Source organism: Polyodon spathula, chromosome 21 (assembly GCF_017654505.1).
Source record: "Polyodon spathula isolate WHYD16114869_AA chromosome 21, ASM1765450v1, whole genome shotgun sequence".
NCBI classification, from domain to species: Eukaryota; Metazoa; Chordata; class Actinopteri; order Acipenseriformes; family Polyodontidae; genus Polyodon; species Polyodon spathula.
Window position 1 is genome coordinate 27,809,499 of NC_054554.1, and position 70,767 is coordinate 27,880,265.

The 70,767-nt window shown below is 39.9% G+C and overlaps 5 protein-coding genes across 25 annotated transcripts in view; 3 read left to right on the forward strand and 2 right to left on the reverse strand.

The window, feature by feature from the left end:
- Positions 1–16,044: 16,044 nt before the first annotated feature.
- On the reverse strand, positions 16,045–29,720 carry LOC121296507 (exocyst complex component 7-like). 19 transcript variants are annotated; one of them, XM_041222135.1, is made up of 22 exons: positions 29,540–29,720; positions 28,635–28,700; positions 27,941–28,125; positions 27,726–27,831; positions 27,099–27,321; positions 26,432–26,599; positions 25,943–25,954; positions 24,340–24,432; positions 23,546–23,614; positions 22,632–22,777; positions 22,243–22,395; positions 21,528–21,626; positions 20,931–20,993; positions 20,692–20,758; positions 19,735–19,773; positions 18,938–19,003; positions 18,460–18,580; positions 18,215–18,310; positions 17,396–17,459; positions 16,950–16,991; positions 16,530–16,678; positions 16,045–16,273 (listed from the first exon to the last, which is right to left on the reverse strand). In XM_041222135.1, exons 1-22 carry the CDS (start codon positions 29,597–29,599, stop codon positions 16,171–16,173), a joined length of 2,190 nt encoding a protein of 729 aa, XP_041078069.1. In that variant the 5' UTR covers positions 29,600–29,720; the 3' UTR covers positions 16,045–16,170. The 19 variants fall into 19 exon arrangements, with proteins under 19 accessions (XP_041078069.1, XP_041078071.1, XP_041078070.1 ...); XM_041222137.1 differs by having other exon boundaries at positions 16,530–16,663; positions 29,540–29,718; XM_041222136.1 differs by lacking the exon at positions 25,943–25,954.
- Positions 29,721–30,255: 535 nt separating this feature from the next.
- LOC121296118 (protein HID1-like) lies at positions 30,256–48,717 on the forward strand. Its single transcript, XM_041221337.1, has 19 exons — positions 30,256–30,643; positions 32,133–32,282; positions 32,977–33,147; positions 35,855–35,971; positions 38,723–38,829; positions 40,267–40,383; positions 40,902–41,127; positions 41,922–41,978; positions 42,124–42,264; positions 42,567–42,657; positions 42,828–42,979; positions 43,106–43,184; positions 43,466–43,630; positions 44,254–44,481; positions 44,690–44,841; positions 45,165–45,242; positions 45,442–45,533; positions 46,019–46,177; positions 46,768–48,717. Exons 1-19 carry the CDS (start codon positions 30,578–30,580, stop codon positions 46,829–46,831), a joined length of 2,412 nt encoding a protein of 803 aa, XP_041077271.1. The 5' UTR covers positions 30,256–30,577; the 3' UTR covers positions 46,832–48,717.
- A 1,749-nt stretch (positions 48,718–50,466) lies between these two features.
- LOC121296260 (proton channel OTOP2-like) lies at positions 50,467–53,929 on the reverse strand. The gene is made up of 6 exons (XM_041221600.1): positions 53,539–53,929; positions 52,922–53,058; positions 52,656–52,714; positions 52,084–52,229; positions 50,857–51,707; positions 50,467–50,637 (listed from the first exon to the last, which is right to left on the reverse strand). The coding sequence occupies exons 1-6, from the start codon at positions 53,927–53,929 to the stop codon at positions 50,467–50,469; spliced, it is 1,755 nt and encodes a 584-aa protein (XP_041077534.1).
- Positions 53,930–60,254: 6,325 nt separating this feature from the next.
- LOC121296150 (Usher syndrome type-1G protein-like) lies at positions 60,255–69,287 on the forward strand. 2 transcript variants are annotated; one of them, XM_041221400.1, is made up of 3 exons: positions 60,255–60,589; positions 66,436–67,686; positions 67,897–69,287. In XM_041221400.1, exons 1-3 carry the CDS (start codon positions 60,426–60,428, stop codon positions 67,898–67,900), a joined length of 1,419 nt encoding a protein of 472 aa, XP_041077334.1. In that variant the 5' UTR covers positions 60,255–60,425; the 3' UTR covers positions 67,901–69,287. The 2 variants fall into 2 exon arrangements, with proteins under 2 accessions (XP_041077334.1, XP_041077335.1); XM_041221401.1 differs by lacking the exon at positions 67,897–69,287 and having other exon boundaries at positions 66,436–67,690.
- Positions 69,288–69,325: 38 nt separating this feature from the next.
- Positions 69,326–70,767, forward strand: part of LOC121296105 (fatty acid desaturase 6-like) — a 6,873-nt gene continuing 5,431 nt past the window's right edge. Inside the window, exon 1 of one of the 2 annotated variants that reach the window (XM_041221309.1) lies at positions 69,326–69,943. The gene's annotated coding sequence lies outside the window, so the exon portion shown is untranslated. Of the gene's footprint in view, positions 69,944–70,705 lie in introns of those variants that run through there. The other variant, XM_041221310.1, reaches the window with a different exon arrangement.

The window sequence follows — 70,767 nt, forward strand, 5'->3', positions numbered from 1 at the left end:
GATAATAATAAAACAACTGACAAATATTTCGACAAGAAGTCTTAGTCTTGTTATATCTCTATAAAAAAACGTTTGTGTGAAGGAAGGCAGGAGTTCTTGACCTTCAACAATCCTTTTTTTAAGCAGCCTGAAAGATGGGCTTTTAATGATTTATTGTATTTGTTATTGCAGATCCTGTCTCCCAATACCTAAATATATAAATATAGTTCCACTTCAGCCCTGGTTCTCGATGCACAGTTAAGCAAAGCAATCTGAAACAGGTCCCATAAACCTGGTGATTGCATTTGCTTTTACCAAGACTGCAATGCCTGTTTAGTAAGATGGAAAGTTGGCTTCATGATGTGCATTGTTGCATTAAATCCAAAAGTAGAAGAATCTGTGGCATTCTGACAGGAAAAAAAAGTCATTTACTTGCAGTAGGAGATGGATCGATTTAGGAAAGGAAGCCAACATTATTTCCAGAATTCCATTAATGTTTTAAGCTTTTCAGTTAACCCCATATTGTATGAATTAGAACATAGCCTGGACTAAACAATGGTTTGCATGCACTACTGTTAATATGCAAAAAAGGTCATCTTCCATTAAAGACTATGGGATCTTTGTGCTGAAGCAAAAATGTTTCTTGAGGTTAATGTTTGTGTAAATATCACAGCTATAGCTACTGTATGGCCAAAGGTTTTGCATCGCCTAGAATTTCAGGATTGAGACATAAAAAAAAAAAAAAATTATTATATGGACATGATTTATATCTTTTATTTAACATCATATAATCAAATAAACTACAAAATGATGCAAAAGTCTACTGGAATCCATAATACTAGTATTTCATGTTAGAAACGTCTTTTTTTTCAATTTGTCAGTTTTTCGTTAAGTACATGGAAAACTACAGTGTGGTGTGTAATTCGATATGTTAACATTACATTATTCAGCAGTTTTTTTTTTTTTTTTTTAACTTTATGAAGCAAAATTAGTTAATTCTATAGGGTGATGCAAAACTTTTCGCCACAGCTGTAGGTTGATTCTGTTGCAGTATCTTATTTTTCACTTACCATTTGATCTGATTGGCTGTTTAGCATGTTCAATCCCCCTTACAATGATTTTAACTGAATTTTTTTATATTATTTTGGGAACAAAAGTGTCTGATTGTGTTGTCCATATGTATTCTGGCTGGCCTTAGCTCATGCCCCCACACTGTGTTTAATTGGTTCTGTAAGAGGTGGAATAATGATGTCCAGGATCCCATTACCATTTCCTTTCTTGGACAAACTAATGTTCTCTCTGCCTGGTGGGGACGCAGTCCTGCAGCAGAGCACTACAAGAGGTTAATGAGAGGCCTGAGCCTGTGGCTATATACAGAATGGTTTACTCATACAGTACCAAGTCTGTTCCACATTAAAGAGAACAATGTAGGTGCAGTGGTACCAGTGTAAACTGCAGGGCACTGACAATACCCTGCCGAACATCTGCTATTCTTCCATTACTCATCTGTTCTTTGGATCACCTCATTATTGGGTAAAAGCACAGTAACCATTACATAACTCAAATGATAGATAATTCAATTTCACATATAGAAATGCAAAGAAATAGTCTGTTACAGGTCGGCACTGTCTAGGACCATCTGTTTGTCCAAATGGGAGGATGTGAAGGATTCATACAAGGAGAGCTGGTATTAGATAATCACAGACCAACTAAAGCTGAATAGCTCATCACATGACTAATGGATTTTAGGACAATGGCTTGACAGAGTGTAATTCTTGGCTGGAACCATTATTGGAAATGTTGGTTTCGGCGTATAAAAGTCTAAAACGCTCTTTACAATTTTTTTTATAAACTTAAAAGTCAAATATGAAGAGACTGTGGAGTGAAACAAGATGGGTCTTGCTTGTGCCACTGTTTATCCTGCAGACCCCTTACCTTTTTTTTCAAAGACCCCATTCTTTGTGCCGTCTACTCCAGTGTGTTTAGAACAGCTATTTGATCACCACATGGAGCCCCCTGCCTGTGCCTGCATGTTAGTGCCAGCGACCCCCTCCTTTCCTCTTTATCATTCCATTGTGTGGATCCTCACAGGGTGAGTTGCTGTGCTGTGGTCCTGAATGCCCCAGGGCTGCTTAAAATATTCATATTGGAGCTGGAGCCGCTGTTTACCTGCCTCTCTGTGCCCAATGTCACGGAGCATCGTTTACCCATTCAGTCCCCCCAGGAGAGCCAGGCGCAGGGTGGTAATAAACAGGTTTGAGGTGTCAACAGGATTTTCTAGGGAAGATTAAGGGAATACATTTCCTTAATAGAAAGTTTTTGTGCACAAACAGATCTGCTGAAAGAAATTTAAACTGTTCTGTACTGAATAAATGCTGTTTTGAAGTGCTAAGCCTTTTAAAAATATTTGATCAAATAAAGTTTATCACATGTAAGGATATCCCTCGCTCTTCAAAGAGATATGCTCTTTATAAACACGTTGGGTTTCAGTGGCACTGGAACAATTTTTAAAGTGGGGGTGCTGAAAGCCGTTGAACGAAACTGCAACCCCTGTATACGATAGAAGCCATGCAAAACCAGGGGTTGCCCGCACCCCCAGCACCCCTAGTTCCAGTGCCCATGGTTGTCGTGTATCTGCACTCCTTCCTGCTGATGAAGGGTTAAGCACAGTTCATGTGCAGTAGGTCTTTTGCTTTTTTCTGTTTTCTTTCTTTCATTATTTCTTAACAAAATCAGTTTTTATGCCTACTCCTGCATTTCAGCAACGGCAGAGGCTTTTAAATGCTTTTGCCGGTTCTAGTGTGTCTTGAAGTGCTGTGTGGGTATGAAATGTTTTTATAACTATTGCACACAGACATTAACAACAGAAGTCTGGGTGAAGTGAGTACATGTTTCATACATGACACAAATGGTTTGGAATATGGCAGATAAAACTCATGCTCTGATTGTACAGGTAAATAAAACATAAAAAATATTAAATGATTAGAGCCACCGCCCTACTGTGATCCGCTTGTGATGACTTTCACATTGTATTTCACACTGTGTGCAATTTCTGACAAAACAAACTCCCCGCCCCCCCCCTTCATTAGTTTTCTCATTTTAACCTCCCTCTCCTCTTCCAAATGTTAACAAACTCTTTTTTATTCATCAAAAGAAACTTTCGCAACCAGTTTCTAAAAATACCTTTTGAATAGAGCCACTGGTTTTAGTGCTATGTACGTATCAAACGTTTATACTACCAGTTCACATCTGGTTGCGTTCAACTCAGAGCAGCCCACACTGGTTTACAAAAGAAGCATTATTCAATTTGAAAATGAATGAATAAGCAGGATGTGCGTGATAAATTGATTTTCAAATTAGAAAAGAGGAGAGTACCTTGTCAAACCATGTCATTGTTAATTCAACAGTCAAGAAAAAAGCAGGGCCAATAATGTACAGTAAAGAGAATTACATGTAACAGGACTGCATTGTCGCATCTGTGGCTTAGTCACACGCTCCTTTGTTTGGGAAAAAATATAATTAAAAAGCATGTATTCAAGCAGAACTCAGCAGAGGGAGAGGAATTCATGTTAGTTTAAGTTTAGGCCGTAGCAAATCATTTATTTTCCCTTTCTTCAAAAATGGGTTTAAGCAGCGGTACTTGACATGTTTGTCAATTGCTTTTCGGAATTGGACAGTGCAGTTTCTCAACCAGAGCTTTCTTCCTTGGCTTGGGGTAGCCACAGTTTATCTTTCTAGTCTTAAGTTCTGTTGTAACCTGAATCTTTAAAAATCCACTATCAAAGCTCTAAATAAAGACCAACCCACTATAAAGACTGCACTGTAAGTCAGTTTCAAATCTTTCTGTATAGTATGGTTAGGGTTATGATCAGGGTCAGGGTTAGGATATGATTGCTCCAAAGAAAGATCCACAAATGTTTGCGATTCTAAGGTATAGGTGTGGATATATTGAATAAATCAGTTGTAAGAATTTGATTCATTCAGGCATTTAATTTATTGACACATAAAAAACAACTTTGAAAAATGTGCAAAAAGAAAACCGTGGTAGCTCAAATGCATTACTTGACTTAATTTCTAATTAGTTGTATCTTAAAAGATAACCTGCTCAACAAATTTCAGATTAATTCTGTTTCAAATAATTTGCATATCTTTAGCACACTTGATTAACGGTATAAAATATTTCTTCTTTTAGAGCAGCATGCCTCTGATTAACTGCATAGCTAACAGGGTAAAAAGAGAAACAATAAATAAATGCATTGTTATCTGAGCAACTTAATTATATAAGAAAAGCAACCATGTTTTCAGAAAATGATTCACATGAGATCCAAAGCATTTAAAAAGGTTTCATTGCAAGCACTTCTCTCCTTCCCAGGAAGCACATGCTGCTTATTTCTTCCCTGCAATCAAGCACAATGAACAGATACAGTAGCAGCCTTGTCAACCCTCCCTTTGCCCAACGGTGATTGCTGAATGCGTAGCTTATCAAAATCCTCATGTATTTGTTCTTTCTTCACTGGAACTGTGTCTAATGTAGAACAATATACATCTGGTCACGAAGCAAATGCATTTTCAATATTAATGTGCATTGCGGGCAAGCACTCAAACAATTCCAGCCATTATCTTCCACACTGCAATCCGGCACTCGAACGCACAAGTCCCCCTTGTGAAGGTACAGCGGGTTTGAAATGCTTTGAAGGACTACATTGATTTTTTTTTGTGCATACAATTTGGTAGGAGACTGGTAGAAGTCGGGAAGATGAGGATTTCAGTTTAATATATACTGTAACAATCTTTCTAAGGGCTTTTTTTCCTTCATGCTGCACAATCAGCATGTAGCTTGCAGTGAAATTAATCCATTAATCTATAGCGTTGTATTTAAACTAGCTGCATTGGTAAAGTGATAGTCAGCTCTATTTACAAAACTTTAAGGATTGTTTAAAGGAATTTTTGGTTAAGGATTGTTTTTTGCCATGTTCACTATTTAAATTCAGCCCAAGGGAATGTCTATGAAAAACAGAAAACAGTCCTTATAAACTTTTCCTAAAACAGCCATTACAGTTCTGTGAATAAGGACTAACATTGCTTAAAAAACAGAACATTGAATAAAAAAATGTTAATATCCAACAGAAACAGTAGAATAGACTACCACAGATCAGCTGGAAACAGGAAAGGAACAACCTGTTGTGGAGTAAAGTGACCAAATGATACATATATCCCACTATAATCATCAGGCAGTAAAGACTGAACGAACGCTGGCATGGAGTGTGCATATTTAAACAGAGAGACAAACATCACAATGTGCAGGAAGACAACAAACAAGAGGTCTCCTAAACAATGCTGTTCTAGAAATGCCATCAGGACATGAGAGGTGTTCACAGTGAGTGTCCTACTCTGCAATATAAGAGCTTTGTGATGGTGGTCCACTATGAAAGGCACTATATAAAATAAAAATCTAAATTTGCCTCCACTGCCAGAAGAGTATAGTAACTAATAAAATGACCTCAAGTGTCTGTCTCTGGTTAAATTAAAAATGTGAAGGGCCTGATAAACAAAAGCTTTTGCATCTATTTTACATAACCCTCCTTCAACAATAAATAACATATGATAAATATTATATATATATATATATATAATATATATATATATATATATATATATATATATATATATATATATATATTAAATACGTTCCCAACACTCAATTTCTGCCCTGTCATATTAAGCCAATCTTCAAATGCAGTGTTTATAGACATTATCAAAGTTTCAGCATTGGAAGAGCTGAGATACTGGTAGAAAGGACCCATTAAGAGTCTCTGAGATGGTACTCTGAGTCAATCAGTAATATTGACAAGAGCAGAAAGAGAAGGACTGGGGCAGTTCAGTTCCAGTCCGTCCCCTTCAAATTTCCCCCGGTGATCTCAGGATGAAATTACAGAGAATAGCTAGTAAACAGCTGTGGTTTGACACTAGGTGAGTTGTGAACCATCACTCTAGGGTTATATGCCTCTTATATATTATGTATTCCTCTTATATAGCCATATTACAGTATGTAGGTTTGGAACATTAGGAACAGGAAATTTACACAACAGGTTTTTTTTTTTTTTTTTTATATAGCTCATGTCTGATAATGTTGATTGTGCATAAAAGCCCTCTTACAAATTGCGTTTGTGTTTTTAAAGAGCACACCCACGTCTAGCACTTGCAATAACAGTATTTGTTTTGCAAAATCCATGAAAGTCATTAGTGCTCTTTAAACACGGGGCTCCAGGTGTGTTTCACCACAGTAGCAGTTTTCCGGTGCTGCTATGAATCTTTCTAATAGGGAATCTGGCACAGGAACAAAACCTTGTGCAAAAATATACTGCACAGAAAGGGTTCAGCAAATGGACTACAGGCTTTGGTTTTCATAATCTCCTAGGCAACCTGAACCTAGCCTTCCAATCCCATGTTCTGCCTGTCCCCATGCATGACAGAAATGTGTTTTAATGACAATAGTGTTTAGCAGGCTTGCAATCCTCATTTTCTCATTTCTCTAATAGTGGCTTCATTCACTCGATTGATTTGAGGGCTCTGTGCTATAAAATCTGCATTTATTTAGATTTAAAGGAGCTGAAGAATTCAATATGCTGTATTTAATTGAATCACCTGAATCAGGCTTGATTTTCACTGCTTTATGGTTAATAGATCAGATGAGTTGACAGATCTCATTAATGCTGTGACTGGTTTAAAAGGTAAATTATTTAATCATCCTGTTTTTAAACACACCACTAAAGGGAAATGCAATGATGAAGCAAGTGTTTCCATAAATATTACATTTAATGTGTAGGGTGACTCATAAACAATGTACTAGAGCTACATATATATTCCTAGACAGGAATAAGAATGTGGGGGGTGTCATATGTATCATACACATGGGAGGAGTCATACGCTAAAACGCTCATTATCATATAATAGATGTATTCCCCCCCCCCCCCATTCAACATGACACGACCATCATGACGGTAAAAATAGAAACAATGAAGCGTTCTTCCCTTTGTACAAGTTAATGATCAGCAGATGTGTCAGCCGCACGAAGAGCACAGCTTGGGGTTTTCACTAACTCCGCAGGACTTTTGCAGGAAAATCAGGACTGTCCTGAGCATATAGGGACTATTGACATGTATGCAATGGGAGATCACAATTGAACATTTCATGTAGTGAATTGCACTAGATACAAATGCTGGATGTGTATGTAAATCAGACCAGAAAATAAATTACAAAAAATTTTCAAAAAATACTCATGTTCAATCCATGTAGAAAACATCTGAAGGTGTAAAGCGTTCAAGGAAGTTCAAGCTGTGAATAACGGTTTAACAAAAGTGGAAGCAAGACAAGTTAGCAAAAAGAGGGCAATCAATGTCAATAGATAGCTTCCCCTGCTTCAAAACAGCAGGCTTTATGACTTTTGAATTGTACACAGTCACTTAATCAGCCCTCCTAATTGGAGTCAGGGTAGAGGCTGTGGATTGCTAGGAATGTCTGTGGAAGCTAGAGGGGCTCAGAGATTGCGAGCCAGGCTTTCCAATCTACTTTCCTTAGGAAACATATTTAACTTCAGGCAGCCTAAATGGAAGTCAAATCCCTCTTCTATACAGATAGTGGGAATCAATAATTCAGCATTTCTTTATTTATGACAAAACTAACAAAGCCGTTCATATCATATGAGTTAACGGCAGGGACCTACAACATACAAAGACTAGCCAAAAGATTAGGAAGGTAAGTACAATTAGAAAGAAAACTAGTACAATTTATAATTGCAGGCGGCATGCTTCAGTTGTGTAAGAGTTTTGATCAGCAACAATAGGAAAAAGCAGAAGGAATAGTGCAGCTCATTTTAATGTGCTTTAACGTGCCTAATCTTTTTCATCTGATACAATCTACCTGATACCATTCTACATGAATGTTCACATCCTTTAAGTCCTGATTTCAAAAGGGACCATCGTACTGTTGATTTGATGGACAACCACACCTGTGCCTTCTGCCAGTTCTGTTGTCAATTCCATGCTTGTCTTTTCTGTTCCTTAAGGATATTGTCTTCAAGTATTGATCATCCTTGTTAGACAGCTTTTGGCGTCTTCCAGCCCTGGGTTTGTCAATTACGATGATGTTTCTCTGTACTTGTTGATTATGCTTCGGATACCACACCTTGAAAATCGAGTAATGCGAGTGATTCCACTCAATGTTTTTCCTTCTTTATGCAAGTCAAGGTTGTTATAATATTAGAAAACCCTAGTGGAGGCTTTGAGTAAATTGTTGATGCTCATAGTGCATCAGAGTAGAAAAAAATCTACATATCTAAGACTTGCACAGCAGTCTTAGATATGTAGACACACACACACACACACCTTGAGAAATGTATGTGAAGCATACTGAAACATTGGAAAGTTGGCTCTCTGTACATATAAGCAAACTGTTTGAAGTGTAACAGCCTCATTGTCTGTTGTTTCCTACAAACTAATGAACCAATATGAAATCAGTCAGGTTTCTCACCCAATTATGTGCCCTTTCTGATTCCAGCCAGAGCCTAGGCCTGCTGTCTGGCACTGTAGGCTGTGGTGTCTCTTTTTATTGTTATCACCTTGGAAACAGCACTTTATACGTCTTTGTCATTCTAAGGTGAGAAAAAAAAAGCAGCTGGAAGTCGTTTAATTTAGCAGGACACCAAAGGGCGCCTGCCATGTCATAACATGCAACTGTTAACCCCCTGTGCTCAAACAAGGCCAGAATGAATGGGCTAGTACTGAAGCACAGCACAATGGGTAGAGCTGAGGGACTGGGAGATAATGGAGACAAATGGTCAAAGCTGAGGAACTGGGTGGAAAAACAGTGCTCATATTTTTTATAAGCTTTTATAACAGTCAAATGCTGGGAACAATTCCAGCAAAATAATTCAATAACTGCAATGTCCAGTATATATTCATGTGAACCAAAGACATAAGAAAAATAATACTGAACTTAAAATATTGCTTCAAATTTTGCCGTTAGAAATGAAACTTGCAACGATGTGCTGGCTTTCTAAAAGTCTGCTTACAAACAGACTAAGGGAGTTCTAACAAAGGTGCTTGAAATGGGATTTTCAATTGAATCAAAACAAGATTCTGATTTGTTATTTAATCAATTGTAAAATACAGATTCATCAATATAATACTAAAACATTCAAACCTGTATTCAGGGCTATCAGTGGCTGCCAAATTGATCCAAAATAATTGCTTGACTCCTTGGGGTGTACCAAATCCCCTTGTTAGAGTTTTTTTTTCAGAACTATGACAAAACTAGGGGTATTAAAGTGTATTAAATTGTGCTGATTTGTACTGTTTTATGAATCATTTGTGGTTAAAACAGTTCAGGTGCTATGAAAAGGAATTGTTAAAGTTTTAAAGAGTGACATCAGACGTTTCTCTATGGACAATTCTAGCGTGTGAAATAAGGCTCAAATCAAGTGTAAAGGGACAAACAAACACCTCTCTCTCTCTCTCTCTCTCTCATATGTTCTTATGCTCCTATTCAACTTGCCATGGTCTATCCAGGAGAAGTATGAATATGTTGTCAAGCAATCAAGTCTGTGTAAACACCAGATCTAATGAAAGTCTTTTGGTAACAAAACATGGTATATATATATATGCATATCTTAAATTCAATCGCATTTACTTACAGACTATATATTCAGATTGATTTGACAACAAATGGATACACATTACTCTTTTAGCCATGCTGTTGAGCAAGCTGTGTATATTCTTATGTATGGCTCAATGTAAAGTCATTCAAAAGGAAATCCTGTTTGTTAATATTTAATTGCACTTGAGTTCCTGTCACTTTTTATAAAGTCTCACAATACCTGGAACTGGTTTGCAAGCTTACGTATTTTAGGATCTTTGTTAATAAATAGGTGGCAAGCCAATTTGAGGCACTACTAATTGATTTAAGATTTAAGTGAATGTGGTTTTGAGAAGTGCCTGGATTTCAAGCATACTGTTACAGATTTTTCAGGTCTTTGTTACAACCATGTTCTGATGGTTTAATTGAAGCAACTCAATCTCCATTCAGTTACAAAACCTTGTATCTGTTAAACCTGGATTAGACAAAGCTGCCAGAACCAAAGTTCTCCATTCCTGATTTCAGTCTTTGTAGTGTGTGTTGTGACTGATGTCATTTGAATTGCTTTTGTTTACAATACTTTTACTATTATTTGATGGTGTTGTGCAATCACCCTGAGTGTTTTGGGGTTATTATTGAGTTATTATAATTCTTTAATTCTGTCTTTAACTTGGCTTGGAGCAGGGCTGGAGGACTGCCAGTTATGGACTCCCCATGGTAACATTAGGTAGTTCAACATCACTACTGGTCATGAAACTGGCTGCTTAAATTACATACTATTCTCTGTTTACATAAAGTATTGGGTAGTTAGAAATTCCTTCTTTTTTTTCCCCAGACGCTCCAGAATGAAAGTCACAGGCTCCAGCAGCAGGCACGCATTGAACACCGGGTTTGTCATTGTGCTTTTTCAAGCAGGTGAGAGTGTGCATTGTGCTGGGTTGTTTTAGTAGACTTTAGATCTGCTGAAGAACAATTATGATGTGTCATAATAATAAACTTTAAAAACGATAAAAAAATAAACAATATAATGTATAAATAATTCACTTTTCTATTTAGGGAAGAAAAAAAAGATGATTTCCTTGCTTTCACCCTCTTGGAAACTAGATAGCACCATCTCAAGTTGTCTACAGTACTAAATCAAATCAAATTCAAACAAATCAAAGTGTTTGGCACAGTTTTCCAATAGAACATCACATACCTTAGGGAGAAATGCTATAAATTCCAAATGATATAAAGACACTTTTTTGTATTGAAGATCTATTTGAAATGGGTGAACTTGTCTTGCAGTTTCCAGTGTCCAGACTCAGAACGCCTCAGGCTGTGTCACAAAGGCGTGCCTGGTCAGCACTCTGCTTGCCAGTACCAACCAGTACGTCATTCCATCAGAAAAGGAGGGCTGTAAGGTGGAGGTGAAGATAACCAACATTAGCATAGAAACCTTGGAAGTGGTAAGTACTGATACATACAGTACATGTCAGGACATGGGTCAGATTTATGTATGCATTTATTTTTATTAACTGTTTTACACTTAAATAATACACCAGGGGCCATAACACTAGATTATCCAAACTAAATGAATCTATTAATTTGTTGCAATAATATGTTTATTTTTCATAATGAGAATACACTGTGCAATCACCAGCAAAACGGCAAGGGTGCTCTCCCCCCTCCGACTTTACTTCTTGCCATCGTCAGCACTACGGCACTTTCTTCTGCTTGTGTAATTGGCTGTTACTAAGCCATTTGCTAGTAGTATTGCAATTATTACTCTTTTTTTTTCTTCTATAGGATACAAAGAACCTGTATTTTGTTACTATTCTGAGAATGACAATGGTAAGTATTTATGCGGAAAAAAAGTTGGTACCATGATTATCGTAATGCTTACGAAGGTGGTCTTCACCACTGTGACCAGGATCAAATCCACACTGGTACTAATGCTGTGTCAACTGTGTGTGTGAAATAGACCATCACAGTAAAACACACTTACGTAGGATATGGTATATGGTGCTGTTGAGTGAATGAAAAACACCATTCTTCCTGCATGATACCCCATACCTTTTTATATAATATATACCTAAGCAGGAGTAATTAACTTTATAGCTAATTTTCATCTGGCATAATTTACAGCTCACACAAGAACAAAAATAAATCAGATGGCTCAATCACATCAATATGAGGGTCTACTGGTCTACTATATGCTATTAATAATAGGGTATAAAACAGGGAAGAACTTAAATATTATGAAAGTGTAGCTACTGTAAAGCAACTTTTTACTCATTCTGAGATGGATGTACCCAACAGTCCAGAGCCTTCTTCCAACTGCTTACCTTCACCTACGTGTTTTATTAAGTAATTAGAAGCATGGCTGAATCAAGATCCTGGACTGGACTGGACGGACAGAGTCACAAGTGATTAGCACAGCTATAAACGATCCCTTTAGCAACCGCTTTGCTTTGCCTTTCTCTGGGTATTTCTTCCACAACTGCACAACACCACAGTGCAGTATGTCTTTGAGAAAGACTTCTTGTTTCTAACAGGATTGTATCATTTTCTTTTGGTATTGTTTGTTCCAGCCGTTACAGTTTGGCACACAAGCTCCTGCATTGTAATGTAGGCTGAACACTTGGTGTAACACATATCTTTAAAGCTATAGGGCCAAAAGCTTCCTAAAGGAACATGATTGGAATTTAAAAAAAAAAAAGTGATTTCCAGAGTCCTGGATGTTGCTGTGACTCACTTCAGGTGTAACAGGCCTTTATGCATTTCCATCTCTGTTCTGGGATTGCTTTATCACTTCAGATATAGCTCGATCGCAGTCTTCACTGGAAATCGTCCGTGTTTGATAGCGTACCTTTGCCTGTTGATTTTGTTTGGATGCCCACGCTCTCTGTGAAAAACGGGTGAGTCTCTTCCACATGACAGCTGTCTTTTGTCAAAAGTGGGGTGACTAACTTAAGAATGACTATTTCTCAGAGGCAGTTATGATGGAAACTCACTAGGGGGTGAGTTATCTTTCTGGGCCTATGGATGTGGGTACTGTGACATTAAAAACAATACACTGACTGGGAAAAAAAATGAGAATGTCGAAAGATGCGATAGGAAACCTTCAACGCTGGACCAGTGCGGATTTTTATTTTTGGTCACGTGATGTCACAGTTGTAGTGAGTCCACTCCGTTTCTTAATTAAACTTGTTGATTGTGAAACAAGACTACTTTTGTCTTTTCTCCCGTAACTCAAACAAGGCTATGGTTGTTTTAAATTGATAGTGTAAAAAAAAGGCAGTCCGTTATTTGTAATTCAAACCAAACACAAAAAGCGAGTTAAATTGCCTTTCCCGGATTTAAAATCTTAATGGCACGTTGCAAAAATGTTACAACCTGTTTTGCAAATAATGGTTTCCTCTTAGTTACGATTTAATTTAATAAATTAACCTTCACTCGCTGTTTGCGTTCGGTTTGAATTAAAAATAAGGAGATGCCTTTTTTTCTTCTTTTTTTACATCAGCGACAGAAAAAGTCTCGATTAAGTTACAGGAGAAAAAAATCAGAGCTAATTCACAATCAACTTTTTTTATTTCTTAATCAAACAGAGTGTTAGTTGGGGAATAAGTTTTTCTAAAAATAAAAAACGAAAAAAGAGCCCTGTGGACAAGATTGAACCTGCGGATGCACTTTGCTTTTTTGTAGGGATTTCTTTTTTGTGTGGACGCTACAAATGCTGAAAGGAAAAGAAAAAAGAAATCACGGTGTTTACGAACTTAATTTTGCTTTTTTTTTTTTTTTACAATTATCGACGAAAAAAAAAAAAATAGGGCAGTCTGAGTTTTACCTCTTACAGCCTGAGACTTCCCACTTGCTGGTCTACAGTAACGGCAACGTGACGTACAATTACTTGTTGTGGGTGACCGTTGGCTGTGATATAAACCTTTAGAAATATCCCTTCGCTTCAGATTTTTGTGCGATTTTCTTGACTGGCCGGACTGAGGATGGTGGGTCCTTAAGCGTCTTCTGTGAACCGGTTCTCTCTGTGATTGCTCTGGATTTAACTAAGGGATAAAGAACATGAAGCACTGCACTCAGGACACTGGAAAATAGTGGCCCGCTTCGCGTTGTTTATCACATTGAAAACAATTATAATTCAGCTCAAGATAAGACTACGGTTTATAAACCATGAAACGAAATATAAAATTAAATGTAAAAAAAGAAGATATTGGTGAACTGGCTGAAAGTTTTCAAATGTGCTTTTTAAAGGGTGTGGCGTAGAACTAGACATTATGAACGCTGGTATAACCATGATGGGGAAAGACAGAGGAAACTGGGTCACTGAGTCAGCTGAGATGGAGGAAAAAGATGGGCACACTGTACTGAAAGTAGAATGTTGCACGTTTTCAATATTGAGTGATAATGCTGCTAATGTTTTTATTTTTTTAAACTGAAAAGCTGTGTACCTCTAGTGTTGTGCTCTTGCGTGATCACCTGTGTTTGGTCTTCCTGGCAGGTAAACATGCGTTCGCAGATCTACAAGGTGCTGGTCTCCTTAATCATTCCCAGCATCATGATCCTCCTGGCCAATGTAGTGGGCTTTGCATTTTCGATTCTGGATGGGGAGCGTGTCTCCTACAAAGTGACTCTGGTCTTGGGATTCGTCATGTTCCTGCTCATCCTCACTGAGATATTGCCTGGGTCGCCCAAATGCATTCCCCTTCTCAGTGAGTTCCTGGGACAGTTTCTTAAATTAAGGCACAGTATGCACCCTCACTCAGAACCTTGTCTGTAGCCTGGAAATCCCACAATCGTAGCCTTAGTTATTTAAAATTTTACTCGATTAGTTAACTAAAGTTTGGTATTCCTGATGGATATATTTCCATTTTTATTTCTTTGTCAGAAAGACACTGGTGTGTTTCTTAGTGATAATGGAACTCCAGAGTTCCATTATTACCGAGGAACACGCCAAAGCAATGCAGTTATCTGATTTATACTGTAATGTTTTAACGTCATTTATTTCCTTTATTTGCCCTCTGCTTGTCTGAATTAATCATTGCAATCAACAGAAAGGGAATTTTTCAAAGCAGGACTTTCATCAAGCAGTGGTTTTAGAACAGGCGTCATTAGGGTCATCGCTGAGCTGCGCTGTGTTTACCTTCTGTTATTGAGTAATAACAGAACAGCTGACTTGTATGTACAGCCTACAAAGTAACTCATACTCAATCATAAGGTTTTCAGTGTGGCCAGTTTTGGCAACACCAAAATCAGTAACACTAATATAAACCACCAGTGGGGTAGCAGTGTGTTTTTCTTCATTTGCTTACAGGCCAGCACTTTACAATAACACTGGTGTTCCTGTTGTTGAGTTTGATTGAGACCGTGCTGGTAACTTACCTGGCTGCAGCACGGGCCCCCTCTCTCACTCCCCCGTGGAAGAAGGGGAGAGAGGCCAAGCAGCATCCTGAAAAGGAAGCAGCCCAACGACAGCAAGATGAAGGGCAGAATGGTAAAGTTTATATTAAGTTTAGCAGGCAGTAAGAAAAACTACAATCTCGAGTAATGACACCAGGGTGTTTTGTGTTTGGTGTTTTAGCTTCAATTCCTTTTTTTTTAATTTATTTTTTGATAAGGTGTTGCTCCTGGATTGCATTCTGACACCGTCTTCCCGGGCCTCGACGCCAAACCTCTGCAAAGAATAATCAGTTTCATCGATTGTGTGGAACGTCAAGAACAAGACGCAGAAAAGAGGAAAAGTTTTGCTGCAAAGGTGGACAAAGTCTACTTTACAGTGTACATGCTCGTCCTGGTGATTTATTTAGCAGTCATGCTTTATATGTTCCTGGGAGAGAAATGTTCGGTTAACCACTTGAATATTTAGTGCATGGCATTCCCTGGGAATTCAGTGTAAAGAACTGGGTTTCTTTCTGAGTCTGCATGATCCACTTTTTTAAACTCTTTAATTGCATACCCTGCCTCAAGATGGCTTCACATGTACTTGCATGGACCTCTCAGAACTACATTTCCCATCATCCTCCTGCTCACTGTTAAATCCACCTGTTACACATGTGAGGAGGATGATGGCAAATGTAGTTCTGAGAGGTCCATGCAGGTACAGCCATCTTGAGGCAGGGAATGCAATTTAAAAGTTTAAAAAAGTGGTCAAAACGTAAAATAAATACACAGACCTTATTAATATTTATTACTGTATCTTTATTTATTTGCAATCTATACAGATGGATGTTAATGTGTGCACTTTCGTGTTTCTTTTCCTATATACCGACCCGAGTAAAGTAAGAAGTCAAATTGAGGACTTTGTCTGTTTAATGTTGAAAATATGAAATAAACTGCAATTGTGTTTACAAATAAATCTGCAACAAGTGTGGGCTCTACAGGACAGCACACAAGAAGTCTTTAAGGTCTAAAGTGAATGATTCACAAGAAACATTGTCCAATATATTTATTTAATGTATAAAATAATTAATTTACAAAAGTGAATCTTGAGCGTCTCTTAAGCAAGGCGGAGGCAGTGCGGGCCATGCCGAGCAGGACAGGCGATCAATCGCAGGCTGGGGTCTATGCTGATGTATCAAACAGTCTCTCAATCATTGCCTCCACTTGCTCTGGTCTGTATTTGTGATACTTTTCTGGGTTCTTAGTAAATGAGACGTTGGTATATCTGTGGGGGAGGAGAAAAAAAAAAATTGTTAAGGTCTCTATTCCAGTCAGACTAGAGCATTCTGATAAAATTAGTAAACAGAAGGTGCTTAAAAAAGTGGCTTGTTTAGACAAATTGTTGTTTTGGTTGCTAAAAACTGGTTGTCTCTATCATTAGTAAATTATTCTGTAAACCCCACATACACTACTACATTGTTGCGGTTTGTTTTGAACTGAAACAGTGACAGTGATGTCCTGGATTGACCGGGTGCATGTACCTCTGCAGAAAGGCCCTGTACGCCTGCGTTATCATCCTCTTCTGCGCCTGGCGGATGGCATCTCTCTGGTCTTTATCAGGGATGGCCCACACCTTCTGGATTTTACACAGCTCCTCCAAACCATCGTTAAAACCCTGCAAACCACAAATCAGTAACCCTGAACGTGTAACTGCACTGTGATGCCAGCTGAACTCTTTCAGCACTCAAGGGTTCTTCTGAGCAAACTGAATTTTGCACTCTGGTAGGTGAGAAAAGCTTTCAGGTCTTTAGTTAGGCAGGTAAACAGAAGTGCATGGCATCCTTAAGCCTCTGGTGAGTTATTTGGACATTTCTTTTAAATGCAGAACACAAGCAGATCCCTCCCCCCCCATACTGGCACATGCACTGCCCTCTACACATATACAAAATTGCTTATCATACCTTAAATTTGTCTTTAATCATCTGTCGTTCCTTATCTTTTAACTGAAAAAGAAGATCTGAATTATTGTGGGTCACAGATAAAGATGCTTCTCAAGGCCAGCCAGCAGCAGGTTTACTAAGTGCATATGCAATGTCAGGATCAATGTAACAGAGAGGTTCTTCATAGAAAACATGGCCAGGCTTGCAAACGCTCCTGAGCTTTGTGCATTAGCGATAGAGAGCACTTGATACTGCACTGCACTGCCCCCTAGTGCACATCAGGCTAGTGCAGACAGAGAAACAATGTAATTTACTCAATAAAGCATCAATTGTCATTGAAGAACAGAAGAAAAAATGCACAAGCAACTCAATAATAACATATTGTACTGATGAGCATATAATAAATCTAAGAAAGCCAACGGCACGATTGCTGATTTAAATTAAGCTTTTAAGGTGCGATTGCTTACCTTAGCCCCGGGTTGGAAAACAGGCATGTTTTGGTCTGTAATATATTCTGTCACTTTTATCCAGCTGCAATAATGCAAAACAGGTCAACAGAGGTTTAAGGAATATTCGCTTTAGAAACTGGTTTGTTTAAAATCTTACCTGGCAATAAAACTCCCTTCTCGAACGCTGCTTTTATTAAAATCTTAATAAAACCACCATGTCTTGAGAGTAATGCAAATAATGGACATGCATTTTTTTCTTCCTCAGGCCAAAGTGACCTCTCCGAGTCAGACTGCCACATTTCACAACATCGTCAACATGGAGATAGAGGCAGTCGTTTCTGAATCAATGGGGGTTGACCATAGCTAATGTAAATAGCAATTTCCAGACGTTATCTAACAAATATAACTTTGTGGCAGATGTACCAGTCTATAGCTAGGGCCAAAAAATTCATCACCTAGAGTTTTAGGATTGAGACATAACTAACAAATAAATGATATGAACATAATTTAGATCTTTTATTTTACCTAATGTAATCAAAGAAACAACAAAATGATATATTGAAGCCATAATAGTAGTAAAGTATTTCATGTTAGATTTTGAAAAGTCGCATTTTTCTACTTGTCATTAAGCACGTGAAAAAACTGCAAAGCCTTATGTAATTCAATATGTTAAGGTAACATTATTCAGAAGGTTTCATTCGACTTGAAGCAAAATTTGTTAATTTTGTTGGGTGATGCAGAACTTTTGGCCATAGCTGTAGACTGACTGCCTTCATTCCCAGGCTGTGAGCTCCACAGCTTGCACAGTTTAGGAGTGCTAACGAAGGGCAACCTCACCTGCGCTGATAGGACAGGATCTGCTGCTCAATCAGCTCCCTGTACTGGGTCTCTGCCTTCCTTTGGGTCACAGACACCAGCTGGATCAGTTCAGACCTGGGAGAGTCATGCGATACGTAAGCAGTCATGGTAAGACTACATGAAGCAGTTGCAGAGTGGGGGGGGGGGGAGGGTTCCAACATGCGGCTGGCTTGCCATGGTGAACTAGTTTACACAGACCCAAAGAGCTGCTTTTGAGTACGTACTTCTCTAGAGACTTGAGGGTGTAGTTGTAGTTGTTGTGCAGGAAGATTGCACTCAGCGCGGTGTCTTCATACACTTTGGATTTGCTCAACAGATTCAGCTGCAAGTTGCCCAGAACTTTACCTTTAAAAGGAAGCAATATGGGGTTAGGTGTTCTGCGTGCATATTGCAGACCTACAGTAATTGATATAGTGAATGCAGTGTGCATAAATGCATCGTCCTTTCCTAAATGCAGTGCACGTTTTCAGTACCGCACAAAAGCCAACACCCCCATCACTAAATGTGCTCTAAAATAATGTACTTCAATAATCTACTTAATTAAAAAATGACTTCTGAGACCTATGACAGGGTGCAGAACTAAAGGGAGTTTCTAAACCTAGGCACATGTTCATTGGTCTATAAACCCTTCTTGGTTCAAAGTTAACCAGCCTCACTATCTAATAACCATATCCGGTTCCCAGTTGTGAGGGTTATACTCACAGATGTATGTACTGAGAAGTCTCCTACTGAACTCAGAGCTGTAGCTGCTTGCTGATGAACTTGTTTCTGAAAATGAAAGTACATTGGTAAAGGTGAAATTAAAATGTCTGCATGCACACAGCCTGAGTATCTCCAGCTTTTTTTTTTTTTTCCATTTTAGACTCTTGACGAACATCAACCCAATTTCTGAGTGTTTTCATACACTGGCTCAGTATGAACGGTTCTTGAGTTGTTAAAGCCAGTATAGTCTGCTTTAATAAAATGCAAACACCAATCAACATACTGAATCTAATGCAGAGGACCACACAACCGAACAGCACAGCACAAACAAAGACATAGCTGATATTTTCTGTCTCACTACAATCACTAATACTAAAAGATGTGTCAACATTAAAACGACAAATGCATACATCTGTGGCAGCATCGCATTCCATCAGACCAAAGCACTAGAAATCTCATTGGACAGCTTTACATTTCAAGCATTCCAGCAGTTCAAGTAGCAAGCTGTAGACAGAGCTACTGACAATCCACGAAACACACACAATTGTAGGAACACTAAACAACTGCTAAACTCAACTTTTGGGGGGTTTTCTGAAAACATTTTAAGATGGGTCTAATATGCATTACATGCATCTAAACCACAGAGATTCAATGATACAACTACAGGTATATTTAAAGGCCCTAAAAGGAGTAACAAAAATTGGTTACAGTTCTAAGAGAAAGTCTTTTCCGCTTAAACTGCAGCTGTGATAGATGGTAGAGAAGGGAGACACGGTCCGTGTGTTTTCTGTGCTTACCTCGGGGGTCTAAGGGAATATTGTAAGTGTCCCCAAGAACTACAAGGTACGTGCAGAACCAAGAGAAAGAGAGAAAGAGAGGCAAAGTGCAGCAGGTTAGAGAATCTCATTAGTACAGAGTTAGCAGACCCAAGACAGCCAGCTGGCAGGTGTAAGAGAAGCAGCGCTGTTAACCCTTTGTTGGCTGCGGTTTTTGTACAGTATGCAACCATGCAACGAGCACATGGAGCCTTTATGAGTGAATGCGGCTTACAGGTTGAGTGGGAAAAATAGGTCAAATTAAAAACTTGAAACCTTCTACCTTGAAATCAGCTTGCCCCGACCACGGTGGGAAGAAAGTGTGTTTGCTAAAGAGACTGCAGGACAGTAGCTTGTGGGTTTCAGCCATCAAAGGGTTAACCAAGTGGACGTGATGTAGCAGGAGCAGCAGTTTTGAAACAGATGTATGAAAGGAGCGGAAAGCAGTGATAGAAGTGGAACAGCAAAAGGGAGGGACTGCTGAAGACATATACCATGGAGTCATCATGACAGCTGGATGGTTCATATTTCTCCTCTTTGCTTACAGGGCCACCCTGCAGATTCACAAGTGGGGCTTTAAACATTCAATAACATTGTGACCCTCGCAGCTGGCATCTCTAGACTGTGGTTTCCTCTGAATCAAACAATTTCAGTAAGAGTGAGAAGCCAGTAGTGTAAATCTACTGAGCTTCCCTTTAGCAAAGACTTGAATCTATTTTAATGGCCTGAGGGGGACCTCTTTCTTTCAAATACAATTGTAGTTTTAAATGAAATTTAGCCCAATTTCCATCTGCAAATGAATCTAACCTGACTCACATTGAACCATCCCCAAATGAAAACTATCCCATAATGATTAGTCTTCACTTTAGATGCAGAGTAGTGAATACTCCTAGATTACCTAGATATACTGCCAGTAGTCCCACAGTGAATCACCCCTACCTTGTGATGCCAGCATTGCCCCAGCTGTCTCCTGGAAATCCAGCAACTGCTGGAGGAACAGAATAGCCTAGAAGACAAAAGGTTGTCAACACACACACAAACTGCAGCGCATCACAAGGCTTTACTCTTGCTGATTTAGATGTCTGTGTTATTAAACTAATATTGAAGTATGTATTTGATTTTTATTTTTATTTTTTTCAGCACACTTGTCAATTGAAATTAAAAGGATGAGTACTCACATTGCTAGTCAGTTCATGAACTGTCCCATCCTTGGGCATGTTGTACTCTTTGTCTGGATCATTCTGTTCAAACACAAGCACAATATCGCATTTTGAGCCACCAATTTTGCTATGCAGGCAGATAGCCAAGGTCTACTATCAATTAAAATACAAACTCTATGCAAAGCCCTCCATGCAGAGTGGATTTAAAGGCCAGTCTCATTTTATCCATGTCCTTTGCTAATGGCAAAATAATCGGCCCTTATGCATACTAGTGAGAAGTGCTGTAATCAATATGTGCCTGATTTCAAATGGTTTAAGTGGTCATTCTGAACAGAAGAGGAGGCAATTTTAACCCATTTCTGTGCCACAAGCACTACCATTATCTAGTCTCCCTCTGAGATCCAATCACAGTCCGATAATGAAGCACAGGCTGCAGTACACGTCAAGCTAGTTACTAAGTGAAACAGGAAATTCTTTTTCCACGACCAGGTCTGAATAGTTTACTGACAGCACTTCTTAAGTACATTAAAAACTGTCATCACTGTCTCTGTGCAGCATGCCTCCCCCACTACACCGCCTGTATGAAAGGTCTTCCAAATGGGGTCAATCTTGTACCTTGATGCTGTCAGCAAATTCCTCCAGTGCTTTGGCTCCTGTGGTTTCCATGGATGTTATGAGGGACGGCAGCTTGTTCTTTGTGCTGGCAGCTGTGCCCTATATAAACATAAACACGCATGCACGAGCGCGCGCACGCACACGGATAGTTAAGGCAGGGGTGGCCAAACTTGGTCCTGGAGAGCCACAAGGTTTTCTAGTTTTCGTTCCACCCGAGTTGTTAATTACTTAAATGAACCAATTATTTTGTTAATTGGTCAACACAATTTTCCAGGTGTTTAATCATGGATGATTTAAAGATCCCCAGAAAACCTGCAGGATTGTGGCTCTCCAAGATCAGGGTTTGCCACCACTGGGTTAAAGTATTAAAATAAAAAAAAATCAAGACTTGAAGACACTTACTACCATAATAAAAGCATGTTTAGCAGCCCTATCATACAGGAGCAATAAACTCTATTTTAGGAGACTGCACTTGTTAGGATGGGCTAATGGGATATTTCCACCAAACAACAACTAGTGCTATTTATCTTGACCTAATTTTTTTTTTCAAAAATCCAATAGAGAATCACAACTTAGGTAATATATTTAGCAATTCAATTTAAGTGTAGCTTACTTCAAGAAAAGATAGTAGGTAAATGGCAGTTAGGCAAGATTCATGGCGCCCTCTTGTGGCAGAAGCTATGTATTGCAGGGATCTGCAGCCCCAATCCTGTACCTGCAGGACCTGGTCGAAATCAGGCTTGGTCTGCTTCAGGTGCTTGAGGATGGGGAATATGGTGAGCACAGCGGAGTAGTCATGCCGCATGATGGCTCGACGGGCTGCCGACACAATGTTGTCTCCTTCCAGCATCAGATTGTCCAGGGCTTCCTGTTTCACCGCAAACAATCAATCAGTAGCAGTACATAGATCTGTAAACGTTCAATGTCCCATACAACTGGTTATTAAATATTTTCATATAGTAAGTAATGCCTTAAAAAAAGGTCCCTATTAATGATTTATATTATTATATAACCTCCTACTGCTGCAAGTGGTAGTAGATCACCCTTTCTAGCAGATGGAGCGTGTGTCTAAAACTGACTTGAATTTTTTGACATTGCTCTGACCTGGATGAGCGAGTCGAAGGTCCTCTTCTGGTGATGCTCGGGGATAACTTCAATGAGCAGCTGGTACTCGCTCTGCGCCAGCTTCACAAAGGCACTGATACAGTGGATGTAGGAGTCAATCTCGATATCCAGGACGTCATCCTTACCTGTGGGGTACACTGCCCTGGTCAGCACAACCTTCCTGTCCTGTGATTACACTTTCTATCCCTGGTTCTCTACAGTATAACTTGCAGGTCTTACTCTACTGTGCAACTTCAGCCAAACCACAGCAACTGTGTTAGCTGGATGATATGTGTAAAATGACTTGGGTTTTATTTAAGGTTGTATAAAATGTACTCTATGTGTAACCATACTGTATTGGTTTAACTTTGTGTGCATCCCTTTTTTGCATTAAAATGTGAAATCAATACTACATTTCAAACACAGGTCAGTAACTTAGTTTTTTTTTTTTTTTTTTTTTTTTATATATATATATATATACATATATGTAAATATTCAAAGTTCTATTACACAAACGCTCATTAGTATCAGTATAAATTTGTCATTGATGAGATGACCTCTTATAATATTTACTGCTGATATCTTCCCTTCAGCTAAATCTATCTAAAGAGTTTGTTCCACTATAGAACACATGTATGTCATTGGTTTTCATTTTCTAGAGCTTTTGTGGCATCATAAATTTAATTTGAAGGAATGATAAGCCTTGGGAGAGCAGGTGGGGGGAAAGTTTAGAACTGAAAGGGTTAAAAGGCATTTGGAAAGTGTTGTTTGCAATAAAAAGGGTTTGTACAAGAGGGGATAGAGAGTTGAATACAATGTCCCACCCCCTACCCCTAAGCAAAGCGAAGTAGGCATCTAAGCCCTCAAATACATGGTTTCTCTACGCACTGGTAACCCTAGTGCCCTATACTTACCCGCAGCAGCCCCATGCCTCTCATTCAGGGCGTCGGAGAGGTGTTTAACCCTCAGGTCGTGATCGTGACCTAGTTGGGTGCCAGAGCAGTGGAGACAGATTGGAGGGGGTTTATCCTTGGGCAACTGCTGGGCAAACTGGCAGGCCTGAGACTTCCTACAGACAGACAATGACCCGCGGGCACCCAGCTGGGAAGAAGTGGGGGCTATGTACACAGGTGTGTGTTTATGATGACACATGTGTGCCTATGCAGGCATGGGAATGTAAGCACATGTTTATGAAAGGTGTGTGTGTGTGTGTGTGTATAAAGTGTATATGTTGCACTGTGTTTGATTGGTGACAGATACAGAGGAAACAGCAATGGCAGTCACAGGAGCTTCTGATTTCCAATGTAAAATGTACCTATTTTTGGATCAAGCTTATTGCAGTTTTAGATTGAAAATACAACCTATCTACTTATCCTTATTAATAGGCTATTGCCTAAAACAGCTGTGCCTATCCTGCTGGACCGACACTACAATTCAAAGAAAGATAGGCTTTGGTAATATCCAAGGATAATCTATATCCGGATTTCTTCTGACTAGATACATTCTGCTCCATACACACTGGGTGCATAAAAACACCCCGGGTCTGCATAATAACAGAGGCTTTGAATTGTTGTAACTTCCCTAAGCTCCTGTGAGGCCACAGTGGCTGATTGTCACCCATCGCTTGCTGGTGATGTGATAAAGAGCCCCTCAGGAACAACACCAGAGCGTCTGGTAAACACTGCCCCGAAAGATGAAAACGCATTACCTTCCATAGGCGTGAGGTTAGAGCCCCCCTTTTTCCCATCCAGCCCATGCTGAGAATACTGTTTCAGAAGGTTCTGAGCCTTACGAATTGTGCCTGTTCCCACAGAACGAAAGGAGGGGAGAGATATGGACAGCAAGCAAGAAGGGAGACAGAAAGAGACAGAGCACCGGGGAGGAGGATAAGAGAGAGGAGACAAGATCTAGGAAGTGAGTGATACAGCACCACCACACCCACATTCAGTTCAGCACTAGAGACCCGCGGCTTCAACTTGACAAACACTGACATGCATGTACAGAACAATTTAAACAAAAAATATAAAAAAAAAGGTTAATTAAAAAGAAATAACTGCATCATTATCACACAACAAGCTTTTAGGTTTTAAATAAATGATATAGATATTATACTCATCAAAATGCCCCTGACTTAAAAATACTCACCAACTTTTTCAAAGGCAATTTAATATCATCAATGGCAACTAGACTGCGCTACACTGCAATTTGAGTTATTCTGCGTTTCATTATGGGCTTAATGACTGTACACCAGCCTGCCCAGTTTAACCATTATCATCAAAAACATGAAATGGAGCAAACTGCTTTACAACAATGTATTTTAATACCTGTACTGAATCAAACATACCAAACAATACAATTAACACGTTCACACAATTTAAATTAGTAAGTTAGTAGAAACACACCCAGTTTAAAGCTCAACAGAGCATTCATTCAATACACTATTGTCCCTGCAAGGACCTATCTTGATAAAGAGTGCATGTGGTTTTTACAAGCAGCGCTGTACGACAGCTGGCACCTACAATAATATATTTATATTCACTAACAGACAATGAAAAAAATGCAATCAAACAAACATGGGCTTATGATGCAACTAAGCAAAATGAATTAACCATTAAGAACTGGCAAAAGCAAAGCTGCAGGGCTAGTGAAAATAAGACAAATATAACGTACAACGCAAACAATGCAGATGCTTGTCATTAACGATTTGCCGCATGGTAAAGTGAACTAGCCTTTTATTATACAGAGTGTACCTGTAAGCTTTTAACTAAAAGACCAAAGTACTGAAGTTTCGTCTGCATACAATACACTTATGTACAGTAAATGCAAAAATGGTGTTGAATTGCAAAAATATCTGTGGTTTTGTGAACTTTATCCATAGCCTTCCATTCATGAGTGCATAATAAGCTGCAGCTCCCAAAAATGTAACCTCCTCTCCTTGAACATAATGGGAAAAACTTTTTTTTATGGTAGAGTTTAAGAAGATAGATTAAAAAAAAAAGGAACAATGCTATTTAAAGCTTTTTTTTACCCAACGGCTTTGTTAAAATCAATTTCTAGATGCATGGATTGATGGAGATCGCTATTAAAATTGGACGTTGTAATTTATTTAATACAGGACCTGGTGGTCACCTTGCACATTCTATAGAGAAATCGGAAGACCACAGACTGCTGTGTGTGTGTACTGCATGTAGGCCTTGCTTCTAGCACATGGAAGTGAATGGCTAATATTAATTCTGAATGTTATGCTGTCCCTGTACTTGAATCAGTTAAATGTAAGCAAGGCACGAGAGCACACTGAAGAGGGTCTTTACCTGGGATGAAGACTGTCATTCATAAATGAAAAACAAAAGGAAAATAAAAATCAACAAAATAAGAAAACACAACAGTTAAGTAATAAAGTACTGCCGGGGACACAAACCGTATCACTTCCTACTAGGCAAGGACCTGTGGATTACTCTAATCAAAGCATGAAAACACTAACAACCGAAAGTATGGACGTGGCAGCCTCTTACAGTATCGAATACACATTTTAGTAAGTAACTAACTTATGTGCAACAGATATCACAGCTGTTTCTTTCCAAGCGAAAGAGAAAAAGCCACGTAATGCACAGGAAAGAATCATTTCCAGATAGGGACTTCCAGATTTGCAGTGTCTGTGATTTAGAGTCTAAACTAAACAACTTTATCTGCAAATAACTGGACCCTGTTTTCTTAGCCTGGAGCCATGCAGACAGGAGTAAAGGGAAGGTGATCAGCCCTGAGGGTGAGGAGGATCCTGGGCAGACGGCTCTGGCACTGACCTGGTCTCTTGGGTGGTTTTTTGGTGGGTGTGTCTTTGCGCTTGTTCTGCACGGCCGGGGAGTACAGTACCCCCAAGGAAGAGCTGCTCTTGCGGAAATGCTCCTTGAGGCTCTTCAACGAGCGGTCCAGCTGACTGGAGCGGATCTGGAAGTACACGCTCATGAAATCTGTGGGCAGAAACACACCATGTTAAGAGACACTGCCGAGAGCTCACTGGCACTCACACTACTATGTCTTTGAAATAATGATGCAGTTTTGGATACATTTTCCATAAACTATCAGTTTTTCTTTTTTTTTTTAAAAGATGGATATTCATGCTAACCTGTCTCCAGCACACTTACTGCTGGGTTTGGGTTAGCCTCCCTGGACCTGTCTGCTGCAATGGGCTTGAACGCTTGACCCTCTAACTAATGATCCAGATGTCAGGGTCTGTCTGCTCTCCCTTCTTCCTTCCTGCCTGCACCTCCTCAGACTCTAAACCGGAACCAGAATTAATGCAGCCCTACTTTATGCCTCTTTTTGCTTTGTGAATTCAAACTTGAACATTCCCCTATTTTCTCCCTATATATAATAATTAAAATCATCCCATAAGCTCAAGTTTTATCTCACTTTACCTTCACTCATACAATAATAAACTCATTTCAGAAGATAATTCGGAATGATTACCCTGATTACGCCCATACTCCACCAGCCAGCCCGAGATGCAGATAATGTCCTGCAGGACCGTCTCAGGAAGGTGATCCAGGATGACCTCCTCCTGGGTGTCCAGCTCGTCCTCCCCTCCAATCAGGTCCAGGATCAGAATGGGCGGCACCGGCTTGCTGTAGCGGGTCAGCAGACTCTGGAACTCTGCCTCCAGCAGCTCCTTGCCCTTCTCAAACAGGGCTTTCTAGGGGAGAAAAGGGACCACAGGTGTCAAGGCGAGACCAACTACAGCAGAGAAAAAAAATACTCTGTATAGCTACGTTAGTCAGGCAGTCACATGACAAGAGAGGCTAGAAATCCCATGTGAGCTGTGTAATTCATGTATGAACCAGGCTTGTACATTACCTTGTGCATTTACCTTTAAATTACGGGGCAATGTAATTGCAATACAAGACGAAAGGAGCAGATCGGATTTATATTAAAATAAGAACACAACTGAGGGAACTGCGCAACAGGCTAGAGTAGTCAAGCAGTTGTTTCTCTTGTATTGTGTACGTTTGTGTGCTCTTGAAAAGCATGAATGATTTGCTGCCCTGTTCTGGTGATCCATGCAGGAAACACTGATAAGAACTTCACAGGGTCACTCACCACTGTGTTGAGCTCTGGACTGTCAGGGTTGTTGTCCTGGAAGTACTCCACTGCCTTCTGGATTTTAGCAATACAAGCCAGGTATTCATCTAGCCGCCCTGAGGGACTGAAGCAAGACCAGGGACAGTTTAAGAAACAGCATACCCCTACAGTGTAGTCCAGTACCACTGTACAGAAAGCTTGTTCTACGTCTACACATACAGTGGCAGCCTTACCCCTCCTTGATGATTTTATCGGTGTCCTTGGCCACGTGGTAGTAGCTGATGACGTGGTCCATACAGGACAGGGTCTTGTCCACATTGTCCTGCAGCCGCTGCAGGTTCTCTGTCTGCTTGTGGACCGGGATGATAGAGTTCTCCAGCTGCATTAATCTGCTTTCAAAGGAGGAGAGGATGGAAACCTGCAAGGCAGATGAACAACACGACAGCGTGTCAAGTACTTCAGTTTTACTACCAGCCTTCATTTGGAAACACAGTTCTACAAATCTATGTATTCAAGCTAATCCGCACTAGAAAAGACACTGAAAAGAGTAGCATGTGTGTGGGAGCGTGTAACCATAATTTTGAAAATGTTATCCCAACCAGAAACTGACCATTTATTTTTTATATTGACATGAAAAAAGTACAGTTGGAATAGCAGTAGAGCTAATGAGAATCAATAATTTGATTGGAAAGGGATAGCAATTATATGTTTAAGTGTCTTTTTGCCTTCAACATAGTTTTACTACTGCATAAACCTAATGAACTAATAATTTCTGATTCAGTAAAATACAAAATCTCATCATATTGCAGCTGAGGATGGCATGCACAATGATGATTGTATTACGATGAAGTGACCATTTAATAGATAAGCACAAGGCGCTTTAGACTGAAGTGCAAGATCAACAACACAGTGACAACTGATTCTTACCATGCCCTTTGTTAACTGGTCGCTTTTCTCCAAGTTCTTTCGAATAAAAGAGAGAGTGTCCTGTTCCTATGAGAAGAGAAGAGTCAAACTCAGCAGGGATGGGAATAAGACTCCCATTGCACTGCAGTTTCATCCATTACGGGTTTTAATATGAGCTTGATTAGCTGCCACAATGTACAGGCAACACTCAGGTGTGTCTTATAAAACTGCTATGCAATGGGAGTCTTATTTTCATCCCTGCTCAAAAAGTAAGCAGACTGGAATTCTGAACATGACAAAGTCAGCTTTTTGTGACGAATCAGGACACGGTTTATAAAAATGAGAAATATATAATTTTCCTTACTAAGCGTATTTCTGGAGATGACCCTACCATAATACATGTAATGAGCATCAACTACACACGCTAATAAGACATGTCATTAACACACAGCCTACTAAAAACAAATATGTTATTTCTTGCACTGTACAGGGATGGGAGTAAGACTCCTATTGCATTGCATTTTCACCCATTCCAGGTTTTACTAGGAGCATGATCAGCCACAGTATACAGTAGGCAACAAACTAAAGTGTGTCTTATTAAACTGATATGCAATAGGAGTCGTGTTTCCATTTCTGCTGTGTTATAAAATATAATATTAAGGAGACTATAACAATGTGTAAAACATCTACAAATTCATATGGAATACTTCCTTACAAAAATCAGCTGCAATATGTGCAATAGCAATAATAATAATAATAATAATAATAATAATAATAATAATAATAATAATAATAATAAAGAGTGCACTGATTCCTACCTAAATAAATACTTGACAGTTTACAAGGGTTTTCCAGAGATACAACCCATAACAAATCCATGGAAATCCTCGCCTCACTTTTTGATAGGTAATGTAATCGACACAAACCTGTCTGAGTTTCTCGTCGATTTCCTTTTTCCTCGCTGATGCATCTTGCGTTGGAATCATTTTGCCGAATGGTTCGGCTAGTGATCTGTTTGAACGATATTCCCTTTTTATTGTTATTTGTAACCTACACAGCAGCCAGCCCTCCTCACAACAACGGGACTTCTGCTTCCTGACTGTCAGCCGCTTCCCTTCCTACATCCTATTCCTATCGCCAATGACAACCAATCGGTGCCATCTTGGTAGTGGCAAGACAAATTTACAGCAATACACAATTGCACAACAGTTTGTCGCTCAAGTACCACACACTGCAGTGGCCATTGCTAACTTGGTATAGTGGAGTGTTAGTGTGCACCCTGTATATGCTGTTGTGTTTGATGTACATTTAAGTAGAGTTTTTATGTCAGGGTATGGAGTTTTACAATTAGTCACACATTATTATTTATATTTTGTTTGCTTTCCTGGGTACAGTTGAGCTTGCAAGTGAATAAATGGAGGGAGAAAAACGGCAGAAGTTTTAATGAATGAAGGTAGCTGAAACTACCCTACCTGAAATTCGGGTTGCCACCTCGGAGGTACAAAAAAACGGGACCTACGGACAGAAGGGGTGTTGTTAAAAATGAAAACTCTCTTTAGAAATCCTACATTCATCCAAATAGGAAACAGTGATAACATTACTACTATAGACTAGTATTGACAACAAATATTGCCCGTCTATTGCAGTAATATTGTATCCCGATTGATCTAACTTGCGCTTCATTTATGGTACTACTGTCATTTAGTGTCCAGGGAAGGCATAATAAATTCCCTGGACACCTCACTCTTTAAACCGTGACGATCCAGGAGAAACAGTGACAGCTGGCATGGCAACCTACCTGAATTGTCTAGGCTTACAAAAACAACATAGAGCATGGAACCCGGAAGTCTTTGATGCAGAATCCCGAATCCTGCATATTATTCCACACTCACTTGCCTTCTCCCCAGCGCAGAGCTGGAGGTGTTTAACTGCGAGATATACAACGAGGGCACAGCAGCGTGAAAATGGGCAACTCTGACTCTAAACTTAACTTCAGAAAAGCAGTGATACAGCTTACCACCAAAACACAGGTAAACGAAAATAAAGACCAACGGCAGCTGATGCAATTATTTAAATCATTAAAAAAAAAAAAAAAAAAAAAAAAGACTTGCACTAGTCCTGCAATTAAGATAGAGGAGGAACGGAGCAGGTGGCACGGCAACAACATAGGGATGTCATCACGAAATAGATTACTCTTTGATCATTCTTAAGAAAAAAACGTTTTCTTATAGTTATACGATTCTGATGTACGATTTGTGTTTGTTTAATTAAATTCCACATACGCATGAATCTCATATTATTATAGTTATTATTATTTATATATTTGTTTTTTGAGACTAAAATGCGACGTTGTAGTGTACTTAACTGACGAACAGCATAATTTTGCATAATTGCAACACTGTGTTAATATACATTCGGAAGATGCATTGATTGAACTTATTTATAAATAATAAAAATAATTAAATACATTGATAAATGCTCAATTCCTGCTTTTGTGTTATGATAAGGTTCAATCGTATTTTATGGTGGTCCTAAAAAAAATAAATCGGTATTTTGTTGAAATGTTAAAAATAAAATCCATAATATTTTAAACGGTTATTGCAAATGCACGTGTTAGCTCCTTGGTTAGTTCGAGGGATGAATCGTGCAAAGCTGTGTTTTATTTATTTTACGGGTGTTTTTAACCAGTGCTCAAGTGCCCATATTGCGGCTTGTGCGGGGGGCCTTTAAGGCGGACTGGAAAATATAATAGAAGGGCAATATAGTCATACAACGACTCATATTGCATCCTATAAAATAATATTAAAATTATTTCACAAAAAAATAAATAAATCACTTGCATAATTGCAGACCATGAGCGTGGAGTTGTTGCACAAGAAGTGCTTGGATTGGAAAAGTAAAACAGTAGCACAATAATCTTGTCATGTTCCTTATACTTATGTAATTCTATACAGCCTTTGAAGTCTGAACAGAAATGAGAGGCATGTAGATAAGGAGGTGGCACAAACTTAATTTGCATTTGCGGGTTACTCTCTGTATTGGCGATTAGGAACTGGAGTGTTGCATTACTGTTCATGCAAATAAATAAACGGTAACGGCTAATAGTGGCTGTGTGATGAACCAAAGTGACATTGTTCTGACGTTACGTCATGCCCAGGTGTTTAATAGGGGTGAGAATTTTAAATACTAAGATATTCGAGTATACTAAGAATCGAATTTTCGAAAACCCGAATTATCGACCTGTAATAAGAGTAACACAGCGAAGAAACAGCTAAGGAAATGTATTCGAAGTAAAAAAAAAAAAAAAAAAAAAAAAAATATATATATATATATATATATATATATATATATATATATATATATATATATATATATATATATATTACTTTTCAAAGTGGTCAAAGTATTGGAGTAGTAGTCATTTTATTTAGATTATTCGAATATTCAGACTCCCCCGTCGTGTGTGATCACCATTCCTCTACTCTCCTATTGAATGCAGCAGCCTCTTTTCTTTTGCAGCCTGTTGAAGCGACAGATGATGCGTTCTGGGACCAGTTCTGGGCGGACACGGTCACTTCAGTGCAGGATGTGTTTGCACTGGTGCCAGCGGCTGAGATTCGAGCTGTCCGGGAGGAGTCCCCCTCAAACCTAGCCACCCTCTGTTACAAGGTACAGCCACCGATGAAACTCAGTGATTTCATCACAAATGTGCTTCGTTTTAATCAACTCGCTTACAGCAAGTCAAGTACACAAGCTGAGCTAGTAGTGTTGGGGTGAATGTGTTCTGATGAGTACCTAGGAGCTCAGAGCAGCTGTTATGTTTGCGCACAGGACAAGCTGTCAGTCAGCACAGTGCTGCAGTTTTCTTTTTGTGGGGGGTTTGGGTTCAAAACAGCAGGAAAAGGGCTGGGACACTCCACTGCCACTTTGGTGTTGAAGATTTTTTAGTTGTTGAAGATTTGTTTTTTTCCTGGTATCTGGTCACATCCTGTATTGTGGATCACATCTCCTGACTGACCATTGCTTAGCGATCTTTTGATAGTTAATACTGGCCAGGTCACAAAACATTACAAATCCACCTGTCTGTGGCAACAGACAACCTGTTTTTCTGTACGGTCAGGTTTAAACAAGCCTGTAGTGGAGATGGACAAGCAGGACAACCTCTTTGCTGCTGCTTCTTCTTCCGTCTCCCTGTAAAACACGTTCACAGCGTTTTGCTATTTCTTTTGTCGGGCTAGTCTTTACAGTGGGTTTAAAACTGTATCCTTTCATCTCTGGAGCGCTAGTAAAAAGTCTTATGAGCAGTACTGTGGTAGTTTAGAGGAGAGATGGGAGCTGTCATGACAGGCTATGTCTCTGGCAGGCGGTGGAGAAGCTGGTCCAGGCCGCTGAGTCGGGCTGCCCCTCACAAACGGAGAAGCAGATTGTGCTGAACTGTACCCGGCTGCTCACCCGAATCCTGCCCTACATCTTTGAGGACGCAGACTGGAGGGGCTTCTTCTGGTCCACAGTGCCGGGGGCCGGCCGAGCTGGGGTGAGTCTCAATGGGACGGGTAGCATTTTCACTAGTTTTGTCATGCTTATCACCTTGACACAGGTCCCAAGGGGATAGTCTTAACTTAACCAACCCCCCCAGGGGGAAAGTAGTACAGATCACAACCCCACCACATGTTAATTCAGGATGTGTATATATTTCAAATGCAACACTAAAACTGAAGCATCCTGGTTCTTTTCTCTATAGTAGGTCACATGTTTGCTGCTAGAGTGAGTGAGTGAGTGAGTTTGAACTACAACAGTGGGATGGTTTAGTGAGTAGGAAGCAACAGCTGTAGCATCCCATGTGCAATGTTGTCTTTAAGTATAAAATGCAAAGAAACAGCCAAAACACCTTCAGGAAAAACAAAGACAGACCTGTGGTAACAGTGCTGGTGTTACAGCATGGATTTTGTTAGCACTCCTTTGACAAACACATACATGCTATTGATGACTGTGTTATACTAAAACTGAAAAAAAAAATTCAAAAGACTAAAATGATCTTCATCGTGGTTTTGTCTTGGTTTCTGGTACTGCTTTAGAGCTATAACTACAATGCAATCCCTTTTCCTGCTTTTAAAACAGTTTCTGAAATTGCAACCCAAGCCTTACTTCAAGGGAAGAGCGCTCTTGTGTTGCAGTCCTGACTTTGTGAATGCCTGATGTAAAAACGGAGGCCTGCACACAATCACGTGCCTTGTTTCTGCCCGGTCAGTTAAGATGCAGTTGATCAAATGGGAAATCTGACCAAATCTAGAAAATAGAAGTGTATTACAGAGTAAAAGGCTTATCTCGATTGTGAAATTTTATTATTGTTTTTGCCTAGCAACGACTTCTTTGTCTTGGATTATAAAATAAATCAGCAGGGGTTTTAACGAGTTTAACTTCTGTACAAACAGGTCTGCTACATTTTTATTTTATTTTGCTTTAAAAAGAATTGGATGGGTTTGGTCAGGCTGCAGAAATAGATCTTAAACTCAGTGCGAAATTTTCAGGTAACAAAAAAAAAAAACAATCCTTAAACACTTAATCTGTTCACAAAGGGCCAGATTTGAGTTTTAAACGAGGCTGTAGGTAGAGAAAGGGCAGCACGTGACCTCCTCTGTTGGCTTCCAGGGCCCACTTTAGTAGGTATAATGGCAGTTTTACAACAGATAAGAAACGATAAAGTCTTTATAAGTGCCTTGCTATCATAATTAAGGATGGGTGCCAGGACTGCTATGTTAGAGTTGTGTTCCAGTCAATTTTCGGTATTAATAATAATAATAATAATAATAATAATAATAATAATAATAATAATAATAATAATAATAATAATAATTCTATTTTTAACAGTTTTCTAATCAGAAACATCCCTTTCTTTTAAAGTTCCAAAAGTGTATGGAGTAAGAGAAGCTGCTCCTGTTGGCATTATAATTGAGTCAGGCTCATTTTATAATTCTTTATAAATGCTCAAATTTATGAGGAAAAATAAATGTAGAAGTGGACTATAAGCAACACCCCGTAAACATTAAATAAATAAAGAAATGTGTATGAAAATAGCTTTAATAGTTTACTTTTAATCAAGTAATGATTTAATCTAGTGAGACATGACTCATCAGATTAATGTGATCCTGCAAACCGGGTTTAATAATAAAAAAAATCTCTCCCTTCCTGTGGAGGCTGGTCCTTGCTATTGTCGATTAACTTTTCCAGTGGCGTGTGTGTAATTCAATACCTCACAAATCTTCTCTCTGAGTACCCCACAGTATAGCTTCTGGTGGCAGAGTGAGGGAGCGTTCTGTGAGGAAAGCAGCAGGAAGGTCACTCTTATGTGGAATTCATGTCAGATTAAAATTGTAACATTGGGGCTGTCCCAGGAGTAGGTGTTGAATAGAAGCTGTTTTGGATGAACCTTGTTGAGACAGTTCTAGAGTAGTTCCCTGCATTTGCAGTAACGACATGGGAAGTATATTTATAGAATAATGCTTTGAGTTTTCGCTACAAGCTTGCCTTTGATGATAATACTGGCATGTTGAGTGCTTTAATACTGGCACGTTGAGTGCTCTGACTATAGCTCAGTGTATGGACAGAGGATGTGTTAACTAGCCTGGTGAGTCATTCTCTCTCCCGGATCTCAGCCCCCCTTCTCCACACCTATTTCATAAACTACATTGTGTCCGCTGTATGCTGTTGAATTGTGGGCCATGTTTGATTGGTCTTTTTTTCACTGTGTACAGAACTTGATGGCTAACAATGGATTATTTAGATGCATTTTATTTATGTACTGTACTTTTCATTGCAAGATTTTTATAATTCATGTAATGTTGTCTGTACGCGGTGGGAAGATCTGAGAAACGTGGACACACAGTTTGCTCGTGACTGACATCCAACGATTTGCATGCAACTTTTACCATTTTATTTATTGCATGTTTTTAAGTGGATTTCAAATTACGTTGTGTTGTGTAATTTCTGAAAAGAATATATATTTTTTAACAAAACTAGTAAATAAACCAATAGAAATCCAATCAAACTAGAAAACAAATATCTGTGGCTGTTTCCTACTTGCAGTGTGGTGTTATTGTCTTTAGAAAAATATTTCAAGTTGGTGTGACTTTTAATGCACATTTGTATCAAATTCCCTACCCTGTGCATCACCCCGCTCGGAATACAAGCCATTGCACTGAAACTGAATCCCTCTCACACCCTGTCCCCTGTGTGTCCTGCAGGCAGACGAGGGTGACGATGAGTCTGGCCGTCCCCTGGCCGAATCCCTGCTGCTGGCGATCGCTGACCTTCTCTTCTGTCCGGAGTTCACCGTTCAGAGCCACAGGAAAGGCAGCCTGGTGAGTACTGCCTGAACCTGCCCCTTCACTCGAGCAGAAATAGCAGAACACAATGCATTTACCACCATACTGTGGAACTGAGCGGAATCAACCAGCATGCATGTAGTAGCTCCTAAACTGACCGGGGAGATCTACCTGCATCATTGACATTTTATATATATTTTTTTTATATATATATATATATATATATATATATATATATATATATATATATATATATATATATAGATTGATCAGTCTTAATTGACTGAGGAGTTTAGTCTAGCACGATCTAGGAATGCGTTCATCTGCATAAGAAAATATTTGTTGCAATCAGTTGTACACCAATGCAATATTTGTTCTTCGCTAATCAAGCTAGAGAGGGAAACAAGATGTTGAGATATAAGAAGCAGGGGTATCAGGGTTTATTCTATTGCTTTTATTTTCTCTCATGTCACTTCAAGTCCCCCGCAGGCTTGGATCCAGGAAGAAGATTCTCAGTTGCTGCAGAAACGAGCCGGCAGTGTCTCGAGTTAATTCCCACTGTTTGCACGTCCACATGTTTGAAGACTGAGCCCTCAGGGTTGATTGATTTATAGCTATGAGATTACGCATTAGCTAAAAAGAAATATTAAGAGAAAACACACCTCTGATCCCAAAGTATTAGTGTGTCCTTCCAGGAGTGAAAACCTGAGCTCTGTCACTGTAACGCCCCTCATTTGTGTCATTGCCTCTGTTTAATTGGGTTGAGTTTGTTAATCAGTAATGTGTGGCTCACAGCTGGCGCTAAGAGGCTCTGTTTATCAACTGGGTTTAGCGAAATTACTAATCTCTTAAATAAACAGAGCATTGCTGGTCAGGGCAGTCTGACAGAGCTACTGACTTTCTCACTAAAAGAAATGTCACAGGCTGTAGGATACAAGCAAATAATATGCACCACAAGGTTTTTATGTAATTGAGGCAATCTCCTGAAGGCCAAATGCTGAGAGGCCATGCAGTACGATACCTTTGTTATACAGCTAACCTTGCTATGAAGCTGCAGCAAGATGGATAACGCTTAATGACAGTCTTGCAATGAGGAGGCAGTTTAACTTGTCTTGTTTTTCAAATTCCATTTCTTAATGGAGTTATATAACAGTGCTACAATGGTTAGTTTCAAAGTGTGTCTTCCCTCAATTCATATTTTAGTTTTTCAATTTTTCTTTTAAAACAGAGAATTTCAAAAATGTTTGTTTGAAGAAAGGGTTATCGACTACTACTACTACTAATAATAATAATAATAATAATAATAATAACAGCAGTTATTTTTTACTTCCTGTGGGATGCTCACATTATAAATGGTCTGGCTATTGAAACTGCAAAGGTGTTTAGTTAACATGGCAAAGCACAGCACTAGTTTTACTCTTGCCTGTTTTGTTCCCTCCCTGTTATGAATAACTTTTCTGCAGCTGAGATTTGCCTTTTAGTTTGTCTAAACCGGTTTGAGCACCACAAACAGCTTGTCTAGTGCCAATTACAGGTGGATTTGTCGAACCCCAACTCCGTTACAGGCTATTGCACTTTCCTGCAAGACCGGTTTTAAAATGGAGTTTCTCACAGTGCAAGGCACCACCTTTCCCCTGCTTTCTCCACATGACTCTGGACACTTCTGTTAGTATCTTGGATATCTTGGTTGTCTTTGCTATGTTAGCAGCTCCACTGTAAAGTTAACTGGGAGACATGCAAGGATTATTTCTCATATTACTTTTGTAAGGAAAGTATTATTTTGTGGCTCTCTAATAATAAATATATATTTTTAACTGTTTTCCAAAAATAAACTGAAGTGATAATTTGGGAATGGCATTTTATTGTTATATGTAGTTGATATAAATAAGCTCACAGTTAGTAATACACAATTTTGGTCAAGAGTACATCATTTTAATAGCATTCTTATTCCCCTTAAGTGGAGTCTGTGGCAGAGTTTACAGCTTGACTTGTGGAATGCACCGTATGCTTGTGTGAAGTCAGTTAATGCAGCTTAGCTAACCGGGTCTGTCTTGTGTCTAAAGAAGGCAGGATGAGGCATTGTCCTAGATATGGTGTAGACTAGGGCTGTAAATTTCAACTCATAAGATTCAGAGATTAGCTGCAATCAGATGGCTAAGCCTTAGCAAGTATCTGTGGGTCCCGTGCTTTACTGGGTCACTGGTTTATTGTAGCTTTACAGTGTCATTCTGAGTTAGTGTTATGAATTGAGGCCAATGTGATTCTGTGAATGCAGTTTTAAAATTTCAAGAATAAGCAACACACGTGAAAGTATGTTTAGCAAACAGTTTGCACGCCCACCATTGCTGTTACTGAACTCGTAAGAGTCAATATCTGATCAAGTTGTTAATCCCTTGCTTGGCAGCTGTATTTTCCTTTCATAAAAATGCATGTTGAAGTAAGGATAAGCAAGATATGTATGTATGACAAACAGTCAAGAAGGACAGACATTAAATGCATGGATTTATGGAACAAGACTTTTTCATAAAATATCTGTTAATTTATTAAGTTTCTTGTACTTTTTGTAAACTTGCTCAGAGTTAGCTGGCTGAACTCAAAATGAATGGAGATACCTACACCCAGCATTCTGTATATGTTTAGTGCTGCTTCGTTCGTGCACTTTATTACTCATGCCAGTTGTCAACAGGACATGTTTGAATCTTCATAAGTGTCTTTTCTAGGAAGCGAGGAAAAAAAAAACATAAAAAAACATGAAGGTCGTGATTAATCCAGAGTCTCCCGCTACAGGACACTGCTGAGGACATCCACTCCATTGACAGCTGTGAGTACATCTGGGAGGCTGGAGTGGGATTTGCTCACTCCCCACCACTCAACTACGTACACGACCTCAACAGGTGGGTCAAGCAGCAACGGTTCGCTCTGGAACGAGCGGTCAGCGCTGAGGACTGAGGGACAGCGTGGCCATTGTGCTTAGAATAAAGGAATGGGAGCATCTGTTAATTTAACATGTACCAGGAGACCTGTTTATGCAACTGTGATTTAACATTGGTTAGGACAATCTGAAGATCTTGAGCAAATCAGAATCTGGAGATATCGTAAGTTGGCAGGTGTGTGGGTTTTTTGGTTTTTTTTTTGTATTTTTAAAAACCTTTGAAGATACTTAACTAAATCAGTCTACAGGGGTGGGAGTGTTCCATCTATAGACAGTTTTCCATCTTAAAAATGTTTTGGGAACCATGAAAAATGAAAACAAAAAGTTGTTTTCAGCTTCTTGCAATTTACCGTGAAAAATAAAAAAATATTTTATTTTCCTTACAGCGTTTTACACTGTAAAGTCATGCTTTTATCAGAGCTGTGCATTTGGGTACTATGGCAACTGGGTCAAACAAATACCGACTTCATGATTGGTGTTTGAGTTATGTACATTACATTGTCTGTACATTGACATGTACTAGAAATGTAAAATATGGAAATTGCACGTTCCTTTTCAATAGTATGTCAACATAATTTTAAAAGTTTTACAAAACTTGAAAATGTCGCTGAATTTGTCACTCAATGTTGTTTTTTTAAAAAAAATATATGTTTTTGTCTGCTTGTTACATTTTTTCCAGCACATTTTCACAACACAATTATAGAACATTGGTACATTTTTAAAAATTGTTTCAATAGCAACTTGAGTTTCAGTGTTTGAATGCCCTTTGACCTTTCACATAGTGCAAATACTTCCAAAGATATTCCATTTAATAGAACAGAAATAAATAGAATATCTTTGGTTAGCTGTACCTGAGAAAATGCACTGAGCAAATGAGCAGCCATATTTACGAGGCAGTGTTTTAAAAGTCAAAGCATAGTATCTGCAGACATGTTTCGCCCTGTTTGGGGCTCATCAGTGCAGCACCACTGTGCACTAATTAGGGTAAAGCTCAGGAGAGTAAGTAAATACTGTAAAGCCATAAATATTTGCAAGCTTTTTATTATGCATTCTTCACATATGAAAAAAAAAACCGCAAACATTTTTGGCACAAATATCAAATTCCACTAACAATACATACTTCGTATTGCAAGTGTATTGATATATTGCAACAGGTCGCCAACATTTTGTGGGTATGCTTCGCCAAATATTTTTTTGTCGCAAGTAATGATGGCTTTACAGTACATGCAGCTAACGAGTTTAGGTGGGAGAAAGCAGTAACTATAGGATTATAGGTAATCTGTCTATGTAAATGTCTCTATATTTATCTATATATAGGTTTATGCATGTGTGTGTGTGTGTGTATCACACATATATCCCCTGTTGCTCCTGAACAATCTCTCTCCGTTCTCTTTCTCAGGACAGAGCTGCTGAAACTCCTGCTGACCTGTTTCTCAGAGGCCATGTACCTGGCCCCCTCCTCTGAGAGCAACGTCCTCAACCCCTGGGTGCAGTTCTTCTGCTCCACTGACAACAGGTGAGCTCTCGCCGCTCCAGGGACTAACACTGCAGCTGGGTCTTCAGCCACACTGCCTGAGGGTCCAGGCACTGCCGTCCACTGGCTTTCTGGTCAGTTATGCACCAGTGGATGACAGAAATTAAGATAATTTGTTGCAGCAAAATGTCTTACAAGGTACCTTGTGCCTTGTCTACTTATCATTAACGAGAGAAGGAGTCTGTCCCATTCAGCCAGTATGATAAGTAAGCTTCCCTTAGAAATGTTCCCTTATAAACAGCAAAGTGTACTAAAGCACAGTGAAAGCATCGTGAAGCATAGGTAAGCATTGTACATAGCGAGTTACGGTAAAGCACATTAATAAACATAGCAAACGAGGGTGAACTATGGTAAATGCATAGTATAACCATGGGAAAAGCATGATAAAACTGCATGCTTTTCTAAGGGTTCTACTGCGTTTCTCTAACCCTGCTGTATCGCGCTAGCCAAGCCTTCGTCTGTGCGTGTGTGCTCTTACTCTGCCCCTGCCACTCCCACAGACATGCCTTGCCTCTCTTCACCTCCCTGCTCAATGTGGTCTGTGCCTATGATCCTGTGGGGTACGGGATCCCGTACAATCACCTGCTCTTCTCGGATTACCGCGAGCAGCTGGTGGAGCACGCAGGGCAGGTCCTGATCGTCATGCTGGAGCACGAGGGCGGCACGGCGGCAGGCAGCCCCACCCTGGACGGCACCACCACCACCGCCGCCATGGACGACCAGGACGTAAGAGCCAGCATTTCATCTGTCTGCTTTTCCCATTCAGAAGATTCTACAGAATTGTAGATGCACTCATGTACAGGCGCCCACATACAGCAAAAAGTGGTTTAAAGTTACTGTGAGGCGAGAGTGTATTAAATGGAATGTCTAGACAGTAATTTATGTGTACAGAAATAAAATAATTTATTTTTATTATCTATACGCAACAAAATAATTAAATAGCAAAAGAAAACAAAATGGTGTGAGGGAAGGAGTGCAGGGGTGAAATCCAAAACAGACCGTGATAACTCGTCTTTAATCGTCTTCGTGGCGAACCATACATAAATAAAAAAAGACAAAAGAAATGTTAGTGTTTTTTTTTTTTAAATCCCGCTGCACCAACCTAGTCTCTCCCTCCACCCGTTACTCCTCCTATTTTACTTTGGGACCAACCCCGAACACAGTAGTACGTTCCCTTTAGTATGTAATGTCCCGCCTCTGTAGTCAGTGGAACACCAATCCCCAACTGACAAGTGTCCTTATCCTTCACTTGACTCCAGTGGCTGGAATTTACATACTCGTACTTCCGCCCCTCACCAAGGTGCCGCCCCTCAAAAGATGACTTTTGCCATGGTCACGAGATCTTGGTAAGGGAAGTCCCGAGTTGGTTTGATGCCATCTACTGTCGGGAGGCTGAATCACAGACCGAAATCCCTTTGACTCATCACAGTTACATTGATAGCTGCTTAGTAAAACGTTGCTGCCTGTGGGCTCTAGCTGAATATTTCTTTTTATTTCTGCTTCCCTTTCCTTGTGTGTAGCCTGTGGGACCCGATAACCTGTTTGTCAACTACCTGTCCAGGATCCACAGAGAGGAGGTAAGGTATCTAACCAGGTAACTCTGCGTACCTCATGCCATCTGCCTGGGCAATGCCCGTCTCCGTTTTGCAAGTTTCAAATGCTTTCATCAGTGCCTGCAGCAAAGCCGTATTTCAATCGCTGCCCTTTTCTCATCGCCCCCAGGATTTCCAGTTCATTCTGAAGGGGGTGGCGCACTTGCTGACGAACCCCCTGGTCCAGACCTATCTGCCCAACTCCACCAAGAAGATCCAGTTCCACCAGGAGCTGCTGGTGCTCTTCTGGAAACTTTGTGATTTCAACAAGGTAGGGCAGTTTGCCAGCTTGCTTGCTTCAGTCTTCAGCACTTTGTATACTACAGCAGATTTAGTGTATTAGTACCCCAGAAGCAGTCAACTGAGCATTCCAGTTGAGACTGGAAATAGGGCTCTGGGCATTGTACGAGTTTGACCTCTCCAGGCTTTCCTTATCAATTCAGTACACACACAATAAATCCTTGTAAACCCCCTCAAAACCTTTTAGATTGTTTTACTGCCTGCGTGTTAGTATGCATGATGGATGGGAGCCTAAAAGGACTGGTTAGTCTACAGTAATGGTTTCTCTTTCAGAAATTCCTGTTTTTCGTGCTGAAGAGCAGCGATGTGTTGGATATCCTGGTTCCAATTCTCTTCTACCTGAACGATGCCCAGGCAGACCAGTGTGAGTACAGACAGAAAGGCTAAAAATATTCCCAAGCAGATTCTCAACAGATCAGAATACACGATTTTATATTTGCCATTGCAAATGTCTTTTATTCTCTCTTGAAAGGTTTTGCATTTTAAAGATCTCTTAACCAATCAGAGGCTAAACGTTGGCTGTTTGTTTTGCAGCCCGAGTCGGCTTGATGCACATCGGAGTGTTTATTCTGCTGCTGCTGAGCGGGGAGAGGAATTTCGGGGTGCGATTAAACAAACCCTACTCCGTGCGAGTGCCAATGGACATCCCAGTCTTCACTGGGACCCATGCTGACCTGCTCATCGTAGTGAGTAGCTGTGCTCAGGGCACACCACTGAAACACCTTATTGAACATTAAAGCCATTACAAATAATGGGTGTAAAAAAAATACTTAATTACCTATGAAACTGACACCCTGCTGTCTGCTTCCCAGATTTTCCACAAGATCATTACCAGCGGTCACCAGCGGCTTCAGCCTCTCTTTGACTGTCTGCTGACGATTGTTGTTAACGGTGAGTGAGCTTCTCGAGTCACTGCTGGGCACTGACAGCATTGCATGCAAAAACCCCCATGCTTTAAACTTGTTAATGAAGGGGTTGTCATTTTGCTCTATTATTGTTTTGGCAAGCTCCGCCCCACATTGCAGGTCCAATCAATAAAATCAGGAGGTTTTAAGACACTTATTATTTTGCATGTTTTCAATTGTATTTGAAATGTGTCGATTCTTGTCGATTTTATTACCGGTCCGTGATTGAGTACCGGATGCTGATTGTCCATCGTCGCTCCCCCTCAGTGTCCCCCTACCTGAAGAGCCTTTCCATTGTGTCGGCTAACAAGCTGCTGCACCTCCTGGAAGCCTTCTCCACCAGCTGGTTCCTGTTCTCCGCCTCGCAGAACCACCACCTCGTCTTCTTCCTGCTCGAGGTCTTCAACAACATCATCCAGTACCAGTTTGATGGTAAGGGAAGCATTGCTGGCAGCACCCAGCTCTCTGTTTGTATCTTTATTCCCCCTGTGGCATCTTCCAAAGCCACACACACCAGTCTGTCTTCCTTTAATAGTAAGAGAATGCCATCTGATACTACCTGAATGGTAAGGAACTCGCATCTCCTTCTTTTTATCTTGTTCCCTTGACAAAATGTTAAATTATCTGACACACGTTTCTCTGTGTCTTTGTGAAAGTATAATATGCATTTATTTTGCTGCATGTTCTACCATGGAGAGTTTTCAGAATTCTAGATACAATGTAAAAAAAAAAAAAAAACCTGTAAAAATGGTCTGCCATGTATGATCCACTAGACTTATATAAACTGTGCCAGAGCTGTGTGCAACTATTCCTCAACTATCAGGAGAAAGCAGAAGGACTTCTGTATCTTTACAATGATCATGACAGTGCATGTTCCTATCCCTCAATGAAGTGGCTGCATTGAAAAAAAATGAAGCTCAAAACTGGGATTGTTATTTATTTCAGTGTTGCAGAGTGTTTCTTCCCACTGACAGTATTGTTCTAGAGCGTCTTCATTCCTGCTTGGTAATGTGTGTGTGTGTGTGTGTGTGTGTGTGTGTGTTTGTCTCCTCCAGGCAACTCTAACCTGGTATACGCCATCATCCGCAAACGCAATGTGTTCCACCAGCTTGCCAACCTGCACACCGACCCCTCCTCCATTCAGAGAGCTCTGCAGCGTAAGAAGACATTCCCAGAGCCCATCTCCCGCACCAACTCCCAGGAGGGGGTGTCTATGAAAGGCTCGCGGCCGGCCGCTCATGCTGAGCCAGGCACCCTGAAGATAAGCCTCATCACCACGCCAGGTACCCAGTGCGCACTGCGGAAGAAAGTGGCTGTCGTATATAGGGAGGAAATCGCAGAAAGTAGATCGCGATGCAGGAAATAGGGATGCTTGTTTAGTGGCACTGTTTCTCAAACTCCAGTTTGTGTGGAGCGATAGCAGTCATGAAATTTCCTTCTAGCAACGAGATGACTCCTTTTCTAACCCGTCGCCTCCCCTCCCCCTCTCAGGTATTGACAAGCTGACGGAGAAGTCCCAGGTGTCAGAAGATGGCACAATGATCTCAGTGCAGCCGACAGACCCTAGTCAGAGCCCTTTAGACAGCAGCAGGGCCGCGGGGGCCAGCGACACGGAATCCAACGCTGGGACCGGAGACGATGAGGTATAGTCATGACAGCAGGCTGCGAGGTAGGGAGAGTAAGGGGTACAGGGGATGAGAGACCCGGGATCTGAAGAGCTTTTGCACAGCAAGGTTGAGGCTAAATATTAACTCGGGGAATGAGTCCATTATTTATTTATTTATTTATTTATTTCATGTATTTACCTGTTGTCCCCCATATCCTGTCCCCTCAGGGTGTAATTCACAATGCCCTCACTTGACGCCGCTGTAGGTCACACATTGATTTCTATGTAGGAGGTTCTTCCTTAAACACATCGAACTGGTATTTTCATTTCGTCACTGTCTCCCTCCCTCTCGTCCCTCAGGTGTTCTATGACAAACCAGAGAGAAGGCGTCTGTCCAGCACGTCCTGTGTGAGTCAGTGGACCCCCACCTCAGACTGGGTGTGTATAAAATATAAAGATTTTGGGTTTGTACTGTACTTTTTGTGTCTCTGTGTTTGTATCTTTGAACTTTGTGTGCAGATGCACTTTTTTTTTTTTTTTTAAAGATATCTGTTATTATGTGTGTTCTTGGTAAGCGGGTACCTGTACAGTTTCCTTCTTTCCTGTGATCTTAAATGCCCGTTTTATAAACCTGCAGGTATTATCCTGGAAGTGCAAGCTGCCCCTGCAGACCATCATGCGCCTATTGCAGGTCCTGGTGCCTCAAGTGGAGAAAATCTGCATTGACAAGTAAGCGAAACTTTCTTCTTTGTGTTGAAAGAACTTGCAGTCATCTTGCACTCTATGTAATACACCCCAATACTAAAATATACTAGATTGCCCATTTTAATTGTTCAGAGTGAAGTTCATTTGTTAATTTATATAATATATTTTTTCTTAATTTAAAACTGCTTACTGGAAGTATGACCTTATTCTTGGTTCACTTTTGTATCTCTTTTATTATATTTACTTTTAATTATTTTGTATTACTATAACTTATATTTTACCAGTGTACTGTAGTGTTACATTATGTTCATAACAGGCCCCTTTAAATAAATTGTCATGAAATAATAAAAGACAAGTACTTAAAAGTTAATCTACTCTAATGATTGATTTAACTACTGGTACCAAATCCATTAATTTACTACCCTCTAATATTATCCAAGCTACCTAAGTCATGTGTGATGAGCACGCGTTGAATTGGGGTCCCTCATTTGGGGTGTTTTGTTCCCCAGGGGTCTGACGGATGAATCTGAGATCCTCAAGTTTCTCCAGCACGGGACTCTGGTAGGATTGCTGCCAGTGCCACACCCCATCCTGATCCGCAAGTACCAGGCAAACTCGGGCACTGCCGTGTGGTTCCGTACCTACATGTGGGGAGTCATCTACCTGCGGTAAGAGAAGCCAGGGGCTTGCAGTGTTGTGCAGAGGATTTCTGGGCTTGTGAAGCAGACAGCGATGTGGCTCAGCACTGTGTAGTAGTAAACTGTAGCTGCTGAAGAGCTAACAAGACGAAGAGTCTTCTCACATCCTTTGCTATGTTTTGAAATAGTGACTCTATATAGCATTTCTTATACACTTGATAAAGAGGTATAGTAATTGTGTACAATATTACCCTGGCCCCTAGTTGGGATCGACAGATTCAAGGCTACTGGTTTTACCAGTGCTGGTAGGAGCGTCACGCTAGGAAGGCACAGTTTTTCCCATTATGCTCCAGCTCTGGAATTCTTTGCCAGTGATTATCCCTGGCAAAATGTAAGCTCTGGTTGAAAGTTTATTTGTTCTCAAGCCTTTGGCGTGTGATTATCTTTTAATGTTTTTTATATTCTGTTCCAGTTCTCATATTGTTTGGTCTTGTTTGTCTTTTTATTCGTTTTTTTGATTGTGAAGCACTTTTAAGAAGGCTTTACCATGAAAGGCTCTTACACATAATTTGGTTGATTAATTGTTTCATTCCATTTCTGTGTTTGCTTGTTTTTCCCAGCAATGTGGACCCCCCGATCTGGTACGACACAGACGTGAAGCTCTTTGAAATCCAGCGAGTGTAGAAGGCAGCGCGTCGAAGCCAGCGGCACAAACAGGACTGTTGTGTTTTTTGGCTTCCCTGCTAGCAGCACACGGTTCAGTTTCTATGAAACATCACATCACTCCTGTTACTGTCTGTCAGGGGAACGAGGCTGGCTGAAAGGGGAGAGGTAACCCAGCTGCTGTTCTTGCTATAAAACAGCTGAGGGCAGTGATTCAGTAGCCATATCCCCTAGTGATTTTGAGTGACCGGTAGAGGCTGATCATACCGAGACCAACAGTAACGTACTATTGCAGTACTGCCAAAAATAAATAAATACATTTAGCATGAAATTGTGCGATAATGATGTGCCATTGAGCAGCAGTATTATAAAAAAAATAATAATAATAAATTCAATAATTACAAAATATTCCAATATTCCAATATCTCCCCTGTACTTTTTTTACAGTGACTCTTGTACATAGATCACTTTTCGACTCACTCTGTACTGAAAACATGCAATTCCATTGAAGAGCCACAGAATGGGACTGCACAGTCCAAACAGGCAAAGCAGAACCACTAACCATGAGAAACAGTGGACTCTGGCAGCATTTACTGCTTAAAGGGAAACCAAACTGGGTGCTATTCTCCAAAGAGATGATCCTTCTTCATAGTAAGTGGTGTCTACTCGTAGCAGAATTCTTTACTACTGCGCACAAATTTAGTAATGAAATAGCTGTTATATGAGAGCTCTCTTTAGTGAATAGCAGTACTTCTTCATTAGTTATCAAACACAGTCAAATAGCGTAGCAAGACTTCTGTGTTGCTGCCACAAAGGAAGAAGAAAAAGTGTGCTGTGGTTTTTGAAATGGGTGGCAGTTCAAGGGAAACGTTCACTTTTTGGGCCAGTCTAGATTCATATCATCGTAGGTATCTGTTGGCAACAAAGTCACTTCGGTTCACGACAGCTGCTTTCTCGGTACCTATAAAAGGGAATACACAAGTGGGAACACAGCTTCAAATGTTGTCAAAAGACCTTCTCGATGTTGAAATGTCAGTGTGGAAGAGTTGTATGCCTGTTAGTAACTCCGACTGCTCCAGCAGCAGAGGTGTGTGTGCGATGCTCAGTTGTACGTGACATCCTGCTGCTTTTATTTTAATGGGGCTGGCTTTTATGAAAGATGGCACCCCTTTCTGACTTTTAACAGGCTTGTGCTCTTCAGAGCAGGATGTAAAAAAAAAAAAAAAAAAAAAAACAGACCAAGAGCTTCATGTTTTATAGTCAGTCAACTCACAATTTTGATGTGCTTTCATTAAATGGTCTTTTATGCTTCTGTTGTGTAGCTTTCTCCCATTTGTTTTCAGGATGTTTAACTGATGATACCTTGTTAAGGGTTGTGAAGAAACCTACCTATCGGCAGAACACTTCTGAAAAGGTTTATTAACATGAACTTGCACAGAAATTAGTTGAATGTTTTGTTGGTAAGAGAGATACATTCTTAATATGTGCTTTTTTGAGATTTAAAACAAATGTTTTGGAGACGTGCTGAAAAACTGAACTTGACTTTTTTTTTTTTTTAATTATTATTTTTAATTAAAACCGCAACTCTGAACAGACTGGTGTAAAACTCACTTTTAGCTCATTGTTTTATTTCTTGTTGTTTTTAATCTTATATGTGTACTGTGTGGTCGCACCAGTCCTTTATAAAGTATTCAATATTTGACAACTTCACTGTAACAGTAGACCAGACTGGGATGTAACTGTTAAACCACTGATGAGATTAACAGTAGTGCTGCTGTGGTGCTGGTCTGTGGTTTAAAAATGCCAGTGTGTTCTCTCTTCACAAACAAAATCTATCTGTGTGACGTTTAAAGAAATGTCTCCTTCAAGATATGTAGAGTATATTATAAATTATTTATAAATGTTAACGTGAACTTGTGTGTGTCCTTTTTTACTCATGTTAGGTACAGATTTCCTTTCAGTTACCGAGACAGTGGATTTAAAGGAGTGCTAACCAGTTCTCTAGTGTCCTTTTCCTCACCTCCTTATTGTTGACATTCATTAACTCAGTTTCCTGTGGTTCCACCAACTGTATTGTCTGACTTCCCTGGCTTATTTGGAAGTGGGAAGTATTGTAAAGACGATTAATTAACATTAACTTTCTTAATGAACAGCACTGATTGGCTGATTTGGAGGTCTACTAATCCAGGTTACAAAATGCTAGTTTACAGAACATGCTTTTCCAAAATCGAATCTTGCCCTTTGTGCTTTCCAGTACTATTTTACATTGTCCCCAGCAAACCTTGCATTCCTTATCTTAAATATATTAAATTTCATCTCCAACCCACTATTCAGACAAAAATTAATAAAACAAGAGAGTAAAGTGGACTCGGATCACTCTGGTCCTTTGGTATAGAACTAGTTACACAGTGGCATTCATTCTGCTATTCATTTTCAGTGGGCATTGTGATGTCATAGCTGTGACATATCTCAGGACATCGCCACAGTTTTCCAAACATTTTGTGTTTGTTATGGCGGGATGTCGCTAAGCCTGTGTCTGATGTGCTGATGCATGGCGAAATTCCACTTGCTTAAAGGACCACTTTAAAAACCGCTGGCAAGAGCGTGGATTGAATAAGTTGTCTGCCGTTCTGAGTGAGTTTCCCATGTAGCATGAGTTGGTATTGGGAGAGAAAAGTGATAAATGACCCTTCAGTTTATTGCTGGGAAGTGCACCCAGTTGTAAATAACAGTTGCTGGGTTTGCTTGCACTCTGTTTACACTCTCAACTGGAAATGCACATTTTTGTCACAAAAAAAGTCAGAGTTCACTTCTAAATGTAATGCTGCTGTAGATAATTACCTGTCTGTCTGCTTGCAATGATTTGTGCTGGATTGAAAAACCTTTGCAGTGAGGAAATGGGTAATTTCTAAAGTAAACCTTTTTTTCTAAGAAGCAGTGTTGTGTTCTCTCCTCCTAATCCAAGTGTAGTGCTAGAGCACTGAACATCATGTACAGTCTACAGTTCAGTAGAGTAGCTTTCCTAAAGTACCTGCATTGTCTGTTTCAACGACAGCCTTCACATAAGACAAAACTTCTGTTAACTTGCCCAGCAGGGATGCAAGCATCTCTTCCCCATTTTGATTATTCTAGAAGCCAAACATTTACACTCTGGTTAAATATTAGCGTTGAGGAAACAAAGACATTTTTTTCAGGAACAGTGGCTTGAAACCTCTTTCCAGGAGACCTAGTTTAAGCCAAGTCTACCCTGGTTTGCCATGCAGTGGCCTGAAACCTAGGCTCTTGAAACCAAGTTCCAAGCCACACAGTGTTTCCTCAGATTTAGATATGGGAGTCGTTTTTGTATAAATAAAGGTAAAGAATATAGGAGTTTGGGCCATAAAGAATACTCAATGTTCAGGAATATAATGTGGCAGGCATAAATGTGATGGTCCAATAACGTGAATGAACTGTAAATTGACAGAGGGCTTCAAATTCCAGTACTGAAACATGATTTTTTAATTTTTTTTTTTTAATTTTAAAATGTAAATGTTGTATTTGTATACACTATATACAGGAAGGAACTGTCCCACTTTTAAGAGTTCCTCAGCCGGACCATGTAAGTCAAAGTCAAGTTATCTGCAAATTTCACTTGAAAGGCTCTGGGAAAGAGGGCATTAAGATGTGAGGTAGACCTCGAAGAGACTGGCAACCGAGTGCATCCGGTAGAAAATCCCAAAAGGAAGCCCGATGTTGACAATGGCGACCCATATGGAGAATCCATAAACCCACTCTTCCAAACCATTTTCAAACTGCGGGCGGGCACCGAACGCCGGTATTATCCAGAACTAAACAGGAGAATAAAAAATAAATGATGTTAACCATGGGGTTATAATGTACATTTATTATCTTTATTATGGTTTACCAAATTTTTAAAACATACTTTACCATGCTTTGCTGTGCTTTACAATGCTTACCTATGCTTTACCATGCTTTATTAAACTTTGATGTGCTTTTACTATGGGAAACTGTAGAAGAAAGAAAGAAAGATTTACTATCCCACTTACTATCACATTGCAGAGGAGCAGAAATATTGAGATCTCCTTAAGGGCCCTCCTCTTCCAGGACATGCGGCTGGATGATGAATGGATGGCGCTGCTGAAGTCGTGGCTATGAGATGAGGGCTCCAGGTTGTTCTCAGCTGGTGAGGGCTCATCATTATCATTCTTGAGGGAAGGCGAGTAAGGGTTGCTGTGCGAGGTGCCTTCATTGATGAAGACCACGCTCACCACAGGAGGCTCTGCATGGTACGGTTGTTTGTGGAGCCCTTCAATAATGAAAAAGTTCTGGAGACAGATCTGGAGGATAATGAGGAAAGAACAGGTTAGGTTGAGCATGCTGACGGTCCGGGTGGCTTTCTCGGCCACTATGGCTACGATAGAGAAGTAAGAGATGAGGAATTGCCCCAGTGCAGCCCCCAAAAGAAGGGCAATGTCCAGGCTTCGTGTTGGGTTCTTCGTGGATACCACTGTTCTCTTGTCAAACCTGTAGATAATTGAGCCAGCTAAGGAGGCCAGGGACATCAAGATGAGGCCAACAATGCTGAAGGTGTAATACATGATCAAGACCCGCTCCCTTGATGTATCCTTTGTGACTTCCACCTCATAGACAATGAAGACTCCCAGTCCAGCCATCACCACCAGTAACCCCACAGTGGCTCCCAGCACGATTCCCTTGACACGGAAGCTGATTTTGTGGTGGCTGCAGTCGTCAATCTGCCTGCCGATGTTCTTCCACATGATGTAGGTCATGGCTGAGGCGAAGAGGCTGTACTCGATGTTAAAGGGGTACAGGTAGTAAAAACCCTTTTGAAAAATCTCACAGGCACTGTGGGTGCACTTGCATCCCGATCCACTGGCTAGAATGATAACAGGGAATTAATTTAACAAGGAAAAGGACATTTTCAGACCCATGGGTCTGACTGTCATACTTCACAAAATGGTTTAAAGTGTATACAGTGATATTCTGGCTTCAGTACCACCTCTTACACATTTAAAGACAGTTTGACTGATCCAGACTATATTACATATATCTATCACAGGCAACTAGAATAGAATATGTAACTTCAGCAGAAGAGCAGCTTCTGCAGGTAATGCTTAAGTACTGTAATTGCAATAGAAACTCAGAATGATAGCAAATATCACAACACATAAAAATTAAGAATGTGAAGCTACTTACACTTCAATGTCATATCCATGCCAATCAAGGATACTAAAGATAAAGCATCAAGGTACCTTTAAAGAACATGGATCCGTTTCGGAGATGGCTGAAACTGTCATTGGGCTTCGAGGCTTCTTCCCCGGTCTGATGGAGAGACTCATCAGTGACAGCTGACATCCACAGCATGAGGTTGGTGGCCAGGGTGAGCATCAGACCACATCTGTACGGAACACTCAGGAGTCAGGGGATGAGGGTTGCGTTTCCAAAGCTCAGCGTGGAAGTACATGCAAAGGCTGCCTGGCATTGAAAAGACTTTCTCATTCAATTCAAGTCATGTAAGTCTTGTGAAAGTGGGACATCATCAACTCTTCTGGTCAGAACTAATTAAAAGGTCGCATTGCCACATGACTTAAATAGAACGAGGAAGCCAGTTCAGCTCAGAGCCAGGTAAAGACAGATTAAGAGGAAAAATAAGATCATTCAGTATAGAGCAAACGAATTCTGAACCACTTAGACTGACTGCATTCATCATAGAAAAAGAAATGTAAAAAAAACAATTCAAATGAAACTGTAAGCAATATTGTGATCTAGAGGCTGCCATATTGATGCACTAGACAGATTTGGTGCCATAATAAGTTGTGCTTACCCTGTGATGTTGCTCTGTTTTTGAACGCAGTCCTTGGAGTGCACCCACAGAAAATATGTCTAAAAGATGGCAGAAGAAAACAAAATGATTAATGCAGTAAATCGCATTGCAGCAGTCTGCAGTAACCCAACTGTCCCCAACCATTTAGAATCATGACACACTTGTGCCTGCTTCAATGACACTTTGAAATCAGACACATCTGCTTGCTACTTCAGTACTGAGAGATCAATAGCTGGCTTCAGACTGTCCTGGGAGTTTATCATTACCTGGATTATCACGAAGACCAGCTGCAACAGAGGGAAGGTAATTTTCACCGGAGATTCACAATTGAGATGTCCGATGGAGTAGCCAGTTTTGAAGACGTCCATAATCAAACTGGCCACTCCAAAGAGCACCAGACCGCCTGGAGTACAACAGGAAGGAGAAGTCAGTTATAATCTGCACACTACAATACAACACCATCTATGTCAAGACAACTTGCTGGAAATGAAGGTTAGCGCTTTTAAATGATACCCACCAATAGAAGATATTTTTTGTCTGGCTGCCCTGAATCCCACATTGCAGTGGTTATGTGAGAACTTACTATATCCAATCTCATTAGCCACCATGTTAGCAGGGCTACTTTTATTACATCTGGCATGGAAGGAGATAGTGGAGGATATATTTTAGAAATGGGTTGTGTTTGCAGATATGTAGCGATGTCAGTATAAATGGTGACTGTTCTGCTAGTATACATTAAGTCCTTCACTTAACCTGGGCCATGGAAAATGATGCTGATATTTGGTCATCCTTATGCATTTGCACGGCCCCCTCTCCTATATATAGTGTAACATACAGCAGAGGATATAGCATTCCTTTTTTTAATGCTGGGGCCCTACAGTACCTCTCAGCCAGATGGGCCCAGCATGGCTGTCCTTGTAGAGCACAGCCTGTGGCCGGCTGGCAGTGTGCACCATGTAGAAGATCATCCAGGCTGTGGTGAGGATGAGGAGGATGGTCAGGTAGATGTGCATTTCTTCATCGGAGAGGACCTTCACCTTGCTGAAGGCTGCCCCGCAGACCAGCGCACTGCCTAGGAGGAGGATGTTCACAGCCAGGATCCCTGAGAGCAGCCGGATACTGTTCCTGCTCTGCTGGAGCAGGGTGGAGGGGGGGTTAGGAGACGGAGGCTGGGAAGAGAAACCAAGGGTCTCCACAGAAAGCTCCTGCCTGGCCGGCAGAGAGATCGCTCCATTGGGGCTGGCAGCAGCAACATTGGACTGGTTACCTTCCATCATCCAACAGGGATCTGGGTGGGAATTAAAAAACACAGCACTACATTATTGAAGGGATTTTTGAATGGGGTTGTGCATGAGTTAAAGGGTGCGAACCGACGACCCTGAACTCCGCAAGCAAGCATCTTAACCACAATCCAAAAAAGCCGGGCTCATCTGTATGCGTGGTTTTAGAGCTTTTAATCTCATCTCACCAACAGGGGACAGAACCCATAACGGCAGTGTATCTCACAACACTGCCAGTTAGGACAACAATTTAGGCTAGACTCTTCCTTAAAAAGAAACATTCAGAGGGTGTTTTCTTGACTATACTTTTAGGTATTGGCTTGTACTGTGTAATTTGATGGCTTAAATAACAAATGTACATTATATAGAATTAACTCTGTGAACAAAAACAATAATAAACAACTTACAGTTTCACACAGAAATCAAACATATGCAAAAACATGGGCTTGACCAATTGAACTAAGTTCTCCCTTCTTACTCATTTTTAACGGACACTAACCAGCTGCACTTGATAGTTGCGACTGAATGAATTAACTATCTGTTTCCAGTCAGAGGTCAGTCACGTGAAACGACAGTGTCAAGTTAACCAAGTCTTTTTAATAGTTTCGGTACAGAGGCAGTACACTCAAACACCCACACAAACAAACAAACAAACAAACACTATGGCGAGTGATTTTAGCGTACGTTCAAAACGCTAAGTGTTTTTAGTACACATTCAAAACATTACGTTCAACGCATTAATTGGCCTACTTTCAAATGGAATAACATTTGTATTTCCCCCAGTTAACTGAATTAACCGACGTAACAATTTATTAGAAACTGTAGCTGTACAAATGTACTGTATATTAAAATACAGAAAGTTATAAATAAATAAATAAATTAACTTTTGTGTGTGTGTGTGTGTGTGTGTACATTAGTTGGTATAATGAAAAAACGCTGGCACTATCTCTAGAAATTGACCTTTCTGCCACTGTTCCTTTTAAGTGAATTTGCATGTAATTGCATTGTGGTGTTGCACATACATTAGCACTGAGACACAATTGGAGTCTGTTTAGTTAGATAGGTAGTAAATAGGGCAATGACTTTTAGTCAAATACAGAATAACATTCATATTTACAGAATTACACACACACACACACACACACACACACACACACACACACACACACACACACACACAATATATATATATATATATATATATATATATATATATATATATATATATATATATATAATGTATGGTGTGTTTTATCCAAAACGTTGTTTTGCACGAGACACCATTCTATTACGTGACTCGATGTCACACCTTCAGTATATATTATATTATATATATATATATATATATATATATATATATATATATATATATATATATATATATATATATATACAACAAAACACATTGACAAAAGAAAACTAATAGGCTAAATGTTTTAAATGGAGCTGGATTTATTTAACCAGTTATTAGAAAACATGGTATATGCATCCTACGTATTATTATTAAACATAGTATTGGTGGTCGAGGGAGTGTTTCCAGCGTATGTAGCTGCATTGTTCTTGTCTTGAAAGGGGGTGTTTTGAAGGCCAATTCAAAGCGCAGCAGAGTGTTTGAACGTACGGTCATTACAATAGCGTGTTATCAACTTGCATTGCGTCCTACACTGGTAATAAGTGTCGAGTTACGAGTAAAGCGTGGTGTCGAATAAAACAATTAAGAGTCAGGATGTCTGTATTTTATATGGAGAGAATCTGGGACTGTGTCGAATTAAGTGAAGGCGACGAGTGATCCACCAGTGTAGCGAAACGAGGTTCCTTTATTTTTGCATGACCTAATGCATAGAGGGTAAAAATATACATCTGAAATTACTGCATGTTATTTATAAAAGACTAACTAAAACAAGTACCTCCCAGACCTATATTATTTAAGATGTACATTAGTACAAAACGATTTAAACAAATAAACATTTCCTTAAGAATTGGTAGCAGATTATAAAACAGTCAGAATTCCCTTTAAAGAAAAGTGAGAAGGTAAGGGTGTAAGAATCACACTGGATCCTGGAAATGTATTTTTTAACCCACACAGAATGACAGGCTTTGCTAACCCTCCATGCCCTTTCCTTACTTACTCAGATAGATATTGGTAGATTCTGTAAATTGTTGCTTCCAGTTTGGTTCAGCAGTGGCCGCCCTGCTGTTCTCAACGCCTTACCTTCGTAGTTCCTTGCACCAAGTTTTGAAGGATCATGCAAACACATCTATTTTATTTCATCCGTTATCATACGTTCTACCTTTCAAAGCCGTCAAGGAAGTAAGCTTAAATAATACCTTTTTTTAACTTCTCACTACTATCTTATCTTGTGACTAATTGTACAATCAAAACCTTTTGTTATATTAAACTACCCAAACTGTATCTGCAAGATTTCTAACATTTACTTACACCCAAAGGTGGCGATGATCCTTTTTCACTGTAATTCTATCACTCCTGAAGTCTGCCAACTTTCTTAAACAAACTGTTTGAATAATCAAAACATCTTAAACATGTAGCTTACAAGTAGCTGCTTGGAATAGTTCAATCTTGTGGTCATTCAAGGGACAATGACACCCAATGCATGAAGTGATTTGATGTGCTGTCCGTTAATATTAACACAATATGACTTCAGATACTCAATCAGCCATTAACTTAACAGAATGTACTGTTATCTATATATATATATATATATATATATATATATATATATATATATATATATATAGAGAGAGAGAGAGAGAGAGAGAGAGAGAGAGAAGAGAGAGAGAGAGAGAGATACTGTATATATTTTTTGTCCAAACATTATTTAAAAAAAAGCATTAATACATTTAATAAAGCATAAACCTCTTGACTAAATACTGGCCAATACAGACAACTTCTTTACTTGTAGGATAATGACTGATTTCTAATTGAACATTCACTGTATTTGGTTGTTCAGCTCCCTCTCCTTTTAAATGAACTGTAATATTTTGCATAGCTCAAGACCAAAGAGAACAAATTCATTCTCAGCTCCAGGTGTTTCCCTTACCCTGGTGTAAAACTGGATTGTAATGCAATGGTGTCTTATTGGATTTGTTTTCATTTGAGATCTTTTCTGATTACTGACAAATCCCTGTGTGTATCAAATTATGCACTTGACAAAAAAAAAAAAAAAAGTTAGAACCACCCTTTTATACACTGTTGTTTATTTATTTTATGATTGTTATTATTATGATTAATTTATATAGTGTATATATATATATATATAGTAGTGTATTCTGCATTCCCCAAAGCTTGCAAATTCACTTTGTACATTTCTAAATATATAAAGAGACTGCTAGAGCTAAATCAGCTGTGAAAGAGCAATACAGGTTTGCTTACCTGTTGTAGTTTATGTGAGAGTTCCTCTTTTTCTGTAACCCTGCTGTGTATCATTGAATTTATACCCATCGCCTATGCTTCTGATATACTACCCCTTGCAGAATAAAAATAAGAACAGGAGACAATTTAAACAGAACATCATAAATGTAGTGCCCTGTATGAGAAAGGAAATATATTCAAAACCATGCATACTCTTATTTTTCATACTGATAATTTAACAAAACCACAGTAATGTGATTCAAATAGTGATATTTTCCACCCCTGTCTTTGATTAACTTAATGCATTTAATTACATTGGTATGAAAGGAGAAACAGTCACTGTATGGAGTTTTAAGGACTGTCTTTTGTATGTCAATAGTGGTTTGTGTGTAGGGCTCAGTGTTACACAAAAGAACTAATTAGGACAAAATGCGTTGGAGTTTGTAGGATCCATACCTCCCAGTGCTTTACAATGCTTCCCTGTGCTTTACCATACCTCCTTGTGCTTTACAATGCTTCCCTATGCTTTACCATACCTCCCTTTGCTTTACAATGCTTCCCTATGCTTTACCTTGCTTTCACAATGCTTTATTATGCTTGCTGTGCTTTTACTATGGGAAAAATTTATAAGGGTTCAGCTCTTTAGAAAGAAAGAAAGAAAGAAAGAAAGAAAGAAAGAAAGAAAGAAAGAAAGAAAGAAAGAAAGAAAGAAAGAAGACTAAGTCAGAGGCTGTTTTATTGAATAGTTATAGCAACAGACAATATGGGAATAAATAACTTTTACACTGCTGTATTTAGCATCTTCCCACATTGATAGCAGCATTGTTATTAATCAACATGTAATGCTTTCATTTATGAAATATTCAGAGAAGTAGCTGGAAAAAAGTAGTTTTGGACACATAATAAATATATTTTGCATTGATATTTGGGGAATTGCTTTATTTGGGGGATTAAAGGCACCCCCATTTGAGTTCGCCATGCATAAAAGGGTTAATTATGCCTTTTTTAAAAATCTAACAATACATTCCTCAGAAGTCTGCATTTTAGAAAAGTAAACTTGCTTATCAAAGAAAACCAAAACACACACACAGGTGCTCAGTTACTTATTATTTTCTATTACACACTGACCTCATTGGAATCCAATGCCAATGTTTCAATATGCCTCGCAAAATTTCCTTTTTAGGATGATAGAATCTGATGCAGATTAAATTATTTTTGATAATAATAATAATAATAATAATAATAATAATAATAATAATAATAATAATAATCAGACGCCTTTATCCAACACAATTTACAAGGGTTAAATACACTATGATGTAAGTGTTACTGTTGTTAAGCACTCAGCAGCAGCATGTTTGTGTTTGAGTTGTGAATGTGTGTAGTGCTGGTGTTGCAGTGGGGGTTGTACGTCAGTGAGAATCCATGTTCCTTGAACAGTGAAAAACCACACAATAAATATCCTGTTTAGTTCACCTTACAAAAGTTGTGAGAATCGGTTTTTGTACCTTAACAGTGAGGGTTGTTTATACAGGCCCGTAGCTGGACACCAACTTGCGGGGGGGGAAAAAAAAACAGGTGGTCTAGGCTCGTTTGGGCAATCGACCCTGGGTCAGATCTATTTTTGCCCTGTGTGAATGCTAGCATATCTGGGGACGCCCAGTGCTCACGCGGCATGTATGATCATATTTATTTAAACCCTTTGTTCTTCATACAATGTCACTGTGAAGTTTCTGCTGGCTCTGGAAGTTTGATGCTAATAGTAGTCCCAGTCCATCATTTGACACGTTTTTATTATTATTTTCAATTGGGTTTTTAAGCATACAGATTTTAAAGCAGGGCCAGCAGATTGTAAAATGGATACATCTATGCTGTTTGTTTAAGTCTGGTTTGGTACGCAGTTATATACAAAGTTGCAACTTTCAACTATGGTATTTTTGCTTAATTGCTACATTATATTGCTGCGTGTTGCAATTATACAAAAGCGTTTCAAGAAGAAAAAAATCCTACAGACAATGTAACTTACAAAACTAGTCAATTTACTTGCTAGAGAACTAGCAGAAACACTATAGTTTCCAATCTATATTTGATGAAATGTTTTAATTATGGGAGAATACATCTGAAGAACGTTTTGTAAAGGTGTAGTTGCAGGTACTTTACTAACCTTGATATCTCACTGCACAGGGGAAACACTGTTGCAAGGCAGATGCTTTGATTGAGCATCCTTTTTCTCCTGTATTGAAAAGCTCACCTTTTGAACTGTCTCTGTCGTTTCACTTTTACTGACCACTTATATCTTGCGTTGATAAATGTTGAAAACACAAATGAGTTAACAAAAATCTAAAATACAATTGTTATTCGCCATTATCAACACATATCGAAAAACAGAGCATAAAAATTAATTGGGCATTCGATGACCAGTGTGAATGGAGGGATTATTATTATATTATTATTATTATTATTATTATTATTATTATTATTATTATTATTATTATTAGTAGTAGTAGTAGTAGTAGTAGTAGTAAAATACGTGTTATAAATGCTATAGGTTAAGCCTTTTTTATTGCTTGTTAAACAGACAAACTTGCCATTCTCGTTTGTTCAGAACATTTTTTCAAAACAAACAAACAAACAAAAATATTAAAATGTGGCATCATGTATTATACAATTTCGTTTTACTTTTTTTTTTTAACAAAAAGATATGTCAATTAAGAAGCAAACAAATAAATAAAACTGTGTACGTGTTGTGTATTTGTGCATGTGTTTACGTATTGGCTTGTGTTACGTTGTTGCACTGAATTGTAGTCTAAACATGTACAAATAGAGGAAAAACTGAATTGCAGGAGACTTCTTTTCTTTACAGTGGCTACACTAGGACCCTGGAGAACAGTCGACAGTAACCGGCAGGGTATTCATTTCCAGAAACCACTCCCCGCTGGCCTAGGCATTTTAGGTGTCCGTGGCAACCGTCCTGCCTTGCTGCTGCTGCGCTGGGAGAGAACCAAGAAGCGTGCAACCCCATCCTCTGCGCCCGCTTCTGAGGTTCATGGCTGGGCGCACGCTGAGCTAACACCGCCCCCCCCCCCGTGCCGTTTTGCCCGATGTTTGGAAGCTGGCACCATGAACGACAGGTTCCACAGAGCGGCCCGCGACGGCTACCTGGACCTGCTGAAAGAGGCCACCAGGAAAGAACTGAACGCACCGGACGAGGATGGGATGACCCCCACTCTGTGGGTCGCCTATCACGGCAACCTGGAGGCGCTGCGGCTCATAGTGGCCAGGGGGTAAGTTCAGACGAGAAACGATTTTTTTTTAAAAGGGCAATTTAACCAATTTGTTAAGCATATTTCAACATTATTTCTTATTGCGCTTATGTTGAGATCATGTCGGTATTAAATGGTAGTTTGATATTATGAAATCCTACTTCTATAGCAATAAATTAAGTCGAGGGGGGTCCGCAGAGTTGGAGAAACAGACACACATTGTTAAATAGATACATAGAATAAAACCTGTGAAAGTGTTACAAGCCCTGAGGCAAATGCATTGAGTTTACATAAGCGTATACATTGATGCCAGCTACAGCCAGTTTCAACAGTATGTAAGTATGCATGTATGTATGTATGTATTGTGTATTTGTCATTTATGTGCAGATAGTGTAACTAACCCATTACATGATTTAATAGTAGTACAAATCAGACTCATATCTGATATTCACAAAGAAAGCCTAATAATAGACCATGATACATGCTGGTTTACATACAGTACATTAGGTAACCCCATAGCAGAACAGGACAATGAGAAGCTGGCCCTGCTGCCCCACTCTGTCCCGGCAGCGTGTCAGTGTGATTGGAAATGTGAAACAGGAGGCCGGTGTAGATCGTTATCCTGTGTTTGGATTGTTGATGTTGTAACCCGTGAAGCAGGGTTACCTCTCCACCAATCGGGCTGCCTGTTTCTAGTTATAATGAGTAAGAGTAAGCAGTTTGATCAGAGGCTTGTGTTTTGGGGGGGGGGGGGGGGGAGGGGGGGGGGGGGGGGGGAGGGGGGAAAGGGGGGGGGGGGGACCCGACAGTTGTGAGTAGTTTACCTTTCGGTGACGACAGTGGGACCGTGTCGTTTGTCAAACCACCCGGAGACCAAAAAACACCGTACAGTCGTTCCACAAAGCCGTAAGAAGACCTCCCTATGTAATGACAAAGGAGATGGTGTTAACGGTTTAACAGTTTAATAGTGAAATTACCCTTGCCAAATTGTCAAATTATCACTAATGGTAAAAAAAATAAATAAAAATAAAAAAAAGACTTATGTAAACATAACTGTCTTTACCTGTTTTGTAGTTCTCTGCTACTTCCTTGTCACAGTTTAGGATTAATACAAACAACTGCTTTTCCCTCTGTCACTCGTGTTGGCTTCCAATGGAGTGGAGTCACAGCCCTGATGACATCATTTCCACAGCAACTGATTATGATGTCATCAGCAGATATTCTTATGTAGACAAGAGGTGGCAAGTTCTGATTGGGCAGAGAGGTGTTGTTTAAGCGCTTAATATCTTTGTAGGAAGCACTTGCTTTTCATTCGTTTCTGAAGCACAAACCCACAAAGAAAATATAGTATTTTTGGAATAAAATGAACACAGATGATTCGAGAAAGCAGTGTGTTTCCTTGAGCAGATTCCCTATGAACGCAGTAAGATATTTGACACTGTGTACTCTAGACTACACCTGTCCGTGGTGCTGAAATACTGTAGTCTAGCAATTTAACATTAGCCGGATAGTGGGTTCTTTGTTTCTTTGTTTCAGTGCATTGCTCTTAGTGGCCACATACAGTAATTGCTGAATAATAATATTAGTGGATACAAGTGAAGAAATACGTTTTGAGGTTAGTATCCTTCAAGATTTGTTTTAAATTTTCCACTATCAATACAGTGTGAAGGTGGGTTTTTGGAATACTTTGGTATTAAATATTGTATAAAATCCAATTTGGCTAACACTTTTCAGATATTAATATTTTGCTATATAAGATTGTATAAGATCACCTCATTTTAACTTCTTAAAGCCAATCTATGTGGACGCTGCGTTAGCAACATACTATTGGCATGGAGCATGATAACAGAATGTTAATTGATGCTCCTAATATGAATACATTGACAAGCACACACTAAAATAATAATAATAATAATAATAATAATAATAATAATAATAATAATAATAATAATTTTGTTGTGTGACTATTCACTTTTTGTGTCAGAATGAAATCCTTTCACATTTGCAATGGCCGGTGAGGATTTTTTTTTTTATAGTGAGTAGGGTGCTTGTAGCTGGTCCATTGGTACTTATTGTTGTAAAGTAGCTGGATATTTTTCCCAATGTTCTTCCTGAAGCATCAGCATTTTGTTTAAAAACAGAAAAAGGGTAAAGACACCCAGGGCAGTGATAAACATTGTATAATAACAATGTGGTAAAGTAAGCTAAACAACGAAGATCTGTCCTTGCAAGCTCCTTGGATGTCTAAATGGTTTCCACGAGAGCGACAGACACAATAGCAATGTTTCAGTGCTAGCATCCTAAGCTGACAGTTTTATTTGCCATCCAGTAGCATTCAGGCTTGTCCAATTAAGTTGCAAAAATACAGGGTAGTGTGTAATGACAGAAAGTGCTAGACAGGAGATAAAGGTCAGGATGAAGGATGGAAGTGACTCTTACAACTGCAAGCCTTTCTCTCTGAGAAACTGCTGCTACTGGTATGTAATTCTTGAACACAATTATTCTTGGTATTGTTATTACAAAGTTGGACACATTTTCAGAGCGTGATGAGGGGGCTGGGAGGCTGTGGCACAGTGGTTAGAGCCGACGGACAGAAAGTGAAGAAATGGCTTAGTGTGGTGTAATGGTTAGAGTTGAGGGCTAGGAGCGTGGTCAACTGATGAGTGCAGACAGATTTGAAAGCTATGTTGTCTAGTGATTTGAAGGGAATACATATGTTAGAAGTTGACCTCTTTGGGAATCCATGCATTACAACTAGGGAAATATTGTATAGTATAGCATGTGGCTAAAGGGTCTTTTAACACCTGTAAGAGACAGTTTCTTGTGGTCTTCCGTGGAATCTGTACATTAACTCCTATGTTTGTGTATAAGAATTATTGGCGATTCGCTGTGAAAGCTAGTAGTGAAGATGTTATTGCCTGTTTATTCCAGCAGCCATCTTCTCAGCGTTAAATCAAATGGCAATCCCTGACACAGTGTCCCGGCAGTAAAGATTTAGTGACCCTGCATGGCTCTGACTGGAGGGATTGAGGCAACAGAGCTCACTTAATAAAGGAGCAGGATTCATTTTCCAAAATAAACACCCATACTGGAATATAGGTGCAAGAAATATGGACGTTATTTATATTAAAATTGACAGTTCTGCATTTTATCATGTTTTTCCTGTGCATATACAGTACTATGGATTTACCTTCCTTTACCAAGCAGTCAATATTTATTATTAAAGTAAACTGTAAATATGAATCTACCTCGTTCTGTGGTCATATTTTAATATCTACACAGATAGGGGCATTTTTTAAGTGCATTTTAGCATAAACAGCTTAAATTACATTTGCATATGTGTTGCTGAAATAAAATTAAAACGTGGTATTTGTTCAAACTTGTGTTTAATCCAAACTCCAATTTAAGTAAAAGCTCAAATGCCATGTGCGTTAAATCCGGGGTCAGTAAAAAGCTTGGTGTGAGAATGTGTTTGGTGTGGAAGTGTCAATCCCACATCTCTGGTGTCAGCACTAATGGCACCAGGCCCAGCTGGTCCCTTTAAAAGCAGCTAACTCCTGCTAAGCAATAATTCATTCCCCTCTGCAACACTTCACCTGCAGCCCATGAAATATTGATTACGTCCAAGCTTGGCCTAGCAGGGTGGGCCAGGACAGAAGGCAACTCCTTTATAGGGTTAAAACCGGCGCAGATTTATAAACACAATCACGGTTGTTTTTTTTTTTGCTTTTGCCTACTTCTCCTGGATCCCCGCTCAACCCGGGAGTGGCCACTTCACTGTCTTTAATGGATGTTGTCTCTGGATAGATGCAAAGTGGAGTACCTGGGAAACAGTTTACAGTGTTGTAAAAGAAAAGTGTAGGAAATCGCAGACATTTTAATTAAAACTTGTACATATTTACAAACTAAATACATATGGAGTCAGAGACATATTAGAAGCACTAGAAACAAACGCGAGTAAAATATTGTACACCAGGTTCAGGAACATGTTTGTCTGTCTATGCAGTAGCTTCCCTCGCTTGGGTTGGCTTCTCTTCCTTCCCAGCTACTGCCCTCCAGAAGTCCCCTTGCAGTGAGCGTCACTCGCTCATCACACTCGCTTACAAAACACAGTAACACAATCGCTCATGTGACATAGTACAATGGGCTCTGTTTGTTAGTTACAGAAATTCTCTAGGACTTCCTTTCTTTACAGCAATTCATGTCATGTGGGATCTATAATTATCTGTCTAATCTACGTTCCTATTGGTAGATACAAGGTGAGAATCACATCTACAATGAAACTAATGCTTACAATATTGTATAGAAAGCAACCAGTCTTAATTTGGTTCAATGCCCCTCATCGGCTTGTCTGAGTGACTGTATCTCAAGCTAACAAAGACACTGCATATTTCCCGTGATGGAAGTTTAAGGAAGAGGGCATGTTTACTGGAAGAAACCTGTTTTGGGTGATTTTATAGGTAATATAATGTGACACTTTATTAGGACCTATTTTTAATGTCGATTTGGCCTGTGTTTGTGATGCATTAAAGGCTTGGCATGCCATAGATTGCACAAGATGCCTGGAAGATATGATTGTGGTTATTGAGGTACTCAAAGAATTGCAGACCATGAATTGACTCATGTGCACAAAGTCTGTATCACGCACCTAAAATCCAAACATGGAATAGACTAGCATGGTGGATAGTTGCATCATCAAATTAAAAAGACTCACTGTGTGACACTCGTGCTCCATCCTGCAGATGAGATGTTAATTCAGTGTCCTATTGTAAGTGACTCTGCATGTAATGCACAGTTCAGTCTCCCTCTGTAAAGCACTTTGTGATGGTAGGCCACTATGAAAGGCGCTATATAAAAATAAAGATATGCAAACATTTAATTTTTTTTTTTTTTTGCAAAAAGCCTTGGCAGTGTGTTATTCTATTAGGGCATGGTTATGAATGCTATACAATTGTACCATACACATGATCCCATTTATCCTTGAGACAGGCTGACAAGATTAGTTTTTCAATTCAACTTGCAGTATGTGTACAGTAGTTACAATGTAATAAACTGTTGTCCTTTCTTAAGTCGAATCATTGGTGTCATGTTCAAGATGCTTATTATTAGTGTGACTGTATTACCTGTAAACAGCCATTGGGAATACCATTAATTTAAAACGCTCCTAAGACCAGTAGGTGAACCCGCCACCTCCAGACCGCCCTGCCATTTCTTGTTTTGTACCCTGTGCTGTCTGTGTCTCGCTGTGTTTAATTACATTCTCCTATGAACTGGGAAACCCTCATTGACTCTGCATATTCTTTATAGTGTTGGAGCCACAGTGACTGACAGTGACATGATGAGTGGTGCAGGTTGAGTGAGGCTGCAGTACTGCTCTTCTGAGAAAGGCAGTAATGCAATCACCTGAGCTTGAAACACAATACCTTAAGATAGATTAGTGCTGCTGATAACTCACTCTAGCAAAGCAGTAATAATGCAGCGAGAGGCAGCTCGTGGGTCATAAGGTAAGGAGGGAGTGACACATGGAGTCACCTACCTGCTCAAGGCACACCTAGGGATTCATTTATTAAGGTGAAGGTCATGTTGAAGTTAAGTCTGTGTATTTCAAAATTAAGCAACTAGAGAGCTGTTATATTGGTCTATCATTAGGATCCTCATTGACTTAAGAGAATAAGTATTGCTGTACAAGTAAATATGAAATCTTAGGTAAAACTATGTGAAAGTATAATAAAAGTGTACAGTTCAGTGAATTAGGCACCAACAGAAATATTTATCTACTTGACTTTTTCCTGAGAATTTGTATTTTAAAGTGTTGGATGTGTATGAAACCTTGAATATTATTATTATTATTATATTTTTTTACCTAGGGGCGACCTAGACAAGTGTGATATCTGGGGGAACACTCCTTTGCACCTGGCTGCCGCGAACGGGCACCTAAACTGTCTTTCCTTCTTGGTGTCGTTTGGGGCCAACGTCTGGTGCCTGGACAACGATTACCACACGCCCCTGGACATGGCAGCCATGAAGAACCACATGGAGTGCGTGCGCTACCTGGACTCCATCGCTGCCAAACAGACAGGGCTCAACCCCAAGCTGGTGAGCAAGCTGAAGGACCGGGCATTCCGCGATGCTGAGAGGCGCATCAAGGACTGTGTGAAGCTCCAGAGGAAACACCACCAGCGCATGGAGAAGAAGTACCACAAGGAGGCTTCAGATGCTTCGGATGCCATGAGTTTCTCCAGCTACTCCAGCAGCACCCTGAGCCGCAACCTCCACCACCTCAACATGGTGAGCTCTTCCTCCATGCCATACTCCCAGGCCACCCTCCACGCCACTGCCAAGGGCAAGACCAAGATCCAGAAGAAGCTGGATAAGAAGAAGCAGGTGGACGGGACCTTCAAGATCTATGAGGACGGCCGCAAGAGCGTGCGCTCGCTGTCTGGCCTGCAGCTGGGGAATGACGTCATGTTTGTCAAGCAGGGGACCTACGCCAGCCCCAAGGACAGGATGCGCCGCAACATCAGGGACATGTTCCCCAACGATGAGGACGCTGTCTCGCGTGCCATAAGTGACCCCGGGATGCACCTAGACTCTGCCTACTCAGAGGTCAGCACGGACTCTGGGCATGACTCTCTGTTCAACCGGCCGGGGCTGGGCACCATGGTGTTCCGGCGTAACTACGTCAGCGGAGGGTTGTTCGGTATCGGCCAGGACAGTGCCAGCATGGGAGACAGCGAGCTGGAGGCCAGGATGGGGAATGTACGCATGCGTAGCCGTCTACAACGCTCGCCCAGCCTCAACGACAGCATCGGGAGCGCCAACAGCCTGCAGGAACGCAACCTGGAGCAGCTGCCCTGGGACGAGATGGAGCTGGGCCTCAACGATGATGATGAGCCCGAAACCAGCCCCCTGGAGACCTTCCTGGCCACCCACAGCATGTCAGAGTTCATCCCCATCTTCAAGAAGGAGAAGATTGACCTCGAGGCACTCCTGCTGTGCTCAGACCATGACCTCAAGAGCATCAACATCCCGTTAGGACCCCGCAAGAAGATCCTGGATGCCTGCAAGCGTAGAAGAACAACTATGGATGACCCCAAAAAGATAGAAGACACCGAACTGTAAGTATCTCATCAAGACGTTGCTGTGCCTTTTAAAACATAAACCGAGTCTGTTTTGAGAAAGTTCAGATTTCACTATGAGCTTGTAGTTGATCTCTGCACACAGTGCAATGTACAGTATGTCTTTATGGAGTGTCATTACATTGATTTCAATTAATTTGAAACTGAACAAAATGATTTATCTGCGAATAACTTATTTTGTTTTTGCAGATAACAACACAGACACTCGTCGGTGGGAGACAAAAAAGTTGCCAGACAAAATATCAGCAGATTTGTTATTTGGCTTTTTATTAGATTTTTTTTGCCAAGAACAGTCCTGCAAATCTTTTAAGGGTCTTGCGAAGGTGCTGTGGAAGCTGGTGTATCAGTCACGTGGGATCACGCCTGTTTTAAAACATCCCTGGGCAGAGGCTGAGCCTTCAAGCAAGCTGGAGCAGAGTGAGCAGAGTGCTGCCCTCCAGTGGCTGAGCTGTGACATGACTATGCATGAAAGACCCACCCCATTCCGTGCTGTTCATAGAGATCTTAGGAACTCAAGATCTCAAGCTCATTTGGGCAGTCGGACACGTGAGAATGCAATAATGTGCAAGCACGTATCACTAATATAACAGAGAGTATATGGAGGCAGTGAAGCCTTTTTGGAACTCAGGGTTGTTTGGAACATTGTATTGCCCCTGTGGGGTAAGTCTTTTAAAATCCATGTGCCTCAGTCCCGGTCATCTGTAAAACTGGGCATTTATTTATTTATTTATTTCCAATTCTCTGTTAAAACTCAACCAAATCGTGGATCTAGACAGCACGTGGACATATTTAAAAGGGTAAACCCCTTTTACAGCAAGTGTTGATTCTACAATTATGAAATCAAATAGAAATGCTGTTGATATGTACCTTCTGCATGTATGTTTGTATGTATGTCTGTATGCATGTACAGTTGTGTATGTACACTGTTGTATTCTGAATATAATTGTCCTTAAATATGTCTAATTGAAAAGCTGTATCACTATATAAGTGTAAAACTGTTGGGTATATCAAAAGATCAAGGATATCAGACCATGCTACTAATATTATAATTTACACCGTGTCAGGAGGGGAGAACCTTAGCTTCCCTGCCCCCTGTGATTGCAGCCACCCCTCTTCCCCATGTCATCTATTCCAGTCTTGTGTATATGTTGTATGTATACCTGTGTACGTTATGTTAATATACAGTCTTCCATGCGTGCACATGCTTTTCATGTGCACATTGCTAAGTCACGAGAAATCAGTTTTGTAGCAGACATCACAATGTATTTTTTAGGGGGAAAACGTAAAACAAATAAACAGAATACACTGCTTGAAATAACCATAGTGCATTAAAAGTTAAATGTTTTAACATTTCAGAAGAGTTCTTTCCATTTGTTTTTAGATTCAAAACAATAATTTACAAAAGGACTAGTTCCTAGTAAACATGGTATATGTCAATTAAGACCCCATGATCCTCAGGACATGCAGGAATCAGGTGTGGGTGATTTGCAGTTGTGACAACCAGGCATTTAAAGAGCTTTTCCGCCAGAATGTGCTCTCATGTAAAAGCTCTTGTGTGAGCATGGCATGTAAGAGACGGCATTTAAAGCCTACTTTTTTGTAAAAGCTCTTGTGTGAGCATGGCATGTAAGAGACGGCATTTAAAGCCTACTTTTTGGTATGGAAATGATACAGGCTGGCACATGCCACTGTCATGTGACAACAAAATAATCAAACAGGTGTGCATTTGGATTGCACCTGAATATTTTGCGCACCAACCTCTTTCAGCCACTAGATGGTAAACTACTTCCTTTAAAGGCCTTGTTATTAGGTCTTGTCTCACACCCATTAGTGATTTCCCATGGTGATTGTGATCAAAGTTTATGGATGAAGTTTTTGTTTCATTACATGTTTCGTTTCGTTCAAGTTAATAATCATCAACATGGGGGCGCCCATTCCTGCACAATTAGGGATAACTATTTCAATTTTGTATCCAGCCGTACTAATTTGCAGTCACAGCCTTCTCATTGGGGTGAGGAGGTTCAGATATTTCTGCAGTATGCCATGGACATACAAGCTTGCTTAGTTACGGATTAAGTTACTATAAACCACAATTAAAAACCCAGCTGGTGTTTACTAAAAGGGGGAGGGAGGGGCACTAGCACATGAGTGAAAAGGAGAGAGATACCATAGCAGATTTAAAGGAGAGAAGTAAGTGAGCATGTGAGGGACAGGACTGAGAAAGAATAGAACCCAGGTGAGCAAGCACTTTTGTCTTTACACAGTAATGGGTTGAGCTAATATTGCTTGAAAGTTACAATAATGTTACTGGTGGTAAATGCATAATTTATGAAAGTATAATTATTAAACACATCTAAAACAGCTGGACTGACAGAACAGGCGTATGAGCTAATAGACCCTGTATTGATACATAGATCAGGTGGTTTTGGCTTATGTCTGCTCATTCAGAATCTGGAGAATTTACCATTCATATCTGTATTATTAAAAGTACATTTGCATGATCATTTGCACTTTAAAATACTTGCTCATGTATATGTTTAATATGTATTCATGCTTTTGTGACAGCGCTTTAAAATATGTATATGTGATTTCCATTTTTATTTTGTTCAATTTGCTCATCACTAATCGGAAGGTCACAGCATACTGTACACAGGTACATTACTGTTGTCAAAGGTGCTGTAGTATTCTGTGTGTGCTCAATTCCTTTCACAAGATTGTACAAACATGTTAATTATTTCCCTGATCTTATTTCTGGGAAGATAGAAGGCTCTAGTCACTTTGCAGCAGACACATCTCCCCTTTCATGACACCCCTATGTGACCATGGCAATAAAACATGATACTTTTTTTTCTGTTTCTTTGTAGTGTTGCTTTCTGTTCATCTGTAGAACAAAAAACAATCAGTGCACATCTGACACTCCCCTCCCCCAATACCTCCCTTACTTTCCACAGTCACAGGAGATCTGCCACAAAAGAAAGAAGACACTGTGAAAAAGAAAAGTGTGCTCCAGCTCAGTGGAGAATTGATTATCCAGCAGTCAGCAGCACGGAACAAGAGCAT

Excerpts from the sequence above, each read along its gene's own strand:
- LOC121296507 (XM_041222154.1), bottom strand. The coding sequence starts at position 29,599 with ATGATTCCAACGCAAGATGCATCAGCGAGGAAAAAGGAAATCGACGAG. Across the intron at positions 28,701-29,539 it reads TCGACGAGAAACTCAGACAG|GAACAGGACACTCTCTCTTT; the intron begins GTTTGTGTCGAT and ends CTCTTCTCATAG. Across the intron at positions 18,311-18,459 it reads ACCCTCAAGTCTCTAGAGAA|GTCTGAACTGATCCAGCTGG; the intron begins GTACGTACTCAA and ends TGACTCTCCCAG.
- LOC121296118 (XM_041221337.1), top strand. The coding sequence starts at position 30,578 with ATGGGCAACTCTGACTCTAAACTTAACTTCAGAAAAGCAGTGATACAG. Across the intron at positions 42,658-42,827 it reads CGATGCCCAGGCAGACCAGT|CCCGAGTCGGCTTGATGCAC; the intron begins GTGAGTACAGAC and ends TTTGTTTTGCAG. Across the intron at positions 44,482-44,689 it reads AAGCCTCATCACCACGCCAG|GTATTGACAAGCTGACGGAG; the intron begins GTACCCAGTGCG and ends TCCCCCTCTCAG.
- LOC121296260 (XM_041221600.1), bottom strand. The coding sequence starts at position 53,929 with ATGGAAGGTAACCAGTCCAATGTTGCTGCTGCCAGCCCCAATGGAGCG. Across the intron at positions 52,715-52,921 it reads TGGTCTTCGTGATAATCCAG|ACATATTTTCTGTGGGTGCA; the intron begins GTAATGATAAAC and ends GCCATCTTTTAG. Across the intron at positions 50,638-50,856 it reads TGCTCCTCTGCAATGTGATA|TTCTGGATAATACCGGCGTT; the intron begins GTAAGTGGGATA and ends TCTCCTGTTTAG.
- LOC121296150 (XM_041221400.1), top strand. The coding sequence starts at position 60,426 with ATGAACGACAGGTTCCACAGAGCGGCCCGCGACGGCTACCTGGACCTG. Across the intron at positions 60,590-66,435 it reads CGGCTCATAGTGGCCAGGGG|GGGCGACCTAGACAAGTGTG; the intron begins GTAAGTTCAGAC and ends TTTTTTACCTAG.